The sequence below is a fragment of the Zingiber officinale genome, chromosome 1A, assembly GCF_018446385.1.
Source record: "Zingiber officinale cultivar Zhangliang chromosome 1A, Zo_v1.1, whole genome shotgun sequence".
Classification (NCBI taxonomy): domain Eukaryota; kingdom Viridiplantae; phylum Streptophyta; class Magnoliopsida; order Zingiberales; family Zingiberaceae; genus Zingiber; species Zingiber officinale.
Genome location: NC_055987.1, coordinates 46633603 through 46705691, shown reverse-complemented (window position 1 = coordinate 46705691; position 72089 = coordinate 46633603). Strand labels below are relative to the sequence as shown.

At 37.9% G+C, this 72089-nt stretch overlaps 2 protein-coding genes across 2 annotated transcripts; both read left to right on the top strand.

Moving 5' to 3' along the window:
* Positions 1 to 53539: 53539 nt before the first annotated feature.
* LOC122024319 lies at positions 53540 to 59108 on the top strand. Its single transcript, XM_042582928.1, has 2 exons — positions 53540 to 53857; positions 58428 to 59108. The coding sequence occupies exons 1-2, from the start codon at positions 53727 to 53729 to the stop codon at positions 58888 to 58890; spliced, it is 594 nt and encodes a 197-aa protein (XP_042438862.1). The 5' UTR covers positions 53540 to 53726; the 3' UTR covers positions 58891 to 59108.
* A 607-nt stretch (positions 59109 to 59715) lies between these two features.
* On the top strand, positions 59716 to 60624 carry LOC122002909 (probable calcium-binding protein CML18). Its single transcript, XM_042558300.1, has one exon. The coding sequence runs from the start codon at positions 59798 to 59800 to the stop codon at positions 60314 to 60316; it is 519 nt and encodes a 172-aa protein (XP_042414234.1). The 5' UTR covers positions 59716 to 59797; the 3' UTR covers positions 60317 to 60624.
* The last annotated feature ends 11465 nt before the right edge of the window (positions 60625 to 72089 follow it).

The following is a 72089-nucleotide window of genomic DNA, read 5'->3' as shown; positions in this document are numbered from 1 at the left end:
TAATGGCACACGGAGGACAACAATGGATAAAGGCCATAATAGTTAGAAAACTATTTTTCTTATTTATTGCCTTTTATGCTGTGTGTGCTTGTGTTGTGTGCTTGTGTGCATGATAAAATTCCTCGTTCTAAATAATTAAGTGGGAGAGGAATTTAATTAAATTCCATGATCTCCATTACTGGTTTGTAAGTGATGCATTCAAACTTGCGTGTTGACTCTGAGTGCCTTCCTCCATATTGGATGAGTTTGTTTGTAGATCACTAGATCAAACTTCCTTAATGGATGATTATAGGAAATTATTTAGGATGTGTGTGATCCTCTCCATCTGAAGGGGTACAATTCTATTTAGTGGACTTAGTATTAAGTAATGGTATACACTTAGGCACATTTAATAGTATCCTCCCCATCGGAGTCACTGCTATTATTTGTGTGATCGAAGAAAAACGAATTATTAATTTGTCATAAAGCTAGGTAAAACCCCCTCTTACAAATTATTGAATTTGTATACATCCACACTATCATAGCATGTAAAATTCATGGTGTTTGAGATAATTTTATTTGTCATAAAGTTAGGTTGACAAAATAAAATTAATGGATAAAACCTCCTCTTACAAATGATTGAATTTGTATACGTCCACACTATCGTGGCATACAAAATTCATGGTGTTTGAGGTAATTTTAGGTTGACAAGATAATTAATGGGTAAAACCCTCCTCTTACAAATGTTTGAATTTGTATACGTCTACAATATTGTGGCATACAAATTTCACGGTGTTTGAGGTGTTGGTGAATTTAAATGATATTGTTTGAGGAATCAATATTATTTTAAATTCTAAGGTTTTGACCAAATATTTGATCAAAGATAGACCAACTATTAATTTTATTTGTCATAAAGTTAGGTTGACAACATAATAAAATTAATGGATAAAACCTTCTCTTACAAATGTCTGAATTTGTATACGGTTTTGAGGTGTTGGTCTTGACCAAATATTTTGTAATTCTTTGGATTTCAAATGGTTTCCAATTCCCTAGCTATTATACTAGAGAATAGACTTACTAGTTCCAATTATAATGATTGGAAACAAAACTTGGACACTAAGGTAGACTGCCCTCTCAGAAATGAGAACAATATAGGTGTATCTTATTCATTAGTTGTTGAAACATGTTTAGTGGTGTTATCTACCGGTACCTGGTGTGTAGATACGGGAGCCACTGATCATGTCTGTAATTCATTGCAGGGGTCCTAGGAGACCCGACAACTACATGAAGGAGAAATCACTGTTTACATGGGCAATGCTACTAAAGTGGCGGCTGTTGCAGTGGGAGATGTTTATTCTTTGATAGGCATAAAAATATTGATTTTGAGAAATTTCCTTTATGTACCAAGTTTTAAAAATAATTTGATTTCAGTTTCTAAACTATTTAAGGATGATATTTTATTTCTTTTGATGATAAAGTGGTTGTCAAGAAAATAGAGTGGTTATCTGTTCTGGTATATTAGTTGATATTTGCATACTCTAAATCTAATAACTCCCACGATACAACAAATGAAAATTAATAACACATCTTCTAATTCAAATAAGAGAAAGCAGCCTTTGAAAATGAACCAAACATATCTTTGGCATCTAAGACTAGGTCATATTAACTTGAGTAGGATTCAAAGGGCAATATCCAATGGACTTTTGCGTTTATTGGTGGTGGAAAACTTTCCAACCTGCGAGTCTTGCTTGGAAGGAAAAATGACCAAGAGACCTTTTAAGGCTAAAGGGTATAGAGTCAAAGATGTGTTGGAATTAGTTCATTCTAATTTGTGTGGACCTATGACTATCCAGGCAAGAGGTGATTTTGAATATTTCGTCTCTTTTATAGATGGTTATTCGAGCTACGAGTACATTTACTTGATGCGCCGTAAGTTTGAGTGCTTCGATGAGTTCAAAGAGTACAAGGCTGATGTGGAGAAATGTCATGGTAAAAGTATCAAGACACTATGGTCTGATCATGGTAGAGAGTACCTCTTAGGATAGTTTAGGAGTTATTTATCAGAGGCTGGGATTAAATCCCAACTGTCTGCACCTGGTACACCCCAACAGAATGGTGTGGCAGAACGAATGTATAGGACTCTTATGAAAATGGTTAGATCAATGATAAGTTATTCAGAATTACCAAATTCATTTTGGGGATATACTCTGGAAACGGCAGTGAACATAGTACCTTCTAAGTGAGTACCCTCTATTCCCATAGAATTGTGGAATGGGTGTAAGCCTAGTCTAAAGCATATTCGGATTTGGGGTAGTCCAGTACATGTGCTGAAGGGAGACACTGATAAGTTGGAATTACGAACAGGAGTTCACTTGTTTGTGGGTTATCCTAGAGAAATGAAAGGAGGTTTATAGTCCTAAAAATCAGAAGGTCATTGTTAGCACCAATGCCCGATTTTTAGAAGAGTGCTATGTAATGAACCATAAGCCCATGAGTAAAATTGTTCTTAAGGAAATTAGAGAAGACATGTCTAAACTAGTGTCAACTGTACAAGATAAGATACCACAAGAAACTGCAATACGTGTCACAAATGATGCACAACTACAAGAAGTGTCTCATTATAGTGGGAGGGTTGTTATGCAACCTGATAGATTCATATTTTTGGAAGAGTCTTCGGACTTGATCCCTGGTGAATATGAACTTGATCCCCGAACATATGATGAAGCACTCCAAGATAAAGATGCAGCATCTTGCCAAAGTACAATGAACTCTGAAATAGAATCTTTGTATTCTAATCAGGTATGGGAGCTAGTAGAACCATCAAATGGTATAAAAGCCATTGGATGTAAATGGATCTACAAAAGAAAAAGAGGGATAGACGGGAAGGTGGAAACTTTCAAAGCAAGTCTTGTTGCAAAAGGGTATACTCAGAAAGAGGAAATCAATTATGAGGAAACCTTTTCACCGGTAGCCATGCTTAAGTCTATCCGGATTCTTTTATCTATTGTTGCTCATATGGATTATGAGATTTGGCAAATGGATATCAAGACATCTTTCCTTAATGAAAGTCTTGAAGAAAACATCCATATGAAGCAACCAGAGGGATTCATTGCGAAGGGCAAAGAGCATCTTGTATGTAAGCTCAATTGGTCTATTTATGGGCTGAAGCAAGCTTTGAGATCTTGGAACATCTAATTTAATAAAGTTATCCAGTCTTACGGATTCATTCAGTGTCCGGATGAGTCTTGTGTATATAAGAAGTGTGATGAAAATGTGGTGGTATTTCTAGTACTATACGTAGATGACATTTTGTTAGTTGGCAACAATATCAAAGTGTTGTCAAAAGTAAGAGTATGGTTGTCCAAGTAATTCGATATGAAGAACTTGGGAGAATGCGGATATATTCTTGGATCAAAGTAATAAGGGATAGAAAGAAAAGAATGTTGTGCTTATCCCAAGCTTCATATATCGATACTATCCTAGCTCATTTTAGCATGCAAGACTCCAAGAAAGGTTTTCTACCTTTTTGGCATAGAGTATCTTTATCTAAATAGATGTCTCCTAAGACATCAAAAGAGATAGAGGAAATGAAAGCAGTTCCTTATGCTTCAGCTGTAGGAAGCCTAATGTATGCAATGTTATGCACGAGACCGGATATCTATTTTGTCGTGAGCATGGTTAGCATATATCAAAGTAATCCAGGATAGAGACATTGAACTGTCGTGAAGCATATATTAAAATACCTGAGAAGAACTAGAGATTATATACTGGTTTACCAAGCAGATAACTTGCTTCCTGTGGGTTACACGGATTCGGATTTCCAATCAGATAGGGAAAATAGTAAGTCAACCTCGGGATTTTGTGTTTACTTTAGGAAGTGAAGCCATAACAATGGAGGAGTGTTAAGCAGAAATGCATTTCAGACTCCACTATGGAAGCTGAGTATGTGGCAGCCTCTGAGACAACCATAGAAGTTGTATGGCTCAGAAACTTCATGATGGACTTAGATATGATTCCTGATTTGTCCAAAATTATTACAGTGTATTGTGTTAATAAGTGGTGCAGTAGCAAACTTGAAGGAATCACGAGCGCATAAGGCAAGTAAACACATAGAGCGCAAGTACCACCCAATATGAGACATTGTATAATGAGAAGAAGTTGTTATCACCTAGATTGCATCAGCAGATAACCTGGATCTTTTCACTAAGGTCCTTAAGGCAAGAGCTTTTGATGGGCATATTGAAGGGATGGGAATCATATGTATGACAGCATATATGGCAGTATAGTCTTTTAGTATAAGTGGGAGATTGTTAGGATGTATACTAAAAGCCTAGCTTTTTGTGTAAACATTTATAAGAATCACATTGGTCAAAAGTCTATATTTATGTTAAGTGTAGTTGTCCATTTAATTTATATTGTAGATAACATGGTGTGAGGTGACACACAGAAGATCATGTTATCAGTTTCTTATAAATTATAAATAGTAGCTCGCAACCAAGATGGAATGGGACAAACCATTGGAGTGGTTGTAGTATAATTTGGTGTTAGTTTATCTTAACTATAAAATTACACTAGTACACTATAAGTGTATTGAGCAGGACCATTTGAAGTAGTTTCTTTTTATACTGACTACATAAAAGAATAAAACCTCTGTTATTATGGAAGTGTATACTCTTAATCATGATATAATAACAAGCACGTATACTTAATATTTATTTCTTTAATTTATCAAATGTTGTGATTTAGTTCGTTAAATCAATAGGCCCGATAAGTTGAGAAATGATATTATTTATATGGTGTGTTGTTGATTATAGAATGAAACTGTGTCCTAGTAATCTAGGTTGATGATGTCCCCTTGAGGAGCTCATAAAGATTGTCATGTAAATCTTTCAGGTGGACTTAGTCCGACATGACAATAAGGTTGAGTGGTACTACTCTTGGAGCTAGATATTAATTAAGTGAATTGTCAGTAACTCATTTAATTAGTGACATTCAATATCTTAAACACAGCGAGACTAACACACTCATGATAAGAAGGAGCCCATATTGTAATATGGGATTGGTGCGGTAGTGCAATAATAACTCTTTAGTGGTATGAGTTATTATTGATGAACTTGAGTTGGGTGTTCGGGGCGAACACGGGAAGCTCAAGCTCATCGGGAGACCAAAAACAATTCCTCCTCTCGGTCCCTGTTGTAACCTCATATTTATAAAGTCTTATATCCACTTAAAGCTAAGCTTCTTACCCATCTTGTTGTGGCCAGCCAAGCCAAGCTTGGAGCTCAAGCTAGTGTTGAACCCCGTGGTAGTTTTGATGTGATCAACCAAGCTTAGGTTAGGTCCTGCTTTGTGTTTGATCCCTGTGTCTAAGTGTGCAGGAGCTTAGGAGCGCAGGAAGTTGAGTGGAAGACGCAGCTAGCGAGAAGGATGGCACGGGAAGGGAGTCGACGGGCTCGGTGCGTCCGAAGGACAAGAGAGTTGCGGAAGAGTACACCCAGTGGGCTTGAAGAACATGTGCGGTGTTCGAGGGACGTAAAGCCGAGATGGAAGACTGCTTGAGGAGAAGGCCGGGAACTGGGTTCGGGTGAGCCCTATTTCGGATGGCCGAAATCACCCAAAGAAGCCGAACCAGAGCAAGTCAACTGGAAGTTGACTTGTCAATGGTTCGGTCGACCGAACCTCCTGATCGGTCGACCGAACCCCTCTCAATCAGTAGCCAACCGCTAATGCCACGTCAGAAGCTGACCGTTGGTAAAGCTGATCGGTCGACCGAACCACTTGATCGGTCGACCGAACCAAAGTTAATCCAGAGACTTAGTCGAGCAAACTGATTGGGCCAACTCAGCTAGAGACCGTTGGCCGATCGGTCGACCGAACATAAGGATTGGTCGACCGAACCAAAGCTCGATCCTCAGTGACTGCACCTGGATGGAAGATTGGGCAGGTACAGCAGGTTCGGTCGACCGAACCTGGGGATCGATCAACCGATCCCTCTCGAGTCAAACCTGATCCCGAAGGTTCAAGTTATGTGATAAGCTCTAGAACCCCTATATAAAGGAGGTCTCGGGTAGCTATTGAAGAACAACGAAAATGATCGAAATCAACTCTGTAATTCTCTTTTAGCAACTTCTGTGCTTTCAAGTGTAAAAGGCTTCTCCGCCTTCTGAAAAGGAGTTTCTTACTGCGCTTTTTCATCGCCCTAGATTAACAACCCTCTTGGTTGTAACCAGGTTAAAATTATGTTTCTCTTTTTCTCTTATTATTTAAGTTGCGTTAATTTTAAGAGTTGAAAGCTTTGAGAAGGGTATAATTTTTGTTCGCAGGCAATTCACCCCCTCTTGTCGGCCCCCACTGCACCAACAAGTAGTATCAGAGCCCAACAGCCTCAGAGGGACTAATCGCCATCTGAAGCACAAAGATTAGAACAATGGTCGGCGCGAACATTCATCCCCCGAAGTTCGACGGAGATTTCGCTACATGGAAGCGAAAAATGGGTATTCTTTAAAATGGACTTTGATATTCTTATTACAATGAAATATGGTTTTGCAGCGCCGAAAGATAGAGAAGAAAACACGTGGAGCAAGAAGGAGCAAGCCAATTTTGTCGCCAACAGAAAGGTTGAGTTCCACCTGCTCAGCGTTCTGCCACCTCAGGAGGTAAATTGGATTGGAAGCTACGACTTCGCGAAAGATCTCTGGGAAAAATTCCTGGAGCTTCACGAAGGTACTTCTGAGATGAAGCTAGCAAGGCGCGACATTCTCCGGACCCAGTTGACGAACCTCCAGATGAACCAAGGCAAAAAGGTAGCGCAACTCCAAGCAAGGATCAAAGAGTTGATCACGTAACTAACCAATCTTAGAGAAGAAGTAACGAACCGGGACTCGATCCGGTATGCGCCCAACGCCTTCTCGAGAACTCCCGAGTGGACCTCCTTAGTAGATACGTACTACATCTCTAAGGATTTCGAGGTAAGTACTCTAGAACATTTGTTTTCTACTTTTGAACTTCATGAATCTCGAGTTGTAGAGCCCAATGAAGTACAAAAGATTAGTCAGAACATCGCTTTGAAGGCAAGAACAAACGGTTCTAACTCCAAAGCTTCGATCGACGAATCGGAAGCGGCACTATTGGTAAGACGATTTAATAAATTTAGATCGCAGTCGAAAAAGTTCCAGCAAAAGAAAAGAGCGGTCCATTGCTACAATTGCAACGAAGAAGGACATATAAAAGATGACTGCCCAAAACTGAAGAGCAAAAGTAAAGAAAAGAGTAAGAAGCCAGCTCGACCCAAAGTCAACCTAAAGGCCACGTGGGATGATTCATCGTCCTCTGAATCCGAAGTCGAAGAATTCTCGGGACTAGCACTGATGGCCAACCATCAACTAGAAGAAACGTCTAGCTCAAAAATGAGCATAGATGAAGGGGGAGGAACAACGATTTAATAAATTTTTTAAATCTAATAAATTTAGATCGCAGTCGAAAAAGTTCCAGCAAAAGAAAAGAGTGGTTCGTTGCTACAATTGCAATGAAGAAGGACATATAAAAGATGACTGCCCAAAACTGAATAGCAAAAGTAAAGAAAAGAGTAAGAAGCCAGCTCGACCCAAAGTCAACCTAAAGGCCACGTGGGATGATTCATCGTCCTCTGAATCCGAAGTCGAAGAATTCTCGGGACTAGCACTGATGGCCAACCATCAACTAGAAGAAACGTCTAGCTCAGAAATGAGCATAGATGAAGGGAGAGGAACAACAGAAGAAGAAGAAAGTTGTGATGAAGGGGGAGTATCGCAAGACGAGGTAAGTAAGGTACGTGACCTAAACCCTAAACAGTCCTTTCGTTTTATTAAACTCTTTCTAAAGAATTAGATAAAATAGAAAAGGAAAATAAATATTTGAAATCATGAAATGAAGCTTTAAAATTAGAAATTAAAAAATTGAAAACTGATGCATGTTTTAAAAATATTTTTCCACATTCAAAAATAAAGTTATATGGAAAATTAAATTGGTATATACGGAAGCATCAGGGTCAACTTAAGAAAATACCAAGAAACTATGTACCCCCTAAGTTTTTGACCAACCCTGTAGGTAGGAACTTTTATTGGGTTCCAAAATCTTTACTAGTTTAAATTTCTCTTTTAATTAAAAGTTTACAGTGAGAAAATTAAACATTGAGGTTCTTTATGGAAGCTTTGTCTAAGGAAGTGGTTGTTGCTCCAATAACCAAGAAGGCCTAGTGCCTCGTCACGACTTGGAAGTTGAAATATCGAAATAAAAATATTTACTTAACTTTCTGATAAAAGCATTAAAAATTAGAATTAAACAATGCTTTGAAAAGTATTTAAACATTTCCTTAGAAATTCTTTAAATTTTTTCCTAGAAAAAGTGTTTCTTGAAATTTTTACTTAGAATTTTTTTTTTAATGTGAAAATTCATTTTAACTTAGAAATTTTTTTTAAACCTAACTCAGTTTTTAATTAATTAATCGTTCCTTAGAAATTGTTTAACTTTGAATTTTTTTTTAAATACTTGAACTCAAATTTGTCTGCACCCCGTTTTTGCTGTGATCAAAGGGGGAGAATAAAGCTAAGTTCAGTTAGGGGGAGTTAGTTAAAATTAAATTTTCATGTTGCAATTTAATTTAAAGTTGCAAATTTATGCCTGAATTATTAGTTTAGTAATTTCTTTAAATTACTATCTGTTTGTTTTAACCCTAACCTGAACTTGGGTTGATGCACATCAAAAAGGGGGAGATTGTTGAACCCCGTGGTAGTTTTGATGTGATCAACCAAGCTTAGGTTAGGTCCTACTTTGTGTTTGATCCCTATGTCTAAGTGTGCAGGAGCTTAGGAGCGCAGGAAGTCGAGCGGAAGACGCAGCTAGCAAGAAGGACGACACGGGAAGGGAGCTGACGGGGTCGATGCGTCCGAAGGACAGAGAGCTGCGGAAGAGTACACCCGGTGGGCGTGAAGAACATGCACGGTGTTCGAGGGACGTAAAGCCAGGACGGAAGACTGCTTGAGGAGAAGGTCGGGAACTGGGTTCGGGTGAGCCTTATTCCAGATGGCCGAAATCACCCAAAGAAGCCGAACCAGAGCAAGTCAACTGGAAGTTGACTTGTCAATGGTTCGGTCGACCGAACCTCCTGATCGGTCGACCGAACCCCTCTCAATCAGCAGCCAACCGCCAATGCCACGTCAGAAGCTGACCGTTGGTAAAGTTGATCGATCGACCAAACCTCTTGATCGGTCGACTGAACCGAAGTTAATCCAGAGACTTAGTCGAGCAAACTGATCGGGCCAACTCAGCTGGAGACCGTTGGCCGATCAGTCGACCGAACATAAGGATCGGTTAACCGAACCAAAGCTTGATTCTCAGAGACTGCACCTGGACGGAAGACTGGGCAGGTACAGCAGGTTCGGTCGACCGAACCTGGGGATCGGTCGACCGATCCCTCTCGAGTCAAACCTGATCTCGAAGGTTCAGGTTATGTGATAAGCTCTAGAACCCCTATATAAAGGAGGTCTCGGGTAGTTATTGAAGAACAACGAAAATGAACGAAATCAACTCTGTAATTCTCTTTTAGCAACTTTTGTGCTTTCTGTTAGGGTGTATACTAAAAGCCTATCTTTTGGTATAAAGATTTATCTAGTAATAAGAATCACATTGGTCAAATGTCTACATTTATGATAAATGTAGTTGTTCAATTAATTTATATTGTAGATAACATGGTGTGTGGTGTCACACACAGAGGATCATGTTATCAGTACCTTATAAATTATAAACAGTAGCTCACGACCAAAATGGAAAGGAACAAACCATTAGAAGGTCGTAGTGTAATTAGGTATCAGCTTATCTTGACTGTATAATTACACTAGTACACTTAGAGTGTATTGAGTAGGACCATTTGAGGTCGTTTCTTTTGTACTGATTTTATAAAGAAATAAAGACCTCGGTTATTATGGAAGTGTGTGCTCTTAATCCTAATATAATAACAAGCACATATATTTGATATTTATTTCTTTAATTTATCAATGGGTGAGATTTAGTTCGATGAATCAATAAGCCCGATAAGTTGGGAAATGGTATCACTTATAGTGTGTGTTGTTGATTATAGAAGGAAACTGTGTCCTAGAGATACTAGGTTGATAATGTCCTCAAGAGGAGCTCATAAGGATTGTCATGTTAAACCCTGCAGGTGGACCTAGTCCGATATGATGATAAGGTTGAGTGGTACTACTCTTGGACTAAGATATTAATTAAATGAGTTGTCAGTAACTCACTTAATTAGTGGACATTCGATATCTTAAACACAGGGAGACTAACACACTCATGATAAGAAGGAGCCCAAAATGTAATTTGGGATTGGTGCGTAGTTCAATAATAGTTCTCTAGTGGAATGAATTATTATTGATAAAATTAAGTTGTGTGTTCGGGGCGAGCACAGGATGCTTAATTTTATCGGGAGACCAAAACCAATTCCTCCTCTCGGTCCCTATCGTAGCCTCTTGTATATAGAGATTTATACCCACCACATACCCACCTTCTTACCCAACCAATAGGGCCCAGCCAAGCTAAGCTTGAAGCTCAAGCTTAGGGCCGGCCAAGCCTAAAGGTTGGCCTTAAGGTGGCCGGCCAATAGCTTGGAGCCCAAGCTTAGGTGGCCGGCCACATCATATTAAAAAGGATTTTTTATTAAAATTATTTCTTATGTGGATATCATAGTTTTAAAAGAGAGTTTAAAAATTAAATCTTTCCTTTTAAAAGCTTTCTATAAAAGATTAAGAAAAGATTTGAAATCTTTCCTTATTTGTAGATTGAAAGGAGATTTTATTTTTAAGAAAAACTTTCCTTTTTAACCATGATAATAATTTAAAAGAGAAGTTTAAAAATTAAATATTCTCTTTTATTAGTTTCTACAAAAGATTAAGAAAAGATTTGATATCTTTCCTTATTTGTAGATTGAAAAGAGATTTTAATTTTTAGAGATAACTTTCCTTTTGGAAATTATCCACATGTTTAAAAGAAGAATTTTAAAATTTCCTTTTTATTAACCACCATGAAGGGAAAATTATTGGAGAAATTTTTTTATAAATTTCTGGAGACAAATTAGGAAGTTTTAATTAATTAAAACTCTCCTTGTTTATAGCTTGATGGTGGCCGGCCATGTAAATTGAGATAGGAAAATTGTTTTTAATTAAATAAATTTTCCTTATCAATGGCAAAAGAATTAAGGAAATTTTTATTTAAATTTCCTTATTTGATAAGGCCAAGGATTATAAAAGAGAGGGTAGAGGTGCCTTCATGGGTGATCAACTCTATTATTCTTCTCCTCTCTTTTCCTCCTTGGTGGCCGGCCCTAGCTTCTTCCTCTTCTCTTCTTCTTATGGCCGGCGGCAACCTCTCTTGGAGCTCTTGATGGTGGCCGGTTCTAGCTAGGAGAAGAAGGAGAGAAAGGTGGTTTTGTTTCTTGTATCCCTTGGAGCTTGGTGGTGGTGGTCGGACCTCTACTTCTCTTGGAGAATTGTGGTGGCCGAAACTTGTAAGGAAGAAGAAGGTGCTTGGTGGTTCTCATCTCGGAAGATCGTTGCCCACACAACGTCCGAGGTTAGAAGAGGAATACGGTAGAAGATCAAGAGGTCTTTTAGAAGGTATAACTAGTAATTTTTCCTTTCCGCATCATGCTAGTTATTTATGGAAATAATACCAAATACAAAAGGCTTACGATTCTAGAATTTCGAATATGTTTTTCGATGTTGTGTTCTTTTGTTTTTCTTATCCTTGTGATTTGATTGTTCTTTTCGGTTAACCTAAAGTTATTTTAGGAAATTAAATATTACCTTTCTATAAAAGGTTTTGTCTAGTCGGTGGTGGTTGCTCCCATATCCAAGAAGGCCATGTGCCTCGCCACGTCAGTACTCGGAACCAATTATGGAAATTAATATTTAATGGAATTAATAACTTAAGGAGACTTGGGTCGAACGTGTAAAGTTCCGCAGGAGATCCAAGTCAAAACCTAAAAGAACAAATAGATTAAGTTTTGGATCAAACGTGTTAAGTTCCGCAGGCCAACCTCCTGATCGGTCGACCGAACCCCTCTCAATCAGTAGCCAACCGCTAATGCCACGTCAGAAGCTGACCGTTGGTAAAGCTGATCGGTCGACCGAACCACTTGATCGGTCGACCGAACCAAAGTTAATCCAGAGACTTAGTCGAGCAAACTGATTGGGCCAACTCAGCTAGAGACCGTTGGCCGATCGGTCGACCGAACATAAGGATTGGTCGACCGAACCAAAGCTCGATCCTCAGTGACTGCACCTGGATGGAAGATTGGGCAGGTACAGCAGGTTCGGTCGACCGAACCTGGGGATCGATCAACCGATCCCTCTCGAGTCAAACCTGATCCCGAAGGTTCAAGTTATGTGATAAGCTCTAGAACCCCTATATAAAGGAGGTCTCGGGTAGCTATTGAAGAACAACGAAAATGATCGAAATCAACTCTGTAATTCTCTTTTAGCAACTTCTGTGCTTTCAAGTGTAAAAGGCTTCTCCGCCTTCTGAAAAGGAGTTTCTTACTGCGCTTTTTCATCGCCCTAGATTAACAACCCTCTTGGTTGTAACCAGGTTAAAATTATGTTTCTCTTTTTCTCTTATTATTTAAGTTGCGTTAATTTTAAGAGTTGAAAGCTTTGAGAAGGGTATAATTTTTGTTCGCAAGCAATTCACCCCCTCTTGTCGGCCCCCGCTGCACCAACAGCTAGGGTCGGCCAAGCCCTTCATGGAGCCCAAGTAGGGGTCGGCCAAGCCATGCTTGGTGACCAAGCATGGGGTCGTCCAAAGTAAAATAAAAGAAAGTTTTGTAAACAAAATTTTGTTAAATCTTTCCTTATTTGTAGTAATCTACAATAGTTAAAAGAGAGATTTTATTTTCGTAAAATCTTTCCTTTTTTTGTAGTTATCTACAATAATTAAAAGAAAGATTTTAATTTTGTTAAAAACTTTCCTTTTATAGTCATCCTCATGGTTTTGAAAGAGAGTTTTAAAATTTTAAAATCTTTCCTTTTATAGCTATTTACAAAGGATTAAAGAGAGATTTTAATTTTGTTAAAATCTTTCCTTATTTGTAGTTATCTATAATGTTTAAAAGAAAGATTTAAATTTTTGATAAAACTTTCCTTTTTTAACCATGATTTAAAAAGAGAAGTTTTAATTAATCTTTTCTTTTTGTAGTTGTCTACATGTTTTAAAAGAGAGAAATTAATTTTAAAACTTTCCTTTATTGCCATGAACAATGGGAAATTTAGAAAAGAGATATTTTAATTTTTGTTAAAATTTTCTTTTTTAAAAGGGAGACCACAAATAAGGAAGTTTTAATTATGTTTAAAACTTTCTTTTTTTGCCATGACGAAGGATTATAAAAGAGAAGGAGATGGTGCCTCATGAGACACACAACCCTATTCTCTCCTCTCTTTTCTTTGGTGTGGTCGGCCCTTCCTCCCTCTCTCTTCTCTCTTCTTTAGGTCGGCGGCACCCCATTCTTTCTTCTCCTCCTTTCTTCTTTCTAAGGTCAGCACTCATCTTTTTTTGGTGGTTGAAACTTGAAAGAATTAGAGAAGACTCTATCTTGGTAGCTGGTTACTTGGAGAGGAAGAAGAAGAGAGAAAGTTTTCATTTTGGCATCCCTTGGTGGCTCAAGAGTCTTGGAGGAAAAGAAGGAGCTTGGGTGGATTTCATCTTGGTAGATCATTATCCACACGACCTCCAAAAGGAGGAGATGAATACAACAGAAAATCAAGAGGTCTATAAACTACCTTTTACTATAATTATCTTTAAAAAGTTTAAATTTATGTCAATTTAACCTTGTTACATTCCTAATCACTTTTAAATCTATTTATATTTTTTAAAAAATAAGTATACTAGTTGATTAATGAATTTTAACGTTCTTAAAGAGCTCTCATTTATATAAAAATTTAAAATTATAAGAGAACCTTCGTACAATTTATTTTTTTTTAATATAAAAATTTAAAATTATAAGAGAACCTTTGTACAATTTATTTTTTTTTAATATAAAAATTTAAAATTATAAGAGAACCTTTGTACAATTTATTTTTTTTTTAATTTTGAAACCATAATTTTTTTGTCATAATCGATTAATAGATAAATTTTAAAATTTTGAAAAAATAAATAAATTTAGAGGATCAGGATAATAATATTAATTTGATATGAATATGAATTTTTAAGTTCAATTATTTATACTTAGTGAAATAATTAAGTATTTACAATGAATGAAGCGAAATTCATTATTTGAAAATTCCTAAATGCATAAAATTGAATAATCAAGGGTAAAAATGGAAAGAGTGTCTTTCTCTATCATCATTTCATCATTCATCGTCAAAACTTCACTCAACATGATTATCTTGTATCCTAAGGGTAGCCACAGTTTCTATTTGTATGGATAGTTAATTCAATAGGTTTTAGAATAATTTTTTAATGAGTATAAAATATCTTATTAGGTATTTGATCTATTTCATGTAAATAGCCTACTATATCTGAGATTTTTATGACTATTGCAATGTCTATTGTTATTTTAACTTAAAAAATCATCCAAACTTCAAAATATGATCCTCCTTTCAACGCGATTAAAATTTTTTAGTTAACCTACAAAATGTATAATAAAATTAAGAGTTGAATAACATGAATATTTTAAAATATAATAAAAAAAATTAAATGTTATTCGTTATCATTTAATACAATACATCTTTCTTCCATTTTAACTATTGTTGTCTTTTTTAATGAGGTTGTAACATGTAAACTAAAATTTAGAGTAAAATATGATTTAATATTCTAAAATATAATCAAATAAAAAGATAAATATTACCAATAATCATTTGGATACAACACATCTTGTTGCTTTAGCTGCAAAAATATCAATTCAGCTTATATAATTAAGATGTTCAACTATTTTCTTTTCAATAGATAACATCATTAATTCATTTAATATTTCTTGTGACATGATTGATCGAAAATATGTTTTAATCAACTTTAATTTGGAAAAGCTCATTTATGTAAATGTCATTGTAACGGGTATGGTCAATAAAATTATGTAGACAACATGAGGATTTGATAACAATTATCTATATTTTTCAAATAATTCAAGACATCTATTGCTCTTTTTGTTTCTATCTATAAAGACCGTTTCAAGATTGATAACTCCATATGTAAATCATCTCCTTCAATGTCTACTTGCCATTATATCTAAATATTTATTTGAGATTTCTATAAGATTTCATTAGGCTATCACCATTATCAAACTTCAATCTCTCTAGACTGAACAAAAATCTAAATGTTTCTTTGTACTTTTGAAATTGTTCAAATTGAATTTTTAGTGAATAAATAACTTAATTCATTAAGAAGATAAAATAATTAACTCTAAAAGATTCTTCAGATGATTATATCACATCTTCACTACTACTTTCATCAAATTGTTTCTTTCTTTAGATAATGAGTTTTTCTTTGAACATAGCTTTAATCTCTATTTCTTCTGTCATTTGCTTGTTTCTATCATGGCTTTATCAAATCTAAACTCTTGATACTCTTTAAAAGTAAGAATAAGTGCTTTTAATTATTTAATTACAATATCAATGTCCATGTTTTTATCTTAAAAAATTTACTCATGGTATTGATCGCATGTAACAACTTGTAACAAATTATCATGCCAATAAAGAATTCAAAATTTTCAAATTCATATATTGCTAATGGTTCATCTTCACTCTTTGTTTTTGGATCTTTACTTGTTTGTACCAAACTAAGTAAAGTGTCTATAATTTTTTTTGTTTATTCTTTTATAGCTTTCACGCATTCAACATGGCTTTCTCAACGAGTTTGTGACAATGACTTAACTATCAAACCTTCTATGTAATCTTTAAAAACTTTCTAACGCTTGGTAGAAGAGGAAAATAATGTATAAATATGTTGTATCACTCCAAACATAGACATAGCTTTAGAACACTAATTAGACATCACATAATGCCAAACGCAAACTATGACATCCACAAGGTGTATAAAAGGCTCAATGATTTATGTCAAGTGATCTTTTTTGTACCCCCATTATACTTTCCTTTTATATTGAATCCATTGGCATACTCATATCCTCTTATATCATCAATATTATGTAAGGAACTAGAGCGCTAAACACGCTTATGCGCAGCAAAAATCATCTAGTTCCTTCCAGGAGATCCATGCGAAGGGAAAGAAAAATATACTAAGTTTTTCATAAGATTATAAGAGGTTATACCTTTGGTGCATGCATACGATCTCCCGACAGCTCGGATCACAGCACGATCTCATGTTCGCGCCTCTACGGTATCCATACAAACAAGCGTTCGTTTGTCTCACAAACTCACAAAATGGAAATAGGTTGTGCTAGCAACCTAGAGAAAGGATTTCGGCCAAGAGAGGAGAAGAGCAAGGAGAATGAAGAACTAACTCAAAAAAATGAAGAGAAATTGCTTAAGTATTTTCATCCAATGAAAATACTTAATTAGCATTAATAGCCTTAATGAGCATTTACACTCCATTAAGGACCACACTTGAAACTCCTCATTTCAAATTCAATTTTGAAAATTAAATGAAATAAATCATTGAATTTCGAAATTCAATAAATCTCTCCATTAATCCTCACTTGAGTCTAACTCAAGTCTCCTCACTTGAGTCTAACTCAAGTCTAATTCACTTGAGTCTAACTCAAGTCTAATTCACTTGAGTCTAACTCAAGTCTAATTCAATCGAGTCTTACTCAATTAATCTCATGCAATTTTAAATTCAATGAATCACATTTCATTAATTTGAATTGACTCGTTGAGTCTAGTTTGAATTGGACTTAATCCAACAATTAGATCCAATTGAGTCTAATTTAATAAGTCCAATTCGGATAAGACTTAATCCAATGATTCATCATATGAACCATCTCCAAATCTACTTGTTATTTTCATGTGATCCAATAGGTTCTCATAACGTTGGCAATATACCCAAATCAACATTTAGATACATAAGCAATGAGTGTCATCTAGCAAGGCATTATTGCTACCCAAGTGACAAGAAAGTCGAGATCCGACCTAACCTATCCGTGGCTATTATCTTGTATGACTTTGTCCTTCTATCCTTGATATCTAGATTGATCAATGAGGAATAAACCGTGTCATCCTCTTATCAACCTGTGTGTTTCTTGATCTCTAAATAGACACACTCAATCAAATAAGCTCAATATCTCATATTGACTCATTGCGCATAGTCATGTTTTCTTGTGTCCTACTAATCAAGGAGCCCACAAATATCGCTTCCGTTATATGGAAGGGATAAATCCCATCTACATCACTCACATCCCTCCGCATAATTCATTGCATACCCAGTGATCGACTTAATTGTCCATCTTGTTACAGGTGACGTTTGCCGATACCAAAGTACACAACTCCTTATGTAGGGAACCGTAGCGACTTCAGGTCTAAGGACTATTCATACCAATAGTCACATGAGAATGTTTATGACACTCATATAACGATCCATGAAATATTCTCATGGCGAATCATTCGGTATATATTCTCCAATATATACCCATGTGTCAACCTGATATCTCATATCCATGACTTGTGAGATTAAGTCATCCGTTGACCTACATGCTAGTCTCAATACATTAATATTGTTCTTGTATATTAATGCTCGACTAGGAATAGTTAAGAGTAGTGTTCTATGTATATTTACAATATCTCACTATCAATTCAACCAATTGATATGATGTAGATAAGAACCTACTACCCAAGGATATTATTATACTTATTCAATCGGCACTGAATTGAAATAAATATAATAACCAACTTTGCCTTTTATTAATAATGATATATGATACAAAATGAGCCCTTTACAATCATCTCATAATTGGTACTAGGGCTAATATTAACATATTAAGCTTGAGATCATTCAACACATTTTTTAGTCCAGTAAAAAGTCCAACCCCAAAAGTGTTATCCACTTTCAAAAAAGCTACTTTGTATTCCTCAACCAAAATAGAGTTTATTGAATTATCCACATATTGTATTATAAGAGATATTTGTTCCTCATGACTTATATCTGGAGTACAATCTAGTATAACTAAATAATATTTTGTTTCTTTGATTTTTCTGAGAATTATAGTTTTTACTTCATTTGCCAACATTAAAATCAATTCATTTTGAATTTAGACCAAGATACGTGTAATGTGTCTCATGTGCTTAAATACGTCGTATGTGCTCTTGCATTATTAGATTGAACTCAACAATTATTTCAATTATTTGTAAAAAATTACCATTATTCTCAACATAAAACTTTTCACAATTTTCTCGATATGCTAGATTATTTTTTACAAGTCTATAGGCAACCACAATTAACCTCTTTAACATTAATCTCGAATGCTCTTTTTCTTTATTAATTTCTATCTGAATACTTTCATCAATTGTCTTATTTTTTTGTCTTTTTTTTAATTCATTAAATATTGTCATACAACCAATATGTTCCTTACTTCATACTTTGTAAGACATCGGGTCAAATTATGTCAATCCTTGTAGCCTTCAGTAGCTAATTAACTAATTGTATTCATGTTGTTATAATTTATAAACAACTTACAACAAAAGAAAAATACTTTATCTAACGAAGATGAATAAACTAGCCATTTTCTATCCTTTTTTTTCTCCATTTTGCAGTATTCGTTCATAATACAATGCATTAAAATATCTACCAGTTTTATCTTTAGGAAACAAGATGCCATTAATGTAGGATCAAAGCCCACGTGAGAGGGGGGGGGGGGGGGGGGGTAAGTACGTGTATTTTAAAAATAGTCTTTTTTTTTAAACTTAATAAAAAGTGCAATGGAAAAACTAAATAAAAGCAAAAACACAAGACTTGGTCGATTACTTACTTCGGAGCTTTCGGTGACTCCTACTCTAAGACCAACGATCTCTCAGACCATATCGATGGATAATCCACTAAATTCTCTTTCGGAACCGCCAAAAGAGTAATCTGAATACAAAGATGAGGAAAGTGTAACACCCTACACTTTCCTTTTGTAAATATGAAAAATATACAATAATAAAATCGTTACCAACACTTTTGAGAATTGAATTTGATTGGGCTCATGTGTTGGTGTCGATCTACCAGCAGCAGTCGGATGTCACAGAGCAGTAGCACAGCAGCAACAAAGAGTGGTCGAAGTAGTAGAAAAGTCGTAGTAGCTCATATGGAAGTTTTATCTCTTCTGTTGCTGAATACCCCTTTTATAAGGTATTGGAAGCGCCTCTAATGTTATTAGAGGCGCCTTCAACCCCAAAACTCATCCCCGAAGAAGCGACTCCTTATCCTTGACCAAGCCTTCTGCCTTATCTAGTCGAGGGAGCCCTCATTGAGCTCCGAGGCGCCTCCAACACTTTGAGGCGCCTCCCCTCAACTGGTTCAACGTAACAATCTTCTGAATCTCATATATTTTTACTCCGAACTCGGAATCAAGATCTATCAATTGTCATATGTACAAAATTTGAAGATCTATATTTATCTGTACAACACAAAGTTAGAAAAATATATACATGAATAGTTTATATATATATTTGTGAGTTAGATCATGTCTGTCCAAGACCAGGATCTAGTCAATGTCTCAATTTAGGGATCCAACATGGACCTAAACTGGATCTGCGCCTAAAGTCCCAAAAGGGGACTTATCCTCACTGGATTACTCTCTTTTAGTGACTTATCTTACTTATTATGCAGAATCGCTTGACTCTACTTCGGTCCACCAAGTCTTCCTGCCAGTTGTCAGTGTTGAGGTTGCAAGCTTGCAAACATAGTCTCATATTCAAAACACATGGGAAAGATCATAGGTTTATAAGAAAAAATATATCTCCATTGGAATGAGGCCTTTTGGGGAGAGTCCAAAAGCAAAACCATAAGCGCTTAGGCCCAAAGTGGACAATATCATACCATTGTGGAGATATCTAAATTATTTTCGATTCTACAAGTGGTATTAGTGCAGGTACTGCTTTGATTTGGTGCAACCACTAATCAGGCAAGGGGGTGAAAGTTTTTGTTTCTTTTTCGGCTTTAAGTTTTTTCGATATAATCTAAATTGGTATTATTATCTTTTTGGGAACTTTTTCTTCGTAGCAAATTAAACTGAACTGGTGAAACACCATTTCAATCGTAATATTTTTCTTTCTCCCACACTACTAATCCAAGACCAAGTTTTGGGACCCTCTCTCTTTTTCTCTCTTTGTGTGCAGGATTCATGGCACAGACCGAGGGTTATAGTACCATTCGACCTCCTTTATTTAGTGGCGATGACTTCCCATACTGGAAGAAAATAATGGAAGTCTACTTGAAGGTCGACTTCGACCAGCGATTTAGTGTCACCAGAGGCTACAAGGCGCCTGTCAACAACTGCAGAAACCCAATGGACTCGGAATATTGGAATATGGAAATGATGAAGAAAGCCTAGATCGACTTCAAGGCGCTCAACACACTACAATGCGGGCTAACAAAGGAGGAGCTGAACCGAGTGGGCCCATATGAAAATGCGAAGGAACTGTGGGACAAGCTCATCGAACTGGAAGAAGGAACTAGCGATGCAAAGGTAACCAAACGAGATCTTTATTTAAATAAATTGTTTAACATTAAGATGTAGGAAGGAGAATCTGCGAGTCAACTTCACGCTAGGATCAAAGGCATCCTCAACGAGCTTCATACCATTGGCCACCAAATGAAGAACCGCGATTTAATAAGGTATGCCCTAAACGCATTTCCTCGAAATACATTATGGGCATCCATCGTGGATGCCTACAAGATTTTGAAGAATCTTTTAAAGTTAAAATTAGACAAATTGTTTTGTGAACTTGAGCTACACGAGCAAACTAACGCTAGAACCGAGAAAGATGTTGCTCTTTTTACAGGTTCCTCCAAGGAAAAGTCAAGAACCGTTCCTGAATTTAAAGGTGAGCTAGACCAAGACTTAGAAGACGAAGAGCATGCACCTGGTGAACTTGGTAAGAAAAATATTCACCAGGAGAAAAAAGAACTTTAGCAAAAAACACCTGCAGAAGATCAACTTCACTACCGAACCAAAGAATGTGACCTGCTTCGGATGCAAAAAGAAGGGGCATTACAAGAACGAGTGCCCAAAGCTGAAGAATGACAAAACCAAGACAACTAAAAAGAAGACACTCAAAGCGATGTGGGACGAATCATCTTCAGAAGAATCGAAAGTCGAAGAGCAGAAGCACCGAAGCTACCTCGCGCTGATAGCCCAAGAATCAGTATCGGAAGATGAATTGGAAGACGGGTCCGAACTTGACTCTGGCAATGAGTCTGTACTCATTTTCGAAGGTTCCGAGGAGGTAAATTTTAATTTAAGCAAAAAGTTTTTTAAAGTAATTGCATGTTTGAATAGAAAATTAACTGAACAAGAAAATCAAAATAAAATGCTCCTTGAGGAAAACCAAAAACTCAAGGAACAAATTGAAAAATCAAATCCAAATCAAGTCGTAAAACTTGAGGAGGAAAATTCGACACTAAAAATTGAAATTAACAAACTTAAAAGTTTGTTAGAAAATTTTACAACTAGATCTAAAAATTTGGATCTAATTTTAAATAATCAAAAAATAGTATACAACAAATCTGGACTTGGATGCATGTCTAGCTCAACAAATAAATCATTTATTTCACTTGTATCTCAAAACAAAAAACAAACCAAAGCTTGGGTTCCGAAAGCGTGTCTAACCACGCAAGTAGGAATTAATCAATACTATATACCTAAAAATAAAATATATTATGTAAAATCCAAAAACCCAATTCAGAATTCTAACTATAAAACTAAATCAACCAAACCAAAATCAAATAATAGAAATAACTACAGAACTGAACCAAATCAAATCCAAACTATCATCAAGTCCATTACAATTATAAAAGTAATCGACATAAATCCAGAAATAAAATTTAATCCAAATCAATAATTTAGGGGGAGGCTCCAAATTAGTTGGTACCTCAAAAAATAACCTACCCGGTAGGGTACTTAGGATTAGCTTAAAAAGGGACTAAGTTTAACTTGACCTACGGTACTAGTAAAGTTTTGGATGATAGTAGGTTAGGGAAGCTCAGTCTATTCATGTCTAGGAAGATATGACTTCGACCTGGTGCATTTGGCTGAGTGGAACTAACTGAAGCTACCCCTTACGGATCCTAACTAGTTAGACCAAGGTTTTGTATTAAATTTAGTGGATAAGATTATTTGGAAAACCTCGAAGACATGGTTACTCTAATGATGTCTAGGTAACTCACCATAGCCCAGAAGTTTATCCAAAAAATGTCTGTTTGTTGAGCTCAAAGCTAAACCTGAATCTAACACAAGTTAAACCAAACCCTGAAATTGAACTTGACTCATCTCACAAAAACTATAGGATTCCCTGATTGAAAACTTAGATCGAGTGAGATGACTAAGGACCAAAATTAAATTGAATTTAATTAACTAAATAAAATCAAATTTTAATTAATTAAATTAAATTAAATTAAATTATTTTGAAATCATTTTTAAAAAAAATAATTTAACTTAAAAAAATTATTTTGAAAATTTAACTTAAAAATTATTTTAACTTAAAAATTATTTTGACTTAAAAATTATTTTAAATTAAAAATTATTTTAAACTTAAAAATTATTTTAAAAATTATTTAACTTAAAAAATATTTTAAAAATTAATTTAACCTAAAAATCATTTTAAAAATTATTTAACTTAAAAATTATTTTTAAAATTAATTTAACCTAAAAATCATTTTAAAAATTAACTTAACTTAAAAATTATTTTAAAAATTAACTTAACTTAAAAATTATTTTTAAAAAAAAAATAACTTAACTTAAAAATTATTTTAAAAATTAATTTAACTTAAATATTATTTTAAAAATTAACTTAACTTAAAAATTATTTTAAAAATTAACTTAACTTAAAAATTATTTTAAAAATTAACTTGAACTATTTTTTAACTTCTACCTGTTGTAGGAAACCAAGTGGATATTGGACAGTGGTTGCTCCAAATATATGACTAGAGATCACACCAAATTCACTCAATTAATCTACAAGAGCTTAAGAACAGTTGTTTTTGGAAACAACGACAAACTCAAGGTAATTGTGATAGGTAACATTGAACTCAAAACTGATTTCATTATTAAGAAAGTTTTACTTGTTGAAAAACTCAAGTACAATCTTCTTAGTATAAGTCAACTGTGTGATTCTGGATATAAGGTTAGGTTTCTTTATACTGAATGTTTAATTAAACACTTAGATAACCTTGTTGTAAGCCTGAAATGGTTTAAAAAGGACAATATCTATGCAATTAACTTAACATCTTCTTCATTTATGTGTTATTTAACACAAAAAAGAAGAAAGCTGGTTATGACATAGAAGAATGTCACACACAAACTTCAGAAATCTAAGTTAAATGAATTAGTTAGAGGCTTACCAAAATTACCCAACTTGGACTCAACAATCTATAATGCCTGTCAACAAGGAAAATAAATAAAATCTACTCATAAATCAACTAATCAACTTCAAATGAATTCAATACTAGAACTATTACACTTAGACTTATTTGATTCCCATGGGGTCAAATCAATAAGTGGAAGTCTATATTGCTTAGTAATAATAGATGACTACTCTAGATTTACCTGGGTAAAATTTATAAAAAGTAAAGATGAAATATTTGAAATTTTCACTAATTTTTGCAAACAAATTGAAAATATAAAAGACCTAAAAATTAAAAGAATCAGAAGTGACAATGGAGGAGAATTTAAAAATCATAACTTTAACCAATTTTATCTTAAAAATGGTTACCATCATGAATTTTCATGTCCTACAACCCCTCAACAAAATGGAATTGCAGAAAGAAAAAATAGAACTATACTTGAATCTTCTAGGACAATGCTGAATGAATATAACTAACCAAAATATTTTTAGGCAGAAGCTGTTAGTACATCTTGTTATGTACAAAACCGAACTACAATCAACAAAACTCACAATAAAACCTTATTTGAATTATTTCATAATAAACAACCTAATATTAAATATTTTAAAGTATTTGGGTGCCCAACCTACATACTAAATACAAGAGAACATTTAGAAAAATTTACCTCAAAAATAAAAAATGGAATATTTATAGGATATTCGTTAAATAGTAAAGGTTACAGAATATGTAATAAAGTCACACTGAAAATTGAAGAAACCTCAAATGTGAAATTTGAAGAGAGCAATCAAAACTTAGAACAAACCCAAATTCAACCAATTAATTTTATTCAAGGTAACACTAGTCAAGAGGGAGCTAATGAAAACCTAATTCACGAAGAAGAAGATCAGCTTCAAGTGAATGACCCTCCCAGAACCCTAAGAGTCAACCCAGATCATCTAATTGACCAAATAATCGGTGACCTAGACCTAAGGGTTCAGACTAGGTCATCCTTCAGGAACTTAAGTCAAATATACCTAATTTCAAATATAGAACCCAAAACAATAGCTAAATCATTACTTGACTCAGATTGGATTATAGCCATAGAAGAAGAGCTAGCCTAATTTGAGAGAAATGCAATCTAGGACTTAGTACCACCACCCAAAAATAGAAAGATAATAGAAACAAAATGAGTGTTCAGAAACAAACTAAGTGAAACTGGTGAAATTATTAGAAACAAAGCTAGACTAGTTGCTAAGGGGTTTAGTCAAGTAGAGGGACTTGACTATGATGAAACATATGCCCCAGTAGCCAGACTTGAGTCCATTAGAATGTTACTTAGCTATGTAGCCCATAAAGGATTTAAACTCTATCAAATGGATGTTAAATCCGCATTCTTAAATAGGCTAATCAAAGAAGAAGTTTATGTAGATCAGCCACCTAAATTTGGGAGCTTAGATCATCCCAATCATGTATTTAAACTTAAGAAAGCCCTATATGGACTTAAACAAGCACTCAGGGCATGGTATGAAAGATTAACCTCCCACCTAATTTCCAAAGAATTTAACCAAGGACAAATTGACCCAACCCTATTTGTAAAATCAATAAAATAAGATATTTTTATAGCCCAAGTTTATGTAGATGATATAATCTTTGGGTCAACTAATTCATAATTTTTACAAGAATTTATCACCCAAATGGAACAGGAATTTGAAATGAGTCTAGTAGGCAAACTAACTTACTTTTTAGGACTACAAATTAAACAAACAAATGAGGGTAATTACATTTATCAGCAAAAATATGTTAACGAATTATTTAAAAAATTTGGAATGGAAAACACTAAGGAAATAAAAACACCTATGACAACTAACACAACCTTAGATGAGGACCCAACTGGAAAATCAGTTGACTTAAAATAATATAGGAGTGTCATAGGTAGCCTACTATACTTAACTACAAGTCGACCTGATATTTTATTTGTAGTTAGTATGTGTGTTAGATACTAAACCTGTGCTAAAGAATCACATTTAACTGAAGTCAAAATAATCATTAGATATCTTAAAGGAACATTAAATGTAGAAATTTGGTATCCTAGAACAACCAATTTTGAACTATTAGGTTATTCTGACTCAAATTATGCTGGATGTAAATTAGACCATAAAAGTACAAGTGGTGGATGTCAGCTACTAGGTGCATGTAACGCCCCAAATTTCCTCAATTAGAGTCCTAAAAATAATTTAAAAATATTTAAAAATGCTATAAAGATATTCTAAGGATTTTTAGAAATTTTTAGAGTATTTTTATGTAATTTTTGGAGGTCGTTTGGTATTTTTACAAAATGAAGGAAGTTTCGACAAAAAAATGTCCAAGCCGAGAATTGAACCCATGACCTTTGACTCGGTCAAAACCCGGCTGACCAGGTGTGTAAACGGATTTTTCTGTTTAGAAAAGGTAGCGAATTTATTTAAGATAGTTAACAGAATATTATAAAAGGGATAAGTTGATGTTGGATTTGTTTGTTTAGAAAAAGTAGCAAATTTATTTAAGATAATTAACAGAATATTGGATTATAAAAGGGATAAGTTGATGTTGGATTTGTTTGTTTAGAAAAAGTAGCAAATTTATTTAAGATAATTAACAGAATATTGTATTATAAAAGGGGATAAGTTGATGCTCTGTTTTCCCGTGACTTAAACCATTCTCTCCTTCTCTTCTGCGTACGATGGCGGAGCTCGGGCAGAAAATGAAAGGGAGTTAGGGTATTATCTCCGGCGGCCGGCCAAGGTCCTAGATGCCCTTTTTGTTCGGTTGTGAGTCCAAGAATCAAGGTAAGTGCTTCTCATCTGCAGTAGGAGTAGTTTCGGACCTTTGTTCTTCTTGAATTCGAAGCATGAGAAGCGCTTATAGTGCATATTTTTATATAGGCTTATAGTGTAGATTTTAATTAAGCTTGTAGTGCATATTTTTAATTAAGCCTATAGTGCAGATTTTAATTAAGTTTATAGAGTAGATTTTAATTAAGCTTATAGTGCAGATTTTAATTAAGCTTATAGTGCAGATTTTAATTAAGCTTATAGTGCAGATTTTAATTAAGCTCATAGTGCAGATTTTTATTTAGGCTTATAGTGCAGATTTTAATTAAGCATATAGTGCAGATTTTTATATAAGCTTATAGTGTTAAGCATTTCAATTACAAATTTTGAGTTCCCTATCAGTATTTTGAGTTTAAGAAAAGTATAAGAAAAATAAAGAAAAGAAAGAAAAAGGCCAAGGCCTTAAGTAGATCCCAAAGTCAAGACTTTAGGGAATTTGGCACACAAGGTGCTAAATAAAATGCCGAGATATTATATATTAGAAGTATTAAAAGATAACAAGTATTTTATTTTTATCAGTGGCACTGTGCTGGACTCTCAGTTGTCCTTGGGTTGGGCTCCCATAGTCGTCCCTAGGTTTAGATAACCTAGTAGTAACGGCACGACCGACGGTCGACGGTCGACGACCCAAGGGTCGCCAAATGGGCCGCCAAATGGGCCGCCAAATGGGTCGGGTCGTTACAAAAGTAAAAGCACAGTTGCCGGGCCCAAGAGAAGTTGATATTATTTTGAAGTATTATAAGTATAAGTTTTTGAACAAGTAAAGCAATTTTTACATAAGTATAAAGTATTAAAGAATAAGTTTTTAAGCAAGTGAAATAAAAGAATGAGTTTAGAACAGATGAATTAAGTTTCACTTTGTTTTAAAATCAGCAAGCTGAGTTTTCTTTTATGCTAGCATGTTATTTAGATTAACTTACTGTTCTTTGCTATTTTCTGAGCATGAGTAGCTTTACATGTTTAGCATTTCAGCATGTCTTGTTCTTTTATTAGTAGATGAGTATGAGTAGTATTTCTTTCTGAGCATTCAGTTTTAGACTTCTTCCAGTTACATGCATATTCGAGTTTTGTGAGTTAGATAGCGCTTACTAAACAATTTTGCTTATAGTTGCATTTTCCTCTTACTGCAGATAAAGGAAAGGAAAAGTTATAGCAAAGGAAAGCGACAAGGAGGTGCGGATGGATGTGTGATGTCTGGACTATAGAAGCCTTGGGACCTAGCATAAGGATTTATTAAGATTGTCATTTATTAAGAATGTATTAGATGAGTCATTTAGTCTTCCGCTGCTAGTTAATTGTATATTTTGAGTTCTCCGAGAGTTTTAGGAATTTCTATCAACATGTGAACAAGGATAGTTAAGTAAAGTTAGTAGTCCAGTAGCCCTCCGCCCTCACAGACCAGTAGTGAGGAGGGTGGGGTGTTACAGTGCATCACTTGTCAGCTGGTTTAGTATAAAGCAACATTGTGTTACCTTATCTACTACTAAGTCAGAATATATAGCTATCGGAGAATGTGTCGCACAATTATTATGGATGATGCACACCTTAAAAGACTTTAATTTAAACTTTACAAATATAAAAGTGTTAATTGATAATGTCAGTTCAATTAATTTAATAAAAAATCCCATGCATCATTCAAGAACTAAACATATTGAAATTACACACCATTTTATTAGGGATCATGTCACTAAAGGAGATATTGAACTCAAATATATTGAGTCCAAGTCTAACTTAGTTGACATATTTACTAAACCTCTTCCTGAATGTGAGTTTAGTGACTTACGTCCGAAATTAGAAATGTTCTTAATAGACTAGGACCTTTACTTTCAAAATTGTTTTCAAATTTTTTCTTTAAAATTCTAGGATAAAACTTTTTTATTCATATTTCTCAAAATTCTCTATTTTTAGAATTTTTAAAATCAGTTTTAGCCTTAGTATAGATCAAATCCTTAGAATGCATGCTCCTATAGGTCTAGAACTTGAGTATCTCACCAACACATTAAGGCTACCTTGTTTGTGTATTGCTAAACTTGGAAATGAGTGAGATGCATAGGCAGATTGCCTGGACTTTAAGATGCCTATATCAGTGCATCAATACAAGTCTGGGCGTTAAAAACCAAACTTACAATAATCAGGTTAAGTTGTTCAACCTAGTCAAACACTGACTGAATAAACTAAACTTAACTTGACTAACCAAGTGAAAGATGCTATCTTCTGATAGTTAGTAAGTAACTAATGGTTAAACAGTTAAGGATATTTTCTAGTTTTTTTATTTTAAAAATACTGTTAGGTTCAGGGGGAGTATTAATATTTTACAAAAAATTTTAACTATTTTTCAAAATTGAATTTTTCAAAAATATTTTTTAAAATGTTTTGAAAGTTAAAATTGACTTTCATAGTCTTTAAAAGTTTTAAAGATAAGTTTTAAAGATAAGTTTTAAAAATCAATTTGTCAAAATTTTTGAAAATGACTTGATAGAGTTTTTTTTTAAAACCTTAAATTTTTGAAAAGATATTTTTGAAAACATTCTTTACATCTTTTTCAATTTTCAAAATGTAAAAATGTTTTCAAAACTCAAGTTTCAAAGTGTTTTCAAAAATTTTTCCCATTTTGAAAATGTTGTTTTAGCATTTTTTTTATCTTTTGAAAATCTAATAAAAGATAGTAAATTGTGAAAATTATGTGAAATAAGTAGACTTTGAAAATTATTTCTAACTTCTTTGAAAATCTTTATTTTTGAACAAGTTATTAACTTTATATATATATATATAATGATTTTTTTAAAAAATCCCTTGCTCAATTGATGATTTCACTAATTCAGAGCGGTCTTGCTCCGATACCACTTGTAGGATCATTACACACGCGAGAGGGGGATGAATAACGCGGTTTTAAAAAACTTATCATTTTTTGTTTTGAAAATGAGTATGCAGCGGAATTAAAAATAAAAATAGAAAACAAGAAAACACGAGTACACGATTAGTTACTTGGTTCGGAGATTTCGACGACTCCTACTCCAAAATCCAAGATCCCTCGGACCATATCGATGGATAATCCACTATAAACCTCTTCAGGAATCGCCAGGAGACGGAATCAAGTATAATAGAAAACTAAGGACAAGTAAACAATCTACACTTTCCTTTATGCAGTAATTAAACACTTAATTAAAACTTTTATTACCCAACACTTGAAGATTATCGGATCAAGCTCGATGTCAGACGGTTTCTCAGTAGTAGTAAGGTATAGCAGCATTGGAGCACAGCGGAAGAATAAAGTCAGAGCAGTTGAAAACTCAAAAGGTTACGTATTGAAGTTGTAATTGAGTTATTTTTGAAGCACTGCTCGAATGACTCTTTTATTGAGCATTGTGAGTGTCTCTAAGCACATTGGAGGTGCCTCCAACCCAAATCTCATCCCGAAAGTCGCGGTCTCGATAACCTCCGTGAGCTTTGATCTCTATCCACTCGAGGTCTCCTTCAAGCAGCCTGAAGTACCTTTGCGCCTTGCTCCCGGGCACCTCCAATCGCATAGGAGTCTCCTTTGCACCTTTTTGCGCATACTTGTGGCTGAAGCCTTCGGGGCGCCTCCCTGCCACTATCCAAGGTGATTCCAATCAACCAGAAGGCGCCTTGAGTATTGTTCACCCGAGCTTTCTTGTTATTTTTTTTCCTGCAAAACATGTTAGTTCAACAAGAAAATATCTAACTTACAAAATAGAGTTAGTACAATTATAAAATAGTAGTATTAATTAGACCTTATCTTTCTAAGATCAGGATCTAGTCACAGTCTCAATTTAGGTTTCTAAAATGGACATAAATTGGACATGCACCTAAAGTCCCTAATTGGAAATCGTCCTCACTAGAACACTCTCCTTCAGTAACTTACCTTACTTATGATACATACTTGCTTGACTCTACCTTGGTCTACCAGGTCTTTTCGCCAGTTGTCAGGTCTACAGACCTAACTGGATTTCGACTAGTTGTCAGGTCCTAAGGACCCAGTTGGACTTTCTGGCAGATATCGGGTCACTGCTTGACATATCTGGACTTCCACGTTAACTATCAAGTTCTTCAGGACTAGCTGGATTTCAACTTGGTGTCAGAGCAATCAACTCCTGCACATTTGGTAGAAAAGTTAGATCATAACATATCTAACTTTAATTCATTTGTCATTCATCAAAACTCATGTTTGGCCATTAGTGCTAACTGCATCAACAGAAAATATTCGATTGCTATCACGGACAAACCATTGAGAAGAAATGCACGGCGAAGAGAAGATTTGGGGCGAACAAAGGTGGAGGAAAATCTTTGCTATTAGTTTTGTCCCTCTTGCTCTTGGTCACAACTTGCTTATATAGGAGCTTAGACCCTTGTAGTATTCAATGGTCGAATTAAAGTCATTTACTACCCATTAATTTGTCTAGCTCAAATGGTTGGAGGTTATAAATTCTTCATTAATCATCAATTAATGCATCTATTATATTTAAGCAATAAATAAAAATATTTAGGTGGCAAAACTAGGGGTGTAATCGAGTCGAGCCAAGCCGAACTCTTGAATGTTTAAATTTGACTCATTTATAATTATACCAAACTCGAGCTTTATTTAACGAATATATTCATGACTTATGAGCTTATTCGAGCTTTTATCAAGTCTAAACAAGCTTAATATAAATTTAAATATTGATTAAAAACTAAATTATATATTTAGAAAACATTATAATATTCTTATTAAAATTTACAATTTTATTCGAATAAATAAATTTAATATATTTGTCTATATGTTGCATAAGTAGAGTGTAAAATCTATAAATTCAATATCAAAACTATTATTTTTTTATTTAAAAGTTGATTCATAATCTTAATGAACATATTCACTAGCTAACGAGCTGAATATTATGTAGTTTGAGCTTGATTTATTTATCTTAACGAGTCTCATTAAACGAGCTTTTATCGAATTGAGATTCGAATAGCTCATGAGCGGCTTTGTTCATTTACACCCCTGGGTAAAACATTGTTTCATTTTTATAAGTAAATTTTACTCCAATTGGTCCGACATTCAACGCGCACAAGTCATGCTTGCACATGAGTCAACTTAATTTAATACAATTCAGGCCTTAAATTTGCACCCCTTGTACACCTATATGTGAGAGAGTCTCTCCTTATGTATTTGTTCACATCATCAATGCTTGTGCAACAATATAAATCAACTATAGCCCTATGAAAAAGATAACAAATTTGTAACCCTCTCACCTTTTTCCATGCTTTTGTAACCGTACAAAACACACAATGCTTCAAAAGCAAGAGAACTAATGTCATAACCAAGAGTAGTGAAGTTGATCGGAAACAAAAGCTGGACAGATCAAATGATTCAAACATAAACTTACCAAAATAGAAGACAAATCGAAGACACCATCCGTCTAGGAGACGAGAACCCTTGAAGAGGCGGAAGACGTCAGGAGTGTAGGAGATGAGAACCCTTAGAGCTCACGGTGAAATTAAGATGATGAAAATCGGCACTTTTGGATCAAATTAAAATTTTAATGTTAAATGACATAATAAATTATTAATTTTTGGATCTCTATAAGGAGTGGTTATGAGGTAAAAACCTCTTGGGCCGATGCATTATAACAAATATCTCTTATGATTTATCCCATTTGAAAAAAATATGAGATCACAAAATATGGGATCATACTAGAGAAATAATGACAACTTCACATTTTTGTTCCAATATCATTTAGATTTCCTATTGTCATTCTTAAAAATATCTCTATTACAATTTAAAAACATAATTATTATAATAAACATAGTTCTGATTTATAATTATTACATTTATAAAATTGTAAATATCAGTATTTATTAAAAAAACGCGCTTTCCAAGATTTCAAAAAAAAAAAAAAAGGATCTTTTTAATTTTTCGCCAATATTCAAACTCAATTTAAATGGATGAAGCCTGGCAACTCCATCGCAACCCCATCGTTGACGTCTAATAGAAGAAAATAAACCTTTTCTACTAATGAAATGGCAACGCGTGGACTTGTTGCAGTGTTTCCGCCGGCATTTCCATTCCCAGGTCACATCGCGACGGAGCAATCTCCATTTATATCCCACGGCACGACCAAATCGAGAAGTAGAAGAAACCGAGAGTTGACGCGGAGGAGGAGGAAGCAGATGGATTCATCCTCCGGCAAGAGCAATTCAAATCCATATCTTGCCATCAACAGGCTCGGCAAGATCATCCAAAAGCACTCCTTTTCCTCCTCCTCCTCCTCCTCCTCCTTCCTGCCAACGCCACCGCCGCCGCCGCCGCCGCCGCAGCAGCAGCGCGTCTACACGATCAGCAAGCGCGACTTCCGCAGCGTGGTGCAGCAGCTCACCGCCGCCAGCACTCCCTCGCACCCGCCTTCCTCTCCTCCGCGGCTCCACAAGATTCGCCCCGCGCCGCTCCCCCTCGCTTCCCCTACCCCCCGCCTCCCTTCTCCGCCGCCACCTCCCCTCAGCTCCGCTCCCGCCGAGTCCCCCGTCTCCGCCTACATGCGTTTCCTCCTCCCTCCTCCTCCGACAACGGCAACAACCCCCGCCCGCCTCTTCCCTCCCCGCCGCCCTCGCCGTCCGCGTTCCTCGACCTGCTCTCGCCCAAATCCCCCTGCTCGCTGCTATCGCCGCCGCTCCTCCACTACGCGCCGCCGCTCTCGCCGGGCTTTTCTTGGCCGCCGTCTCACTCCGCCTTCCCGCCCATCCCCAGCCCTACCTGGAGGAACCTCAAGTAGCTCAACTGTTTGCGTAATTGCCCTAGAGAACCAAGCTCAAAGCTAGAATTTATAGTTTTATGTTCTAAACGTAATTTCTTTAGTTATATGATTAAAACAGTTTGATCACAATCCATGTTTCAGTGTGGTTTTGATGAATTTCTGTAAACCATAATATCAGAACAACTGGTTCAATCAGTTAACTCAATTCCAAAATTATATTGAACTAGATGTTCGTGATCAAGTTCAATTACACGAGTCTTGACTGGTTCAACCATTTGCCTCTGTCTAGTGAAGTATGTGATGTGGACAATGGACTGCATTCAAACTTGGACTGTTTCGTACAGCTTAATAATACGAGAGAGGAGTGGACCAGTCTGCAATATAATTAATTACAACCTCTTTTTAAGTTCATCTTTTTCCTCCAGATTATAATTTAGATTAGAATGATCAGTTGAAAGTTGTCGGCGGTGAACGAGTGACCAAGAGCCGATCTCTTGACGACCTTCAATAGTTCATCCTGATCTAAACTATCATCTAGATAGGAAGATGAATCGAGAAAAAGATCATAGTCAATTACGATTAAGAATCGTAATCGTGATCCAATTATAATTGTATTATGAACCATCCACATCGTTTATACGGGAGATGATGCTGCATAAAATATGAATGAGAATCGAGAATATGTGGGATGATGCTACATTTTGGTTGTTATGAAAAAATAATCTAAAAATGGTCTCTGAATGGATTCTAAATCCATCTATAATTCATTTTAGGATAGATAAATGAAGAAAAACTCTCATAGATTCATTCTAAGTTTTCTTTCAAGACAAAATATGGTCAACTGTTTTCTGTTAATAAATTTGGAATTTAGAAATAAAATACGATTAATATTTATTTTTGTGTTAATTTTGGAACTTTAATGTGTAATCTCTATTATTAATTACCTCTAATATAATTTTAAAGAGTCAATTAAATAACTAAATGGTTTTGGTAAACATTTACTTGTGATATCAATAAAAAAATACATTACAATACTAATGCTCATCGAGACGATAATTGGGTGGTGATTTGAATTTGATAAAAGTTCGAGATGTGATGCAATGCTTGTAAGCATTTGATATGAGATTGAATCGACTTAAAGGATTTAGTGCTATAGGAGTTTCGGAGTACAATTTAGTAGTATCTCATTTTGTTTTAAAGAAAAATAATAAATAACCAAGTTATTTGATACAATCGGTCTGATTTCATGAAAATTTTCTATCGATCGTTAGGATAAATTGAGAAGTGTTCGTAACAGATATCCTAAAATCCAGCATTCTTTTATTATGAGTACTGTTTAGAAGAAATTTTTTTATAAATATACTATAGTAAAAAATCAAACCACGATATCTTAATAACAATTATACATCTTTCTACTATACCATAGTCCCAAGGATAAATTTCATTTTAAAGACAACACTAGTTTGGAAGCTATTATGCTAACTTTAATTCATTTGGGTTGATAGTTTCATTTTTTTTTAAGAATTTTCTTTCCGTATTGATATTGAAAATAAAGAATCTAAATATTTAAGATTAAGTTTATAAAAAAATGACGAAGGATTGAGGAGTTCCCGTAAATACATCTAAAACTTCAGTCAAAATATTTTTGATAAAAAAAACTCATAATCCTTTCTCCTATAATTTTAATAATAAAAACATTGAGAAAATATGACTTCCAGTAATATCTAAAGTATAGAGGGTGATTTGGAAAAAAAATGAGACAAGAAAGGATATTCGTTGTTCATGCATTAACGAATTTGGTTCCAAAAAATAAAAAATAATATATAATGATCTTGAATTAAGAAATTAAAAAAAAATAAGATGGGCAAAATCTTATTTTAAACATTCAAAAATTTAAAGATCGGATTTGAATTTTGTTTTTGTCCTCGTTATATATTGTTTTTTTTAAACACCGTCAAGAGCTTTTAGAAGATTTTGTTTTTATTTTTTATATTTTTTTTCAACATTAAAATGTCATTAATAATACGTATTTTTTTTATTTTTAATTTATATGAATGGGCTTATCATGCCTTACTTTACCTTACTCAGGCCCGGGCCTATACCTAAGGCTTTAATAAAATTGAGACCCATTATTTTTTATATTTATATTTATTTGATTTTTTTTTTAAAAGAAAATATTTAATTTTTAATCATAATTTTTAATATTTTAAATTTGTTTTAAAGAAAGCATTTAGTTTTAATATTAATTTTTTTATATCATTTTTGTTTTTAATAATTATTATTTTTAATTATATGATTTAAGATCTAATCAATTCTTTTCTTTTCAATATCTCTCAAAAATCTTAATAGGGATCTTATAACTTTTTCTTCTCTTATTAATGCTTCGTATAATTTTCCTTCTTTTTAAGTGATTTCATATTGGTTGTACCTTTTTTTACTTTGTTAGTTAATGATATTTTTAAAGGAGGCCCTTCTTTACTGTTTCTTTTTCTTCTTGATAACAACATAAATTGAAAATTTTTTGTCACACAATACAAAGTATAATGCCAGTCTTTTTAAATATTAAATTATTATTATTTCCTTTTTTAAGTTTTCATGGAATCTTTAATTGCACTATTAACTTTGATTGTGTTATTTTTTATGTTCTTTTCTCTTCATTTTTCCAACTTTTCTTATTCTTTTATTATGGGTGTCTACGTCAATTTAGCTCCGTTGACTACTAGAATATTCAGCTCGTCGGTCAATTTGACATCTCGAAAAGTCAGAAACTTAAATTTTATATAAAAAGTTTTTTTTATAAAAATTAATATTTTATTTTTTTAAAAAAAAATATTTTTAACTCCATTGGTCCCAAACTAAATATAAAAGGATTAGAATTTTTTTAATTTTTTTAAAAATATTAAAATCTTAAATTTTTTTTATTCGCCTAGGACATCTAAGGACCTTGAGATAAACACTCTGATAAAACAATCATCGTAACAGTTTGTCAAAATGGTCTCATATTCTTTCTAAGAAAATAAATGAGGGAGAATATTTACTTTAATGCAACAGTTTGTTACATGAAAAAAACTACATATTTAAAAATTAATCCTAAAATCTATTAAAACAATTACCTATATATATCAACTATATCAATCTGGAAATTTACCTTCAACTATAGCTTTCATGGTTGCTATATCAACTGATCCGGTGGTAAAAGCCCGGGACCCCCTAATTGTTAGGACCAAAAGTAGCTAGGGGGGGGTGAATAGCTCGTCGCGTTCGCTCGTTGCTCGGCGTTGCTTGTTTCTTCAAGAATATGCAGCGGAAAATACAGAAACAAATACAACAACGCTAACACGGTTGGTTTACTTGGTATCCACCTCACAAGAGGTGACTAATCCAAGGATCCATACCAACACACACACCCTCCACTAAATAAAACTCTCTTTTATGGTAACTACCAAGGGCGGAGAAGCCCTACAAGACTCTCGGTACAAGAAGAAGGAAAGGGAAACAAAATACAAGCGCAAAGCTTACAATGAATGCAGAAAACCCTAACCCTAGCTTCTCTTCTTGCCTTTGATCCGCCTCTTGACTCGGAGAGCTTCCAAGAACCTTCAAGAACTGGCGATCACGAGCTTTGAGAGTGCTGTGGAGGAGCTGGCGAAGATCTGAGATGAAACCGTAAAGAGAATACCGCAGTCATCACACGCCTGCAGCTATAAACGACGCCAACGGTCGGATCCCAATCGATTCGAATATTCCCAATCGATCGGGGAGGCTTTGGATCGATCCACGGATCGATCCAGAGCGCCTCTGTGCTCTGGAAAAGCGCCTGGATCTATCCATGGATCGATCCAGCGCTTATCGCGCGAAGCAGCCGCGTCCCAATCGATCCACTGATCGATTGGGACCTCTAGATCGATCCAGAGACTCTCTGTTCGCTGGGACAGGTCTGGATCGATCCACTGATCGATCCAGAGCCTGGATCGATCCACTGATCGATCCAGCACTTGATTTTTGTCCAAAACCAAGTCCCAAACCTCCCAAACCAACATCCGATCAACCTTGACCTGTTGGTATGTCATGCCTAGCATCTAGTCACTCCCTTGACCTGCTAGGACTCCCTTACCAAGTGTCCGGTCAATCCCTTTGACCCACTTGGACTTTTCTCTGTGCCAAGTATCCGGTCAATCCCTTTGACCTACTTGGACTTTTCTTTCATGCCAAGTATCCAGTCAATCCTTTGACCTACTTGGACTTCCCAACACCAGATGTCCAATCATCCTTGATCCATCTGGATTTTCCCTTGCCTGGCTTCACTCACCAGGACTTTCACCTAGCTTCACTCACTAGGGTTTTCCATCTGCCTAGCTTCACTCACTAGGACTTTCACCTGGCTTCACTCACCAGGATTTCCATCTGCCTAGCTTCACTCACTAGGACTTCCTTCTGCCTGGCTTCACTCACCAGGATTTTCCATCTGCCTAGCTTCACTCACTAGGACTTCCTTCTGTCTGGCTTCACTCACCAGGACTTTTCTTCTGCCTGGCTTCACTTACCAGGACTTTCCTTCTGCCTGGCTTCACTCACCAGGACTTTCATACTGCCTAGCTTCACTCACTAGGTCTTTCATTTTGCCTAACATCCCAGTTAGGACTTCCCAGTCAAGTATCCGGTCAACCTTGACCTACTTGACTCTTCTTCAATCAATATCTTATTGTCAAACATCTAAACCCAAACCAAGAATCAGCTTGGTTACCCAGGTCAACCTTGACCTGAGGGATATTGCACCAACAATCTCCCCCTTTTTGATGTTTGACAATACCACAATAACACTTACAATCCCATATGTAAGTTAGGCTAATCCCATAGCCTCCTTCTTCATGCCACTAGGTAATGAAAGCATAAATTAAGCTCTTCATTCTCCCCCTAAGAGGGCAAATGAAAGTCTAACTTACTCCCTTTCATGAGTCCTTTCATTCTCCCCCTATGACCTTCCCATAGGTAATGAAGGCCTAAGCTTAACCATACATTCTCCCCCTATTGGCACACATCAACCCATCGTTGGACACACATCAACCTATGCTCCAATTCTGGGCACACTTCAACAAATCCATTTGTTGAAGACTCTCCCCCTGAAGAGTTACTCATCATTGTTCACAACATCACTCGTTGTGATCAACACGATAATGAAAGTCCCATACCCTTCATTTATCCTTAACTTCTCCCTCAATGTAGACAAATACTCAACCTTGAGCATTATCTAACCACTTGAGTTCCCACTTGAAATAATGAGGAGATCCACTCCCCATTTTAAGTTCAAAAGCTCATACATGAGCATTTTCTTTAAAGAAGGTTAACCACCTTCCAAGGTTCATGAAAAGTAATTTTTCATGTCTTTAAAGAGTCCCTCCCCCTAAAGACATGGTGGTGACTTCTGTCATTGCACCAACAATGACTTGGAATCCCTAAACCTTTAGGAAACCCAAATTTAGAAGTTTTGAGGTTCAAATACTCAAAATTTGAAACAAACCTCAACCTAAACTTCAATGAAGCCTTCCTTAACCAATCCATCCTTGTTTTCTCATGAAAACACCCTTTGTATGTATACAAATGTATTTTAGGGGTTTGGAATGGTTACCTAGACTCAAAGAGGTTCAAAGATGCTGAAATCAAGCCTTCCCAGCCAAAATCAGCAACTTGGATCGATTGGAGTTGGGTTCCAATCGATTGAACCTTTCTGAATCGATCCACGGATCGATCCAGCGAGCTTCTGCTCGCGGGACTTGCTTTGAATCGATACACGGATCGATTCGGGCACTCCAATCGATCCATGGATCGATCGGAGCTTTGATAGTTGCTGAAATTCCATTTCAGTCAACTTCAGAAACCCCTAGAAAATTCTACAAAAATCCAAAAATCATGAAATTTCGTGTAGACATTATTTAGGGCATACTTAATCATGGAAAAATAACTTTCTATGAAAATACATCATATTTTCAAAGATTGACACAAACTTGAAAACTTGCAAAAACTTTAGTGTTTTTCTTCAAGTTTGTGTCTAACTATTCAATGGTGATTACTATCAAAAGATAGCCTTCACCAAGGTTTTCCAAAAACATTTTAAAAACATTTTCAAAACCAATATCCCATCACATTCCTTGGGCTTAATGCACATGACTTGTACATTAGCTTTCCCAATGATGGGAAAACACATAACTATGTGTTTTGATGAACCTAAAACTCAAAAGAATGCACTAAATCAATATCTTGAGTTTTGTTCATCTTCCTAACATCTCACTTGTATCTATTGTGGACAAAACACATACAAGTCATCTTAGAGGTCTTTGTGAGATGTAAAATTTGGTTTTGCCCTATTCTAGGGATCATGCATATCTATCTAGGCATTTTAGAGATATTAGACATCCACCCAGGATGTCACTTGTCAATAAGTGTCGTTAAATGCCATTCGTCCTTAATTACAAGGAATTAAACTTAATGCATGATTATGTTATGGCATACATCAAAAGAAAATAATTTTCAAAAGAAAATATCCTATTACTACATGATGTATGAATGTCATGACATGATATTTTTGGATTTTCCATAATAAAACATGAATGCAAAAACTAGACATGATGTCATGGCATATGATGGGCAAACAATCATGGCAAGATTTAGCATAAATAAAATATACCTAGATTAACTATCTAAGTATCCTTAAAGTCTTAGCTAAACTTACACCTTAAACCTAGATTGCCCTAAAGTGCTACAAGAGAATGCCAAAGCCTAAATTGGCATTTCTAATTTCCTTGATTTAATGTATGCCAATTGAAAATAAACATGTCCTCAAATGTTGGCATATTCCATTTTTCTACAAGAGTAGCACTTTTAAATTAAGGCCCGGATTGCCTTAAATTGCCTAAGAACATACCAAAATCCCAACTTGATAGTTCTTATGATTTTTCTAATTTGTGCCTTTTTAAGATAAAATCAATTTTTTTTTCACCAATAGACACATTTTACTCTTTTAAGGAGTAAACAAAGATCCACTTCATTTTCAAAGGTTAACAAAAACCTTGAAAATGCTCCTTGAGTGTCAATTTCCTCAAAGTCAGGTTAACTACCCTTCTAATCGGAGTTGACACTCTCTAACCCATCTATGGGGTAGAGAAGATGCTCCTAGGAACCCAAAACCTATTGGTGCTCCTTGGATGCTCTAGGTATTCACTAGGGATAACTTCCCTAGATACCTTCCTAGTGACCTTGTTGGGCTTCTTAGAAGCCTTGGTCACAGTTTCTAGGTCAACTCTAGGGATAACTTCCCTTGTAACCTTCTTTGTGACTTTCTTAGACTTCTTAGAAGTCTTAGTCACATTTATTGCAAAAATACTCTTAGGGATGACTTCCCTAGTATTCTTGGCTTGACCACTAGACCTAGGGTTTGTTCCATAACTATATGGAACTCTATGGTAAGAGGGCACATCCTTCTTAGCCTTTGGTTTGTATCCCAAACCTTATTGGCCATTGGATGGCTTTTGTACCCCTAAACCTAGGTTATGCTCATTTTGCCCTAATAGGATATTTTCCATCCTTTTTAGGGTCTTTTCCATTTTATCAAGCCTTGATCTCAAGACTTGATTTTCTAACACTAAGTCCTTAGTTTTAGATTTTTCATTTGATTCATGAGCATATTTGTTCTTGGGCTTGTATCTAAAATCTTTAGAGTTATTGCCCAGACTTTTACCTACATTCCTAGCCTTAGGTGTAGTGGTTTTAGCATGAAAAGCTATATGTTTTTCTTTAACGCTATCATGCTTTCTATTTTCATGGTAAATAGCATTAAAATGATATAAGTTAGAACTATCATGCTTTTTACCATAATGTAAAGGGGTAGGCTCAATAAATGTTACCTTCTTCTTTACCTTGGAGGCTCCCCTTGACTAGTGCCTCCTTGAGCCTTGACCACCTTCTTCCCCATTGACTTCGGTAATGCCCCTTTTGATTGCAAGAGAAGCATATAATATGCTCCTTGCTCTTCTTTGTGTTGGGGATGATCTCCTTGGGCTTCGCCTTGCCCTTTTGTGTCACTTGGCCCTTCTTCTTGGCCAATTTAGGGCACTTGCTCTTGTAGTGCCCATGTTCCCTACACTCAAAGCATATAATATGATTTTTATTTTTAATTGAAATATTTATACCTTTGCTTGTAGGGGTGGCATCTTTCCCTTTGGATCCGGAGGTAGAAGCTTCCTCTTGATCCGATCTTGATTCTCCTCCATTTGATTTTTCTTGACTCGTGGAGGTAGAAGCTTCTTCAATCTCTTCATCTCTTGACCCGGATGTAGAAGCTTCTCCTTCTTCTTGATCTGGTGTCACCAAGGATTGCTCCCCCTCAATCCTAGAGGTGGAGGCTTCATCATCTTGAATATGAAACAAGGAGTATGCTCCCTCCTTGTTCCCTTCGTTGCATTCCCTTGAAGATGAAGCTTCTTCTTGAACTTCTTCTTCGGAGGTTGAGCATCTCTCAACCTCGGAGTCCTCCTCTTGGTCTTGATCCAATGAGTCGCCCTCTTTGAATTCTCCTTGATCTGGTACAGTGGAGGGGATCTCATGAATTCTTGCCAATTTGCTCCAAAGCTCCTTGGCATCTTCAAATTCTCCAATTTGTTCCAAGATGTTGCTTGACAATAAATTTACCAAAAGCTTGGTCACTTTGTCATTGGCCTCACATCTTTGGATTTGGTCTTTGCTCCACTTGCTCCTTTTGAGTACTTTGCCCTTGGAATTTGTGGGAGCTTCAAAACCTTCCATGAGAGCAAACCATTGCTCTATCTCCATCATAAGAAAATTTTCGATTCTTGATTTCCAAGAATCGAAGCTTGTAGATGAATATGGTGGAGCCACCCTTGTGTCAAATCCAAGTCCATCTTGGAATTGCATCTTGAAGTTGAGCTTGATAAAATCTTGAACTTGAAGAATTTGCTCCAACTTCTTCACCCTCTAGCTTTTCTTGTTATGCTCGACCCTTCCGACGATGATTCCGGTGAAGAGCGGCCTTGCTCTGATACCACTTGTTAGGACCAAAAGTAGCTAGAGGGGGGTGAATAGCTCGTCGCGTTCGCTCGTTGCTCGGCGTTGCTCGGCGTTGCTTGTTTCTTCAAGAATATGCAGCGGAAAATACAGAAACAAATACAACAACGCTAACACGGTTGGTTTACTTGGTATCCACCTCACAAGAGGTGACTAATCCAAGGATCCACACCAACACACACACCCTCCACTAAATAAAACTCTCCTTTATGGTAACTACCAAGGGCGGAGAAGCCCTACAAGACTCTCGGTACAAGAAGAAGGAAAGGGAAACAAAATACAAGCGCAAAGCTTACAATGAATGCAGAAAACCCTAACCATAGCTTCTCTTCTTGCCTTTGATCCGCCTCTTGACTCGGAGAGCTTCCAAGAACCTTCAAGAACTGGCGATCACGAGCTTTGAGAGTGCTGTGGAGGAGCTGGCGAAGATCTGAGATGAAACCGTAAAGAGAATACCGCAGCCATCACACGCCTGCAGCTATAAACGACGCCAACGGTCGGATCCCGATCGATTCGAATATTCCCAATCGATCGGGGAGGCTTTGGATCGATCCACGGATCGATCCAGAGGACCTCTGTGCTCTGGAAAAGTGCCTGGATCGATCCACGGATCGATCCAGCGCTTATCGCGCGAAGCAGCCGCGTCCCAATCGATCCACTGATCGATTGGGACCTCTGGATCGATCCACGGATCGATCCAGAGACTCTCTGTTCGCTGGGACAGGTCTGGATCGATCCACTGATCGATCCAGAGCCTGGATCGATCCACTGATCGATCCAGCACTTGATTTTTGTCCAAAACCAAGTCCCAAACCTCCCAAACCAACATCCGGTCAACCTTGACCTGTTGGTATGTCATGCCTAGCATCTAGTCACTCCCTTGACCTGCTAGGACTCCCTTACCAAGTGTCCGGTCAATCCCTTTGACCCACTTGGACTTTTCTCTGTGCCAAGTATCCGGTCAATCCCTTTGACCTACTTGGACTTTTCTTTCATGCCAAGTATCCAGTCAATCCTTTGACCTACTTGGACTTCCCAACACCAGATGTCCAATCATCCTTGATCCATCTGGATTTTCCCTTGCCTGGCTTCACTCACCAGGACTTTCACCTAGCTTCACTCACTAGGGTTTTCCATCTGCCTAGCTTCACTCACTAGGACTTTCACCTGGCTTCACTCACCAGGATTTCCATCTGCCTAGCTTCACTCACTAGGACTTCCTTCTGCCTGGCTTCACTCACCAGGATTTTCCATCTGCCTAGCTTCACTCACTAGGACTTCCTTCTGCCTGGCTTCACTCACCAGGACTTTTCTTCTGCCTGGCTTCACTTACCAGGACTTTCCTTCTGCCTGGCTTCACTCACCAGGACTTTCATACTGCCTAGCTTCACTCACTAGGTCTTTCATTTTGCCTAACATCCCAGTTAGGACTTCCCAGTCAAGTATCCGGTCAACCTTGACCTACTTGACTCTTCTTCAATCAATATCTTATTGTCAAACATCTAAACCCAAACCAAGACTCAGCTTGGTTACCCAGGTCAACCTTGACTTGAGGGATATTGCACCAACACTAATGAGGGGTCAATGCCACGTGGAGGTCAAAGGGCCAGGTGGTCCGTCGAAGAAGGGTGAACCGACCGGATTCATGAGAAAAGGGCAGGCCGATCGGTCTGACAGTAAACATCTAATGGTAAAAGGAGCCCTGACAGGGATCGGGGTTCCGACGCTCAATGAAACAATGTCTAAGAGCCGAGCGGAAGGCACTCGCCCGGAAGTCTCCCCAGCATTTCAACGCAAGCGACATGCGAGACGTAAGGGGCGTGCCGCCCGGCCGGCGCAGGGGATGAAGGCCGTCCGGATGACGGCCTCCGTCCAGCCGGCCGGACGTACGTCCCGGTCGGCGGTGGGTAAAGGAGAACAGGAACATCTTCTGACAGCCGTCAAATCATATGGCTAAGCCATACTCCTAGTCTGACAACGGGGTGTCCTGTTGTCCCATCGAAGGCGCGATGAGACTGTTGCAGTATGGCGTCAGGTAAGCTTTCTGACAAACACATACCGAGGTATGGGCTGCGGACACGTACGCGCCTCGGTGGGCATGTAGAGGCTCTTTCACCGCTCTATATAAAGAGTCGCAGACTTCGCCGGAGGTACGCGTTCTACAAGCTTTGGAGCCACTTTCTTTACCACTTGCTTGCCTGACTTGAGCGTCGGAGGGTCGCCGCCGGGAACCCCTTCCCGGCCCGACTTCTGTGCAGGTTCGCCGGAGCTTCGTGAGACTAGCCGGAGATCTACATCGGCGACCCGGAGAGCGCCACGTGCCCAGCGTCCGTTGAGTCAGCGTTCGGACAGGATCAATTTGGCGTCGTCTGTGGGAACGCTCCTGCATCCGATCGGCAGCAATGGATGAGGCTGGACGACAACACATGGTGACGCTCTCGAACGAGGAACTCGACGCTCTGATCGAGATAAGGGTCGCCACGCTTGTGGAGCAAAAACAGAAAGCAACAGCCGAGCGGCCTGAGCAGCAAGCCACATCAGCATCAGGTGTCCGAGCGGGAGCACCTCAGGCCACGGTTCCATTCCATCGGGCCCTATTCCGGACGCCTCCTGAAGCTGCAGCAGTGAATCGCGATCGGGGATCTTCGTCAGATGAAATACCAATGCGGGACAACAAAAAAGGCAAGGCCCCCCCAGCAAACACTTCTCCCGAGCGGAAGCACCGACTGCCACAGTTCAATTTCCCTCAAAAGCAGATACTTCATCTCCCGAATTCAACTTATAGCAAGCTCCTCCTTCTGGAACCTCAAGAGCGGGAGTTTGATGTCAGGCGATGAATCGACCACATACAAGGAAGTTGGGTGGACGAGCTGCCGAGCGGGTGAAGATGGATTGGCACTTGGATCCACCATGAAGCGCAAATTATCTCCAGCCTGTCCGGGGCAGGGTGAAAGGTGCACCAATAGAATATGTGCTGTATATTTTCCGTTTGGTTGTATATTTGAAATGTAGAAGGCAAAATGTTATAATGTGCGCAATTGGCATTATCGGCCGAGCGGCCTATCTTCATGGTGTATAAGATCCGAGCCAAGCGCTCGAGGAAGAAGGCCCCGAGCCATTCGGTCGGAGGTATAATATCCGAGCCAATCGCTTGATGAAGAAGGACTCGAGCCGTTCGGCCGGAGGTATAGTATGCGAGCCAAACACTTGAAGAGGAAGACCCCGCGCCGTTCGGCCAAGAGTACAGTATCTGAGTCCAGCGCTCGATAAAAGAAGACCCCGAGCCGTTCGGCCGGAGGTATAGTATTCGAGCCAAACGCTTGAAGAGGAAGACCCCGCGCCGTTCGCCCGGGAGTATGTTATCCGAGCCAATCGCTCTACGAAGAAGACCCCGAGCCGTTCGGCCTGGAATACGTTATCCGAGCTAGATGAAAGGTGCACTAATGTAACTTATTTTTGCATATATTTTGGTCGTCCGTATCCTTGTAATGCAGGAAGCAAAATTAATTCAAAGGATAGCCGAGGGTTCCGCCGATCGGCAATGTCGAAGTTAGCCGTAAAGACCGTCGAGCTCCGACGTTAAATATCGAGAGACGAGCCGGCGTCTATAAACGTCCGAGCGGAAGACCGTCGAGCTCCGACGTTAAATATCGAAAGACGAGCCGGCGTCTATAAACGTCCGAGCGGAAGACCGTCGAGCTCCGACGTTAAATATCGAGAGACGAGCCGGCGTCTATAAACGTCCGAGCGGAAGACCGTCGAGCTCCGACGTTAAATATCGAGAGACGAGCCGACGTCTATAAACGTCCGGGCGGAAGACCGTCGAGCTCCGACGTTAAATATCGAGAGACGAGCCGGCGTCTATAAACGTCCGAGCGGAAGACCGTCGAGCTCCGACGTTAAATATCGAGAGACGAGCCGGCGTCTATAAACGTCCGAGCGGAAGACCGTCGAGCTCCGACGTTAAATATCGAGAGACGAGCCGGCGTCTATAAACGTCCGAGCGGAAGACCGTCGAGCTCCGACGTTAAATATCGAGAGACGAGCCGGCGTCTATAAACGTCCGAGCGGCTCGCATTGCGAAAATCTATCGAAAACTCCTTTGAGGTAAGGCGCGAAGCAAAAGATGATTAATCGGAATTAAAAATGCGAACAAGTGAACGCGCACGCCGAGCGGCTACTCAGTCGCATGATGAATGACGTTATTAAAGACAATCGACTTTAGTCTGACAGAGCGTGGTGCCGAGCGGAGGAGTTTTAAAGAACACTTTAGTTATGACGAGAGGAAAATTTCTTGCCAAAACAAAAGCTGAAGGAAAGGAAAAGATTATCTATTAAGCACAAGGCTAACCAGAAGAGTTACAGCAAAAATAAGTTTGGCCGAACGGCGGGGATACAAAAAAGTTCATAAGAAACACCCCTCATGCGTCGAAATCAAAAAGAGCATCAGGGATGGCGCCCATCACGGTCGCGAGGTCCTCGGGAGGGATGGTCAGCTCGGCGGGCAGGTGGCCTTTGGCCTTTAAGTGATCCACAGCTGCTTTGATCGCCTCTTCAAAGGTGAGGGAGATCTTGTCAGGAAATTTCTCCCCAAAGGCATCCGAGCGAACGAATGCCTTCCTCACCTCGTCGGAGCGGGCCGACTCCCCCTCTTGATACTCTTTGAGCTCGGCGTGGGCAGCGTCGCTGGCAGCTTGGAGATCCTTCAATTCTCCATCAAATCTTTAAAGATCGGCCGAGCGACTCTCCTTCTCGGTGGCCAGAAGAGCATCCAGATCCTTGATGCGCTGCTCCAGCCCTCTGATTGTTAGAGTGTATACTAAAAGCCTAGCTTTTGGTATAAACATTTATCTAGAAATAAGAATCACATTGGTCAAATGTCTACATTTGTGATAAATGTAGTTGTTCAATTAATTTATATTGTAGATAACATGGTGTGTGGTGTCACACACAGAGGATCATGTTATCAGTACCTTATAAATTATAAACAGTAGCTCACGACCAAAATGGAAAGGAACAAACCATTAGAATCTCGTAGTGTAATTAGGTATCAGTTTATCTTGACTGTATAATTACACTAGTACACTTAGAGTGTATTGAGTAGGACCATTTGAGGTCGTTTCTTTTATACTGATTTTATAAAGAAACAAAGACCTCGGTTATTATGGAAGTGTGTGCTCTTAATCCTAATATAATAACAAGCACATATATTTGATATTTATTTCTTTAATTTATCAATGGGTGAGATTTAGTTCGATGAATCAATAAGCCCGATAAGTTGGGAAATGGTATCACTTATAGTGTGTGTTGTTGATTATAGAAGGAAACTGTGTCCTAGAGATACTAGGTTGATAATGTCCTCAAGAGGAGCTCATAAGGATTGTCATGTTAAACCCTGCAGGTGGACCTAGTCCGACATGATGATAAGGTTGAGTGGTACTACTCTTGGACTAAGATATTAATTAAGTGAGTTGTCAGTAACTTACTTAATTAGTGGACATTTGTTATCTTAAACACAGGGAGACTAACACACTCATAATAAGAAGGAGCCCAAAATGTAATTTGGGATTGGTGCGGTAGTTCAATAATAGTTCTCTAGTGGAATGAATTATTATTGATAAAATTAAGTTGTGTGTTCGGGGCGAACACGGGATGCTTAATTTTATCGGGAGACCAAAACCAATTCCTCCTCTCGGTCCCTATCGTAGCCTCTAGTATATAGAGATTTATACCCACCGCATACCCACCTTCTTACCCATCCAATGGGGCCGGCCAAGCTAGCTTGGAACCCAAGCTAGGGCCGGCCAAGACCAAGTGGATGAGCCATGAAGGTGGCCGGCCAAAGCTTGGGTCCCAAGCTTAGGTGGCCGGCCACTAGAATATTAAAAAGGATTTTTATTAAAATTATTTCTTATGTGGATATCATGTTTTTAAAAGAGAGTTAAAAAAATTAAGCCTTTCCTTTTATCACTTTCTACAAAAGATTAAGAGAAGAGATTAATCTCTTTACCTATTTGTAGTTTAAAAGGATGGTTTTAATTTTGGTAAAACTTTCATTATTTGTAAATCATCTACATGATTAAAGAGAGTTTAAAATTTGAAATCTTTCCTTATTTGTTGATTAAAGGAGGATTTTAAATTTTAAGAAAACTTTCCTTTTTAAACATGTTCATGATTTAAAAGAGAGTTTAAAAATTAAATATTCTCTTTTATAAGTTTCTACAAAAGATTAAGAAAAGATTTGATATCTTTCCTTATTTGTAGATTGAAAGAGATTTTAATTTTAGAGATAACTTTTTTTATCCACATGTTTAAAAGAAAGATTTTAATTTATTAAATTTCCTTTTTATAAACCAATCATGAAGGGATAAAATTATTGGAGAAATTTTTATAAATTTTCGGAAACAAATTAGGAAGTTTTAATTCTTGTTTAATTAAAACTCTCCTTGATTTGAGGAAATAAGTGGCCGACCATGTTTTAGTGAGAAGAAAAATTATTTTAATTAAAATAAAATTTTCCTTTTCATGGCAAAAGAATTAAGGAAAGTTTTATTAAAATTTCCTTATTTGCCAAGACCAAGGATTATAAAAGAGGAGGTAGAGGAGCCTTCAAGGGTGAACAACCTCTATTATTTTCTCCCTCTTTTCTTCCTTGGTGTGGCCGGCCTCCTTCCTTTCTCTTCTCTCCATCTTGTGGCCGGACCTCTCTTCCTCCTTGAAGATCAAGTGGTGGCCGGATTTTAGCTTGGAGAAGAAGGAGAGAAAGCTTACATCCCTTGGAGCTTGATTGATGGAAAAAGATCTTCATCTCTTGGAAGCATAGTGCTTGGCCGAAACTTGAAGAAAGGAGAAGAAGGTGCTTTGGTGGTTTCTCATCTCAGAAGATCGTTGCCCACACAACGTCCGAGGTTAGAAGAGGAATACGGTAGAAGATCAAGAGGTTTTCTATAAGGTATAACTAGTAATTTTTCTTTCTGCATCATACTAGTTATTTATGGAAATAATACCAAATACAAGAGGCTTACGATTCTAGTATTTGAATATGTTTTCGAGTTGTGTTCTTTTATTTTTCTTTTCCTTGTGATTTGATTGTTCCTTTTGGTTGACCTAAAGTTATTTTAGGAAATTAAATATTAGCTTTCCATAAAAGGTTTTGTCTAGTCGGTGGTGGTTGTTCCCATATCCAAGAAGGCCATGTGCCTCGCCACGTCAGTACTGGGAACCAATTATGGAAATTAATATTTAATGGAATTAATAACTTAGGTGATTTGGATCAAACGTGTTAAATTCCGCAGGAGATCCAAGTCTAAACCTTAAAGAACAAATAGATTAAGTTTTGGATCAAACGTGTTAAGTTCCGCAGGCGATCCAAAATTTAATTTAAAAGAACACATGGTAGCTAGGAAAGGGTTCAGACCTTTGTACAAAATTTTTGTACAGTGGAACCTCTAGGTTTTCCGAGTAGCAACCAACACTGATCTCCACCTTCATTCGGTCCATGTCATCGATGGCCTGTCGCTTCCGAGTGGTCGCCGTCTTGATCTCCTTATCTGGTTGTTTGACCATCGTTTCAAGCCGAACGACCTTGCTCGCCAGATCGGAAGCCCGTTTCCGTTCGACTTCCAGTAATTTCTTGGCCTTCTCCAGAGCGGCCGTCAACTGCTGGCTGTCTCCCGCGGCCTTGAGTTTTTTCAATTCATCCTCCAACTCGGCCAATCGATTGCTAACGGCAATCTGCTCCACCCAGTTCTACGAGCAAAAGTGAACAGGTTAAAAACTTAATTCAAATACACGAACAAAGGAAAAGAGCATACCCCGGTGGCCTGTTGAAGGTTGCTGTCGCCGAGCTGCCCGGGAGTCATCGCTTTTATCCGGCGCCGAGCGTCCTCCCAAGCTTTTGCAAGAGGGCATGTCAAGGTGATCTGCTGCTCGGGGACCACTGGCCGATCAGCAGCAGCCATATATTCCTCTGAGGGGAGGCGCAGGACGGTTTTAATTAAATTTGAGCCGCTCGACTCGCCTTGAGAAGCATCGGCCTTACCGGATGGCCCACCGGTGGACGAGGAAGGAAGCTCGCCCAAACGCCGGATACGGCGCAGAGTTCTTGAAGGGCTGGACGGCGGCACCTCAGAGCTTGCCCTCGGAGAGCCATGTGGGGTCGGGGTACTCTCTAGGGAAACCGTCTCGGACAACACCGGAGCATCCGCGCCCCGCTCGGGCTGTGGCTCATCAAGTGGAGTTGGGGCAGATGCAGATTCCGGTCGTCGGCGCTTCCGAGTGCGTAGCGGAACATCATCGGCCAAACGGCCCTCCACTTCCACCTCGGCTTGGGAAGAAGGTTCTGTGCCGCCCGCTGCCTCGTCGTGAGAGGTAGTAGCTGCCAAGGCTTCAGGGGCATCTTGAGTCCCCTCGCCTGATTCGCCGGTCGGATCGGCTGGATCAAGGCCCCGCTCGGCGACTTCCTTGTTCGTCACCGCCTCAATCTGAGCGGCTTTCAATTTGAGCTTCTCGGTCGCCTTAGCACGCCACATGACTTCAGCTGCAGAAACAAAGATTAAATCAATTAGAACAAAAGAAAAAGGAGGGATGAGAATCGCTTACTCATGCTGCAGGGCAGATCGGCGGGGGTAGAAGACAAGCCGAATGTGTGCATTACTCCCGGAAGGAGCAGCTTGTCAATATGATAGCGCTGACCAACCAGCCGTTCGGCTGCATGAAGGTAGGCCGCGTCGCCTCTAAATTTGCCGAGCTCCGGTTGCGCTGGCATCGCCGTCTGCCACTTGGTGCGAAAAGTTGGCCGCTCGGGAAAACGTATATAGAAAAAATGCTCCTTCCAATGTTTGTTGGAGCTCGGCATGTTATCGAAGAGGATGAAACCTGTCCTAGACTGGAAAACAAAGGTGCCCCACTCGGCTTGCTTGGGATAAAAAAAGTAGTGGAAAATCTTAGGGTCGAGGGGGATGCCGTTCAGTTTGAATAAAATTATCACCCCGCTCAGCAGCCTTACGGAGTTCGGAACTAGTTGGCCGAGCGGGATGCGGAAGTAGTTGCAAACTTGCAAGAAAAATTTATGGGGTGGGAAGCGTAGCCCGGCCAAAAATTGGTCTCGGAAAAAAAGAACTGTGTCGGGCGGCGGTTCATGAGGCCGATCGGCCGGTGTGGCTAATACTATTTGGTGGTCGGAAGGAATGTCGTAAGTCCGAGCGAGACGCAACGCGTTCTCCTCGTCAAAACGGCTCTCCATGGTCGTGTACCATAGACCCGGAGCACCGCCGATCGATTGCGAGGTGCTAGTCATGGTCGAAAGACAAGAATACGGGACCAAAAGGGAAGGTTCAAGCAAGGAATGGAAGAAAACCGACTGAAGGAAACGATTAACAGAAAGAAGAAAACGTTGGGAACGAGAAAGAGAGTCTTACAAGCAAGAAAGATGATCGATGGGGGCCTGGGGGTTGCCGAAGAGTTGAGGGGCGAGGTCGCCGGAGAAAAAAAACGAGCAGAGGAGCGCCGGAGGAGGATGAAGCAACAATGCGGCGGAAACGGAGTCGCGGGCTTTATATCGCCGCCCGGGACAAACCTCCACCGTCTGATCCAGGTCGTCGATAACGAGGTCATCATCCAGCAGTTCATTTCAAACGGCGGCTGTCCCATCGAAAGTGACGCCACCGCCATACGCTGACAAACGCACGATCGCCACGTGTCAGCAGGATATTGGCCGCATTTAATGAGCTCCCCTTACCGTGCGCAGCGCACGTGATGGGTAGTAGGGGAGAGCATCGGACATGGATTCCAAGAGAACACAAGGCACGGACAAGATACAGCCGAACGGATGAGCATCCCTATGCCGGGCCGAGCGACCTAATGCAGTGATCATTGCTCAGTCAGATCGGCAGTCCAGTCAGTCGGACTTCGCCTCCTTCGACTAGACTTGAGGGGAAGGCAAGTGATCCGGTGGTAAAAGCCCGGGACCCCCTAATGAGGGGTCAACGCCACGTGGAGGTCAAAGGGCCAGGTGGTCCGTCGAAGAAGGGTGAGCCGACCGGACTCATGAGAAAAGGGCAGGCCGATCGGTCTGACAGTAAACATCTGATGGTAAAAGGCGCCCTGACAGGGATCGGGGTTCCGACGCTCAATGAAACAATGTCTAAGAGCCGAGCGGAAGGCACTCGCCCGAAAGTCTCCCCAGCATTTCAACGCAAGCGACAGGCGAGACGTAAGGGGCGTGCCGCCCGGCCGGCGCAGGGGATGAAGGCCGTCCGGATGACGGCCTCCGTCCAGCCGGCCGGATGTACGTCCCGGCCAGCGGTGGGTAAAGGAGAACAGGAACATCTTCTGACAGCCGTCAAGTCATATGGCTAAGCCATACTCCTAGTCTGACAACGGGGTGTCCTGTTGTCCCATCGAAGGCGCGATGAGACTGTTGCAGTATGGCGTCAGGTAAGCTTTCTGACAAACACATACCGAGGTATGGGCTGCGGACACGTACGCGCTTCGGTGGGCGTGTAGAGGCTCTTTCACCGCTCTATATAAAGAGCCGCAGACTTCGCTGGAGGTACGCGTTCTACAAGCTTTGGAGCCACTTTCTTTACCACTTGCTTGCCTGACTTGAGCGTCGGAGGGTCGCCGCCGGGAATCCCTTCCCGGCCCGACTTCTGTGCAGGTTCGCCGGAGCTTCGTGAGACTAGCCGGAGATCTACATCGGCGACCCGGAGAGCGCCACGTGCCCAGCATCCGTTGAGTCAGCGTTCGGACAGGATCATCAACTTAGAATAAAAGTATTTTTATATAAAAAAAATTACGATGATTGTCTTTTTATTTTTAAAAATAAAAATCACTTTCTATTTTTTTTCTCTTACGAAAATGAATCACCCGGACACGAGTCTCATTTCATAACATATTTCCAGAATATGTATAAATAATAGATATGAGTGTTTAAAAAAATTAAAATTAAATAAAGGTAAAATCATGATAATTTTAGGACATTTAAAAAAATTCGGATCAAATTAGAATTTGCTATTTGAAAATGACTTCTGTAGAGGTGGGACGAGCTCTTGTAATGAGGATTCGAAATTCAGATTATTTTATGTGTCCGTCGTATTTGAATTATTTAGTAGATTTGAGGAGTTGAATATCTATTTTTTTAAAAAAAAATTATATATATAATTGATTTTAATTTATGAAAAATAAAAAACAATTTATTTTATCATTTTTGAAATGTAAATTTAGATATATTTCTAAATGGAATACATTTTTATTTTCTTACTTTTTTAAAACAAATTGACGAAAACTAGAGGGGTTAAATTAAGATATTTTAAAATATGGTGGATCGATCTATATATTTTCTTGGATTTCCTTTGACCCGCTAGTGTTCCAGTTGCCTGCCCCCCAAACCTCGGGCGTGTTTTCTCTGGGATCGCTCTCTCGCCGCTGCTTTCTTTCCCTCCAAGAAATCCACTGGGTCTGAGATCTCGTCTGGCAGATAGATACGCCTGTCTTCTCCCTTCTCTCTTTGTCTTCTGCGTCAGATCGCGACTGAAAGAGAGATTGCAGAGCGGAAATGGTGCTGTGGGAGATCACGCTGGCGACGGCCTACTTCCTGGGGTTGAGTCGAACTTACCGTGTTGCCCTCAAGGCACAGCGACGCCTCATTAGCCCTCGGCACCCAAACCTTCGTCAATTCGTCCACAGGTGCGTTGGTTTGTCTGGTTGTTTACTTGTCTATTTTCTGTTAATTTCACGTTTACTGCTTCCTCGTATCGTTCTGACGTTTGAGTTTTTGTTCCTGTTCGTCGTATTCGATAATTCTGTGTTATGCTAGCGGTTAATTTGGGGAACCTTTTAAATTTTAGCCCTCTGGTGTTTAATTGTCAATCTTCTCTCTTTGATGCGATTGTTGATTTCATGTTTACTGGTTCTGTATATTATCCTGAATTTTTAATTTAATCATGTTGATCGCGTTGAGAAATGCTATCTTTTGCTAGTGGTTATTTGGAGGAAACTTTTTAGGTTTTACACTGCTTCACTTGATATTGTTTTCTTGATCCTCATTCTTCCATTTCTGGAATCGCTAGATTGTTCTAGAATGCAGTTGCAAGATGATGATGATTTCCCTGAAGAGGAGTTTCCTCTGTGAATTGTCATTAAATAAATATATGGTTCTAGAATTTACATAGATATTTTACTAAAAAAAATATAGTTTGGGGTGATAACACGTGATAGGAACTGATTTCCCCTGAGGTGGTTTTTACAGGAACGAGATGTTTCTTCCGTGAATTATACTTCAATAATGAAATCACACTGGAATTACATAGATTTTTTATTATTGATGGAATTTGTGGTGATAATACTCAATAGGAACTAATTTCCCTTGCGATGTACTTTAAGAAAGAGGTGTTTCCTCTGTGATGACTTGGTGGTGTAATCATCTGGTCAAAGACTCTGTTAGAAGGTTATTGTGGGTAAATTACCAACATAAAAGGGCTATAGATCATAGATTTATTTATTGTTGGGATAGCCTAAGGAAATTGGATCAAGCTAAGGGAAAGACTCTGTTGGTACGACCTTCCACTAGTTAGTCTTCAAGATGCCTTCGGCTGGTGTCAAACTGTCACCGTGTCCATTGTAAGCTATGGAGACTGCGTCTGTGTGGATAGGATGTCCCTTTAGTTAGTTGCAGAGTGCTTTCCTTCCATAGAGGATATTCCTAGGTCGATAGGGAATGTGGAGGTATAAGGTCTCACCTATTGTTGGCAAATTTGGGCAATGCTAGTTTGATCAGAATTGGTAGTTGCTGATCTGATTTTGGCAAATTTCTCGAACATGCTTCAGGGTCATAGAAATGTTGAAAAAATCACCTAAATTCATTCAGATGTCAATAAATCTTAACACAGTTAGTAATTGAATAAAAATTGGAAAGAATCAACAATCTGCAACAAGATTTGTTGGTTATATTGATCTATTTCTTCTTGACCCACTATGACTAGAGAACAACTTGGTTAGTTTATGAGAAGTGAGGCTCTCTCTCTAGTGTCAACATCTACTTCTTGAGCATTTCCGGATTTGTCAAGGAGATTGTGGCAACGTGATCTGCCAAGGAGGGAAGAGCTTTGAATGCCCAGTCTACAAAAGCCTTTGAGAGTGTTGAGGGTTGATTTGGAGGAAGAAGGGAATTCATGGAGCTTGATTCCAAGATGTCCACTGTGATAAATTTCTCGACTTCAATGATGTATATCACAACTCAGAAGATTGAATTTTGCACTTCACCCATATTATTCTAATCAGTGACGTGCAGATCTACAGTCATATTTCTCCCAAAAGTAATTTCATATCTCTTCCCAAGTAAATCTATTGAGCATACACAACACATGCTTCACAATCAACGCACTTATCGTTGAAGTGAATTTAACTGAAAAAATGCTTTGAGTTAATTATTTTTTATAAGAATATTGAATAGCTATAGGTAAACGATTTGTGTAAGATAAGATAATTATAATGTCCTATTAGGATACTCACCTCTCTAATTAATTGCCCACTTAATTTTCTTTCTTCTTGCCCTCGGTTTTCACCCCATGATAAGTTAGCATACATTTGCTCAAAACCATGATAAGTTAGCATACATTTGCTCTAAACCTTCTTCCCTAACATTGGTGAATTTATTCTTGGGCTTCATACCAACTTCCTACTACTCTATGAGAGTTGGTCATGATTGAATTTGTTACCTTAACCACAATGAGGGGATGTCGTAGGTAGGGGCTAGTGCTTATGTTTGATCACCTTCTTCCAGAAGAGCTAATGCTTATGATTCTTGAGTATTTTGGTTTGACATTGCTTCATGCCCGAAAAGAAGTGAGCTAGGTTTGAGCTAACCTTGGATAAGGAAATCTGTTTGCATTTCATAATGGTGAAGTAAGACTAAGCTCATGAGTTCATTAAAATAAGCTAATCAATAGGATGACTTCTTAGCATCCCATGTTGCCACACAAGAGGAGAGACATGGGACGTAAAAGGAAAGAGTGGGATGGGTTTCATCACTTTTGGCTTTTGGCCTAGTAAGCCTCCCACTTGGAGTTCCCGTCATGATAAGCATTATGGATAGCAAGTAAAGTAGTTCACTTTGCCACTAAACTTCCATCACTTAAATTTTCATTTTTCAACCACATTTCAAATGAATGGATTCCAAAGCTCCTTTGTTAGTCAACCTTCATAAATACTAGTATGTCATGGAAAATGTATTCTTTGCAAAACTTGCATACCTCTGAATAAAAACCTATAGAGAATTCAAGATCCAACGCCAAAAGGCAACTCTTTTTCTCTATTTATTAGCTGGCATGATGCTCACATTATATATTTACAAAAAATTCTATACCATTTATAGATACTTATTTCTTAATCAATATGTTGAAAGCATATTTGAGAAGACTTCACATAACATATACTATATGCAGGTTATCTATGATTGATATTAAAATGATTAAAAAATATTTATATTAATATTGGAAATATTTATCACATGCAAAACAAGGATTATAAGTTAAAAACTTACAAGCTTTATGCTATAAGGTAGCTTAGAAGTTTAAGTTTGAATTAATTTAAATAAACCAAATAAAGTGTTTAGCTGCATATGTTAATTTACGCCTACAAGTTCAAATAAAAAATCTGGGTTACATGAGTTGCCATTTACCTAATTTGAGATGTTCCCCTTCTTTACCATCCCTTAGGTAAAACAGGGAGCACTAGGAAATTAACACATGTTCTTTCCACATCCATGAGGATCCATGGAAGAGTGGTGCCTTTGTTATGTTATATATGGAGTCCCTGGTCTTTTTTCAAAAGAAGCAAATGAGACTTTTGCTAATAAAAGGGACATCATTCCCTGCAAAACACACCATATATGCCATAATATAGGCGACTTGTAAATTTGTGTAGGCCAAGGACTGATCAACTAAGAAGATTTGGGCAATGAGTTTTAATTTTTTCTAGATTTAATTGTCTTATACAATGATACAATGCAAAAATCTTTTTTTAAGAATTATAAAACTCTTTATGATTAGATTTAGAGAGTAATGACCAAATATCTATGCAAAAACTAAGGTATCAACCAATACTACTAAGTGTTAGGCTATGTTTCCTACAAATGAAGGAAATAGCTAGGAAAAAATGATAAGGGAAAAAAAAATACTCATAGAAAAAGAATTGTGAAATAGTTTTTGTCCAACACTTTTCTTTGAAAGAAGAAAAGAAGGGAATTTTTTAAAAAAATTATTATTAACAATAGATTTGCAAGGAAAAAATAATTTTGAATTTTTAAGTTTGGATTTGTGCTCCTTTATGTGACAAAGAGCTTTTGGTCTAAATCTGATAAAAACAAAATAGAGAAAAACTAGAGAAAATTTTCCTATTTGTTCTTTCCCTTATTTCCATCGAAGGAAATGGAGGAAAAAAGTGCTATTTGAAAATTCTTTCTATCACTTTAGCTCCTTCCTAGTTTTCTTTTCAAGTATGATCCATCCATTTTCAGATGGAGAGAAATCAGCAAATTTCTTGTATCCATAGGAAAACAAGTATGATTGGATCAATTTCACTCAGTGTCGTAGCCTTAGTGGCAATTACAAATCAAGTAATCTCTCATCAAAACTTTGCAGCACAAGAAACCATCTAATAAAACCCAATAAGATCTCGACAGCAAGAGGTAAATCACTGATTATCTGATATGGTATTTAAAAAGGCTCATCAGCATTTCTCTAAATCTGATATGGTATTGTGCAATTCCCACCTCCTGTCAAGTGCATGAGAGGCAATGTTGGCCATGGTATGACCAATCAGGGGCAGCTCCTTGTTACTTTTCAGAACAAGAGAAGCAAGAGGCCATTTACTAATTCTTTTAAGGAACTGATTATTACTCCCAAGTTCCAACAGCAGTTAGTTGGCTGCCCGGTATGCATATTCCTGTTCACTATTGCAGGCTCAAGCTTCCACTACTTTTCTATTGAACTCCTGAAGCTTGTCTTATTGAGATGTTCTGTTTCGTATTATTCGTAATTTTACTTTCTTCTGCTTATAAGATGTCTCTATTCCATTAACAGTGGCTATTTTTGAGTATCAATTGATATTTCAGGTTTAGACAGTTCAGATTATGATGTTTTATACTTTTGTGATGTTAGTGATATACAGCAATCGCTGATAGAATATTGTTTAGTCTTATTTACCATGCGCATCTCTAAACTTGATGTGTGTTCTACTTGGTAAATGTCTTGTTCAGGAGGGTTCGCACTGTGTTTGATGTGGCTGTCAAAGTTCACCAGAACATACAAAAGCAGGACCTCGCAGCAGGGAAGAATTTAGGGAATTGGATTCTACGTTATCTGGACAAAGCTAAACCATCTTCCCAAATTATTGCTCGTGCTGGGAAGCCTCAAACCACCAGCTCGTCCATCCCCCGCCATGCCATGATCCCTACTTATCGTCTTCGAACCCAGAGGAGCATCACGCGCATCACCGATCAGGTCAGGAGAGGTCAATTGTTCTTTACTCCTTGGGGCTTCCGGATGAGAGCGTTCCCGACTATAGCCATGATGATGCATCCAATGAACCCAGTAGGCTGGCATGGCCAATACAGGCATGTTTCTTCCGTGCCATCCAACCTTGGAGCATTCGAACATGGAGAAATAGGAAGGTTCGAAGGTGTATTCCGCAAGGACATTGCACAGTGGATGATGCAGTAGCAACTTTCTAATGGTTTTAACTATCAGCTGTGAAAATAATGATCTTGTAATGGAATGTTTCTAGCTCAATATCTTTCAGAATTTTCTGTGGGTTTGCGTGATAGGGAAGAAGGAAAATTAAGAAGACTATATAAATCAGTATTCTCTCTGTGCCTGTGTACTTGTTGGGAAAACAGATTATATACGGTAAGAATGTCTTAAAAATTTATGCTTGAAAAGTAAGTAGAGATTGGATGAAGGATCAAGCTTAGATATACTACTTATATACTCGATTAGTTGATTGGAATAGAAAGGAAAGAAGTAATATCAATTGCTCAAATATATAAATTATAGTTATTGCAACATATATATATTTTTTATAAGAGGACGATAATAAGTCAGTTTTATTCTATTATTATATGGATTATTCTATATTATTGTATTCTATTTCCTATTAAATTATTTATATTTAAATAAATGTTATTTTATTTTATTATTAGTAACAAATTTTTCTTATATTTTATATGTATATTTATGATAATTTTACATTTTTAATCAGAGTATTTATTGATTATTTAAATATATATATATACATATATTTTCTAATATTATTATTTTTTTTATTCTATTCATTTTTATATACCTACTCATCCATATTAATATCCTTATTTTTTATATCATATAAACAAGTTTAATCATCATCGTTTTATATAATTTTCTTTTATTTTTAAGGATATTTTACAATCATATAAAAAATCTGACATTCTCCTTGCTTTGGTAAATATTAAATATAAAGGACTGTAATTGTAAAATGTTCTATATTATATTCATGGCGTTGAAGACGATCTAAAAGAGAAGGGGCAGGCCCAGCTCAATCGGCTTTGTGGATTACAGAAGAGGAAGAACCGAAGGAGGGAAAGATCCGGTCATGGGCGGAGACGACGATGTCGGGAAAGGCACCGCCGAGGACCCGGCGAAGTTGGATGACGAGCAGCTATCGGAGCTCCGCGAGATCTTCCGCTGCTTTGACCGGAACGACGACGGCAGCCTCACCCAGCTCGAGCTCGGTTCCCTCCTCCGATCCATCAGCATCAAGCCCTCCCCCGACCAACTGGATGCCCTAATCCAGAGGGCCGACATCAACTCCAACGGCCTCATCGAGTTCTCCGAGTTCGTCGCTCTCGTCTCGCCGGATCTCGTCGCCGCCAAGTCCCCCTATACGGAGGCGCAGCTACGGCGTCTGTTCGATATGTTCGACCGCGACGGCAACGGGTACATCACTGCCGCCGAGCTCGCCCACTCCATGGCCAAGCTAGGGCACGCCCTCACAGCCAGCGAGCTCACCGGCATGATCAAAGAGGCCGACACGGATGGCGACGGCCGGATAAGCTTCCAGGAGTTCTCCCACGCCATCACCTCGGCCGCCTTCGACAATTCCTGGCACTAAAGCCCGCTCCAGCCTTCGTCGTCAGTTACCAAATCAAAAAAACTCTCTCCTTTGCAAATTTCATTTTATGTTCTTCGATGGATTGCCACCACTGATTGATTATATTGGAAAAATGGAATTTTATAAGATTTGTACATAATTTTTCAAGATGCGTGCTAAATTATTGTTTTATTTTCATGTGAATCAAATGTTTGTTTTTCTAATTTTCTGTGATTTCCTTGTTATGCGTTTCCATTCCGCTTCATGTTCTGAGATGGGATTCTCAGCTTGTTGAAATTCATTGTTCATGGCAAAATTTTGATACCGAACATTTGAAAGAGTTTGTAAGTATTGATTTGCCATTGCTTGATGGTGGAACTGATTAACTAACTTGTTATCATTATAAAAAGCTAAAATCCTTCTATTAGTGCTTGTAAAAGTGTGATTTTGTTTGTTTGTTTAATTTGTTTGTTTTTCAAGTCATTTGATCTTCCATTTAAAGTTTTTGCTGGAAGTTCTTTCTAAAGACAGATTTCAATCAATTTTATGATATTTTGGAATATCATTATTCTATATATTTTTCGTCTTTTGAGTAATATTTCTACGAAGAAATAATGTTCTAAGATGTGAAATAATTTGATTATTATTATTATTTTTAATCGTGAATCATTTTAATTCAATATCCTCTGCCTAAAATTTCTTGGTTTCTTAACAATAATTGATTTTTTAGATTTAACTTGCTAAACCTAAAAGCAAAACAAAGTAAGTCAACTGTAGCCACTGATATTTATAATTTAAATTTGATTTTAATATAAATGATGTTGATTGTTTTCCTATATTGCAATAAAATAAACTATCAATTATACTAATTAAGAGAAAATTAAAGACAAAAAATGGTTGAAATTGGTTTCTGTAATATCGTAAATTAATTAATTTTTTGGGTGAATAAGGAACTAATTTATAATATTATTACATGGGCACACATAAGGAAGAGCATTTATTTTAATGATGGTATTCAATATAAAATTTTCAATAATTTGACATGGTAACGAAAAGATTGTCATGAATTGAAAGGTTCATGATTGTTATAAATCATTAGTATAATTTTATTTTATATATATATATATATATATATATATATATATATATAGTATTACTTCATTGCATTTAACTATTATGCACTACTAAAATATATAAGGTGTTCTTAAGTTTATGTGTTGCTAAATTAAATTTTAAATTTAAACATGTAATTTTAAAATTTATATATAAATATATTTCATAATTTAAGGACAACTGAAAATATCTTTTTGTAAAATGACCATCCAATTCTATTCTCTTTTATAAGATTTTTTTTCAAAAAGATCTTTTTCAGCTGTTTAATAAAATGATGATCGAGATTAAATTTTTAAAAATTAAAATTATATTAACTTTTAATTAGTCCGACAACTAATAGATGAGATTTTACCTTCTTTATAACGACTTGTTCTTTCTAATAAAATTAAATAGATTTATTTTAAAACTAAATTATTTTTTAAGAATTAATAAAAAATTATACACAATTATTTTTTTCTTATTTTAAATAAATGATAAAAAATTATTGAATATTTTTGAGAAATTTTATGTTTTTATTATATAATTATTTTGAAGGGGAGCTTGGCGCAACGATAAAATTATTACTCTATGACCAAAATTTCATGGGGTTGAATCCTGAAAATAGTCTTTTGTAAAAAAAAATAAGATAAGATTATGTATAATTGATCCTTCTCTTAGACCCCATATAACGAGAATTTCATGTACCAAATTATTCTTTGTTTTATATAATTATTTTATTTTATTTTCTTTCACCTATATTTATTACAAGTATATTATATTTTGAGTCATTAATTGCTATTTGACATATTCACTATACGCTTTGACGAGAAACAAGTCTCGATATTTGTCTCATTTTTTTATAAGTAAAACTGAAATAAATAATAAATTCGAACGCACATAATAATATTCAAGAATTAGAAGCCAAAAAGTATCAAATCCGAATATATTTTTAGTGCCCTGTATACCAGATCGGATCTTTGTCCCCAAAATCTCTTATCCCTTTGTCTTACTCGTTGTCTCAATTCATCGTCAATTGCCTCCGCCCGCTAACCTAATTAGAAATATATTTTAGGGGAAGGTGAATCCAGAGGGATCGCCGCAAGCACGATTGACGTCGAAATCTGGCCGGATCTGAACAAAATTTCCTCCATCATCGATCAAAACTCCTGCTCAGATCCGGCCGAATTCTGACGCTAATTGTGCTGGCGATAAGCTCTTAGGTTCACCTTCCCTCCAGAATATAGTTCTGGTTGGACCAACGACTGGAGGCGGCTGACGATGAGTTGAGGGCGATGAGTGGGACATAAGGATAGGATAATTGGGGGCAGAGGATTCGATGTACCTATATACATAAATATGCATGCTCTTATAAATCTGCTTATGGTGCAATTGTTTGTACCTATATACATGAATATGCATGCTCTTATAAACCTGTTTATGGTGCAATTGTTTGTCACTAAAGAAACTGTTATTCCGTGCCCTCCCTACAAGGTGAATCAAAGAAAACAAAGTAAGATGGCTGACTTTAGTCAGCAATCATCTAGCTCTATAGTATTTAGGGATGTAAATAAATCAGACGGTTCGTAAGTTATTTAGAGCTCGATTCGATAAAAAACTCGTTCGAATTTGTTCGTTTATCTTATCGAGCCGAGCTCGATTTCGAACTCGATAGTTTTATTGAGTGGAACTCAAGCATAAGGATATTCGACTTGTGAACTCACGAATATATACCGGACTCGAGTTTGGCTCATTTAAATGGCTCGAGCTAGAATATATTCGTTTATAATCTTATGAACTCGGGCTCGAGCTTGGTTCTATTCAAAAACTTGCGAACATGTTCATTTATAATATTATGAATTCAGCTCATTTAGGGTGACATGCAAACATATTCGTTTATATGGATTGAAAGCTCAAGCTCGAATTTGGCTCATTTATTTGGTTAAAACTTGGTTTCTCTACATATTCGTAAATATGCTCGCCTACATGGCTTGTGATTGAGCTCAAACTAGGATAAATGACAAGATTTGAATATAATATCTCATTGAAATAAAGATTAATTCACACAAATGTACACTGCTATCTCATATGTACGTTGAGTAAATTTAAAAGTTATTATACTTAAATATTATTTAATTTACAACATATTCAATAAATTAAACTAAAAAAATCAATTGATAATTATATATAGCATTTAAATAATTATATATAATCAAGAAAAATCGATTAAATAATTATATATATTGATTAAATTTACACCACAGCACCACTAAATCATAGGATAATAAATAAATAAAATATGATCTAAATTTTATAATGGCATTGTCTCATCGGTATAAACTTAAAAATCGATTAAATAATCATATATAATAAAGAGGAGTCATGGAATAATAATATAATTTTATAGGTTTAGAGTAATAAAATTAGACTTATTATTAATAAGTGAATGATTAAAACTTAGCATTTAACGGTATGAATTCACTCTTGTTTAACAAGATGAGTATGATTGGAATAAATATGAATATAATGAAGATATGCCATAATTTGTATTTTTGAATTTAACTTCTAGATCACAATATTGAAATATTCTTGAAAACACAATAACTAAAGTACGTAATAGAAATATACTAACTTATTCTTTTTTACCCTGAAATTTTACACCTAAATTATACGCACATTGTGACATTGAGTAAATTTACAAATTATTATACTTAAATATTATTTAAAAACTAACATAGTCAATAAATAAAAACTCAATAAAAATTGATTAAATAATTGTATATAATCAAGACAAATTGATTAACTAATTATATATATCGATTAAATTTACATCACTAAATCATGCATTAAAAAATAGATAAAGTATTGTCCAAATCTTATATATCTAAACAATTGATTAAATAATCATAAAACTTTATATGATGGATGATATTTTAGAATTTTAATTAAATAAAATTATCTAAATAAAAAATACAGTTGTTATTGTACTAAAACTTTATGTGGAGTGAGTTTGATACCATGATAGTATATATAGAGAGAGAGAGAGAGGGGGGAGTGTCATTCCCATTCCAAAAATTGATTCTCACACTAAAACTTTATCTTGACTTACAAATTTACCCTCATTTAATTACATTTCAATTTTATTAGACTAAAATGTCCTTTCATAACCCTACTAGCCATTCCATTCATTTCCAATATTTGATTCACAATTTTAAATTCTTTCTATTTTTCTCACTTATTTTGCTTTCGTTTAAGGGGGAAAAAAATCATAGCATTCAAAATTTAGAGATTATTGATGGAGAAGATCAAACAATAAAATTAGCAATTTCAAAAGATACCAATGAATTTCTAATGAAGATGGCTATGAATTATAATTATTCTCCTTTTCATTTTTTAAATTATTTTTTTTTTACTTTCTTGAATAATGTTTTGCAATTGAAATTCAACCCATAATATTGAGATTTTTCTGAAATTTTGATTAAAAAAGTTATGGTAATATGAAATTTTTGTTTATAATACAACGTAATTAGTGGTTTATGTGAGATTAGTTGATGGACCTATGATAAACTTAGATCATTAAATACACCAAAGCCTCGTATGAAACATTCACATGTGTTTCGTTTTCAAGTCTAATTTTGAATTTTCCATGTCACGTATTCACGTGTTATGTTATTGGAGATTTTATTGTAATAATTTAAAAAATTTATTGATAAAATTTATTTGAAGTATTATATACTAATGCGCATCCGGTTGGATTAATGATAAGAAATTCAAATATGAAATGAAGCAGATTACCAATAATTATGCAGTTCAAGTAAATTAGTGATTTTCCAATTGTGTGTTTTTACTTTTAAATTTATTTTGTGCATAATACTTGATGTGGTAAAATTTTCTCGTTTGAATTTGTTTTTAATTAAAATCTCATATTTTGATAATTATATATATGAATTGTAGTAATTTTATCATAGATATGTTTATAGAATACAAATATCAAAAGAAAATTGCACAAACTTTAAATTTCGGATGGTATGATTTTTTTTTTCATTATAAATTGTAATAATTGGCCTTAAAAAAAATGGCAATAATTGTAGTGTAGATAGATAAGATACTATAAGATTGTAACGACCCACCTTCTACTACTAGGCTGTAAGGCGAATCGCTACAATACTGCTAAGCTATACTGCGCGGAAAGCTGGGCTAATTAAAATTTTTGCTAACTAATTGATTCTTATAAACTAATCGCCTTTACGATCTCACGTCGATACGGTCACAAGACCGATCGGTCTGTCCGATCCCAAGCTTCATTGCTTTCTGGCCGGATCGGTCTGCATCGATCGAGTGCCCGATCGGTCGGTGAGACCGATCAGTGGCTGCTACTTTTGGATCGGTCGGTGACCGATCCTTAAACCTAAATCTGGGTTCGCTCTTGTCCGTCTTTGGATCGGTCGGCCGATCCAGCGAGGTCGATCGGCGACGATCCAGGTATAGCTGGATCGGTCGGTGGCCGATCCGGTACTAATCTCTTCGAGGCTATCGTCTTTGGATCGGTCGGTGACCGATCCGAGAGGATACTGATATCAGATTCTCCGGATCGGTGGTGGCCGATCCGATGCAGCGATCGATGCAGACCGTCGATTATCGGAACTCGATTTCAGGACTCGGTGTGCCAAAATACAATCCAACAACTACCTACTGCATAATAAACTATTCTAATAACAGGTAGTGGCAATTCTAAACTGGTTCATGACATTTCACTCACTAAAACACATTTTAACAACTTAACGTGCATGAAAACGACAGTATCAAACTAATAAACTGAAAGTGCTGAAAGTAAATGCTAAAGAGTTCTAATGTATAAATGAAGCTCGTTAGATCCCTAAGATCTTTCATTCCAGTTCCTGCCACACACACCATCTTCGCATTGCCCTCCAGCTTCCTCTGCTAGTCCATCTTTCCTTTACCCTTATCTGCAGTATAAGGAAAAATAGAATCTGTAAGCTTAAAGCTTAGTAAGAAACCATCTACCTCACAAAAACATGCAACGATGCAATCATGATTTTAAATCATGCACTGAAAAGCTAAACCATGGCATACTGAAATCTAATGGCATAACATATAAGCATGGCATATACACTGGAATCATGGCATAGCAAGTAATAACACTAAGCTAATCATAAGTTAAGCTAACTGGAACTAAAGCTGTAACTGAAAACAAACTCCACTAGCATATCTGATTTTGAGTTTGAAACTAATACATAATAAGTGAAAATAATAAACATCTTGTTGGTACATGTTATGCGCGCATCCCTACTAGACCGGGGTTGCAAGTCCCGAATTTAGTAGGGTTTACTAGGTTGTCGAACCTAGGGACGATGTGGGAGTCCAACCCAATGGATATCTAATCGATGCGGTGCCACTGAAAATAAAATACTAATATCTTTAGCTAACTGATATAACATCTTGATTCTAGGTTATCCGAACCTAGAGCTAGGTTATCTGAACCTAGAGGCGTCTGGGAGCCTACCCATTGGACCATAGTCCCATATAAGTGTAGTGAGCAAAGTTACTAATTTAAATGCTACTAATGCATTTAACTGGGCTAATAAACATAACTGAAGGGTAATTAGCTAAACTAACCCCTTTTTCGAACACTTGGTGTGCTTCAACCCCTCTCTGCATTAGGAAAGACACCTCTAGGCACCCAACCGCGTCTATGATCTCCAACTGAAGGAGAATAAACGTGTCCGGCCCATCTAAAGGTGCTAACTAAATTCCTAATCTTCGAGAAGGGTTAAAACACATCCTAGGTGCCGGAAACTACACATATAGCTAATAACTAATGCGTATAAACGAACGGAGCTATTATACCGCAGGTGAGGGGTTTCTTACCTTCTAATCGTAATTTCTTACGATTCTATTCGCTAGAACTCCGGTGGAGGTGGTCCTCTCGACGATCCGCTCACGTCTTCGCGTTCCTCTCGCGGAGGAGAGCCTCTTTCGTGTAGGAGTCGTCGCCGGAAGATGGCCCTAGGGACCTTGGGGCTTGGTGTGCCGTGCGTGAGGGAGAGGAGAGGGTGGCGTCGGCGTTGAGGGTTTGGAGAGGGAGAAGGTTGCCGAACCAAGCAAAAATAAACCAAACCCACTTAAACCTTCTATTTATATTAAGTGGTTAATTCGGCTAAACCCAACTTAAATATAATCGTTCCCCTCCTCTTTCAGCACAGCCCTGCTGGGTCAACTGGTTATGACATTGTCCCTCTAAATCATAGGTCTCGGGTTCAATCCCGCTAGGCGCTTTTACGCTTATTTTTGCTACTTCGCTACTCGGAAAATTCGGAAAATATCTAAAATTCCAGAAAAATCCTAGAATATTTCTAAAATAAATTTGGGAATTTTTTCGTTACAATCCCCATACCTTATAAAAGTTCGTCCCGAACTTAAAATAATTCTACTTCTGTCTCATGCTGGCCTCTGTCTCCCAAGTCGCCTCTGCTGTGTGTGATTTTGCCACCTGACTTTAACTAATGGTACTTCCTTGTTCCGTAATTTCTTTACCGCTCGGTCTATTATCCGAATAGGCCGATCATAGCTGAGATCATCACGGACTGTACCAACTGGGGCTCAATCACCGGGGTGGCAATGCTTCTTCACATGGAGACATGGAATACGTTGTGGACGGCATCTCCCGAGGTAGCTCTAGCTCATATGCTACCTTGCCCACTCTCTTCGTGATAAGGTATGGTCCCACATATCCGGGAGCTAGCTTGCCCTTCTTCCCGAAACGCATGACTCCCTTCATGGGAGCTACTCTAAGGAATACTGTATCCCCAACTGAAAATTCTAAGGGTCTGCGTTGTGTATCAGCATAGCTTTTTTGGCGGCTCTGTGCTGTCTCTATTTTCTGGCGGATCTGCTGTATAGCTACAGTGGTGGCTGCTACTAGATCTGTCTGAAGTTCTAGTTCCTTCTGTTCACCACTCTCATACCAGCAGATTGGTGATCTGCACCTCCGCCCATAGAGTGCCTCATAAGGTGTCATGCCGATAGTGGCCTGATAACTGTTGTTGTATGCAAATTCTGCTAGACTCAGATATTTGCACCAACCTCCCTTGAAATCTAGGGCACAAGCTCGGAGCATATCTTCGAGTACCTGATTTACTCGCTCCGTCTGACCATCTGTCTGAGGATGGAAAGCTGTGTTGAATTTTAACTGGGTGCCCATAGCTAACTGAACACACTTCCAGAAGTGTGATGTAAATCTGCTGTCTCTGTCTGAAATGATGGTTCGTGGGACTCCATGTAGTCTGACGATCTCCTGGAGATACAACTGAGCTAGCTTCTCCATGGAGTAGGATATCTTGATAGCTAGGAAGTGGGCTGATTTAGTCAACCTGTCAACTATTACCCAGATGGCATCAAAACCATTTGTGGTTCTGGGTAGCCCCACTATGAAGTCCATCGAGATATCCTCCCACTTCCATTCTGGAATCTGTATAGGCTGCAGAACTCCTCCTGGTCGCTGATGTTCTGCCTTGACCCTCTGACAGGTGAGGCAGATGCTAACATATCTGGCGATGTCTCGCTTCATCCCGGGCCACCAAAAATGCTTCTTCAGGTCTTGATACATTTTGGTGGAGCCTGGATGCATCGCATAGGGAGTCCTGTGAGCCTCATCTAAAATCTGTCTCCGTAGCTCCTCCCGATCTGGAACACAGAGTCTGTCGCCAAAATACAACACCCCGCTGTCGGACACTCTGAATTCTCCACTTTCTGATTCTGCTAGCCCTTGCTTGATTTTCTGAATTTCAGGATCCTGATCCTGAGCTGACTGAATATCACCAAGCAAAGTAGACTCTAAGGTCATAGTAGAGAGCTGTCCCACGATGAGCTCGAGACCGAAATCCACGATCTCCTTCTGTAGGGGCGGCGACATGGCTGTAAGAGACAATAAGGTAGCACTGGATTTCCTGCTAAGTGCATCTGCTACCTTATTGGCTTTCCCTGGATGGTAGAGGATGTCTATATCGTAGTCCTTGACCAGCTCAAGCCATCTGCGCTGTCGCATATTCAGATCCTTCTGAGTGAAGAAGTACTTCAGACTCTGATGATCTGTATACACTCTGCACTGAGCTCCATATAAGTAATGTCTCCAAATTTTGAGAGCGAACACTACTGCTGCAAGCTCAAGGTCATGAGTAGGGTAATTCTTCTCATAATCCTTGAGTTGTCTGGAGGCATAGGCAATCACCTTGCCGTTTTGCATCAGTACTGCTCCTAGTCCCAACTTAGAGGCATCACTATAGATGTCAAAGCTGCTGGTGTCGTCTGGTAGAGCCAAAATAGGAGCACTGGTCAGTCTCCTTTTTAGCTCGCTGAAGCTGTTCTCACAGTCCTCTGTCCACTGGAATTTCTTGTTCTTTCTGGTAAGAGCTGTCAGTGGGGAGGCTACCCTGGAGAAATCCTCTACAAACTTCCTGTAATATCCTGCTAATCCCAGAAAGCTCCTGATTTCACTGGCGTTCCTCGGCTGCTTCCAGTTACTTACTGCTTCTATCTTGCTGGGATCCACCATAATACCATCCTTTGAGATGATGTGACCCAGAAAGGACACCTGATCTAGCCAAAATTCACATTTCGTGAACTTGGCGTAGAGCTGGTTCTGCTGAAGTGTCTGCAATACTAGTTTCAGGTGCTCTGCATGTTCTTCCTGAGTTCCTGAGTAGATAAGAATGTCATCGATAAACACAATAACAAACTTATCTAAATACTCCCTGAATACTCTGTTCATGAGATCCATGAATGTAGCTGGAGCATTGGTCACGCCAAAGGGCATGACCACGAACTCGTAGTGTCCGTATCTGGTTCTGAATGCTGTCTTCGGTATATCCCCTTCTTTAACCTTTACCTGATGATAACCTGATCTGAGATCTACCTTAGAGAACACTGATGCCCCCTTCAGTTGATCGAATAGGTCATCTATTCTGGGAAGAGGATACCTGTTTTTGATTGTGACTTGGTTCAGTGATCTGTAGTCTATGCACAGTCGCATGCTTCCATCCTTCTTCTTCACGAACAACACAGGCGCTCCCCATGGTGAGTGACTCGGGCGTATGAAACCCTTGTCAAGAAGCTCCTGTAGTTGCTCCTGAAGTTCCTTCAGTTCTGCTGGAGCCATGCGGTATGGTGCCTTGGAAATTGGATTTGTGCCGGGGATGAGCTCTATCTCAAATTCAATCTCCCTGTCTGGTGCTAAGCCTGGTAGCTCCTCAGGGAAGACTGCTGGGTAGTCGCAAACGACTCGGACCTCTGCTAGCTGTTGGTCCCTGTCCTGACTGGTGCTGACTACGTGTGCTAGGAATCCCGTGCATCCTGAATCCAATAACTTCTGTGCTTTCATAGCTGAGAGAAACCTCGTGGCCTTTCTCCTTGGTTCCCCGACGAATTCGAACTGTGCTTCCGCTTCAGGTTGGAACGTGACTTTCTGTTTACGGCACTCGATAGAGGCACCGTATTTGACCAAAAAGTCCATTCCGAAGATAACGTCATAGTCGGTCATTTCTAGCACTATCGATCGCAAAAGAGCTCACATGCGCTATAATGACCGCCTCGAGTCGGTCGTGGACGCCATGATCTCTCTGAAGGTAGCGCCAAAATCGATCGAGTATCTCGGGGTACCTCTAATTTTCGGAGAACATCCGGCTATATATGAATGGGTTGCCCCAGTATCAATAGAACCGTAGCACTATACTGAAAAATGCTAATCGACTGTGACAACCGTCGAGGCATTGGCTCGCCTCTCCGGTGAGTGCGTAGATCTCGATTCGCTAAAGCGGAGGGCTTCTAATGCCTCGGCCGATAAGTGGACCTTCTAGAGCGACTGCATCGATGTAATCGAGGTGGCCTGCATCTGAATCTCTTGTGGCCGAGGAAGACGGTCTTGCTCGGGCCCATGTGCCCTTCTTGTCCACATTCAAGCATCCTCGTGTGCCCTTGCGACAAACCCCTGGGTGGAATTTCCCACAAGTGACACACTTTGGATAACTGGGTCGCTTGCTAGATGGTCCTCCTTTTGAGTCACTCCCTGATTTGCGCTTGTTGTTGGAGTTCCCTTTCCAGTTGGAGCTGTGGCCCTGCTGCTTTTGAGTGTGAGAGTTTCCTTGGCCCTTGGCCTCTGAGAAGACTTGCCTCTGCTGCTTCATGCTGTTCTGGTAGTGCTCCGTGGTCAAGGCACTGCTCACCAACTCCTCTGTGGTTTGTGGCCTATGGATGCCACCAGCCACGTTCACTGCTATCTCTGGCCTCAGCATCTTGAGCATCAACCTGATCCGTTCCTTTTCTGTGCTGACTAGCTCTGGGCACAGACGAGCCAACCTGTTGAATTTCTTCACGGCTTCCTCCACTGAAAGGTTGCCCTGACGAAACTCCGTGAACTCATCGTAGTGGCGGTTGGTAACCCGCATGTGAAAGAACTCCTCAAAGAATTCCTTCTCGAAGTCCCCCCATGACATCTGATTCACTGGGCGCTTCGTTCTGATTCTTTCCCACCACATGCGTGCGTCTCCTGTCAGGCACACTTCACCTTCTCGTGTTACGGCCATCCGAAGCTCCATGCTCTCCAGTGTTTTGAACCATGCTTGTGCATCCCATGGTTCACTAGTGCCTCAGAAGTTCTCTGGCTTGCCATTGGATCGGATAGGCTTCCTTT

Excerpts from the sequence above, each read along its gene's own strand:
- LOC122002909 (XM_042558300.1), top strand. The coding sequence starts at position 59,798 with ATGGGCGGAGACGACGATGTCGGGAAAGGCACCGCCGAGGACCCGGCG.
- LOC122024319 (XM_042582928.1), top strand. The coding sequence starts at position 53,727 with ATGGTGCTGTGGGAGATCACGCTGGCGACGGCCTACTTCCTGGGGTTG. Across the intron at positions 53,858-58,427 it reads CTTCGTCAATTCGTCCACAG|GAGGGTTCGCACTGTGTTTG; the intron begins GTGCGTTGGTTT and ends TGTCTTGTTCAG.